This window comes from Physeter macrocephalus, chromosome 14, assembly GCF_002837175.3.
Source record: "Physeter macrocephalus isolate SW-GA chromosome 14, ASM283717v5, whole genome shotgun sequence".
In the NCBI taxonomy this organism is placed as follows: domain Eukaryota; kingdom Metazoa; phylum Chordata; class Mammalia; order Artiodactyla; family Physeteridae; genus Physeter; species Physeter macrocephalus.
In genome coordinates, this window is record NC_041227.1 from 48,139,422 (window position 1) to 48,211,510 (window position 72,089).

A 72,089-nucleotide genomic window follows, 5' to 3' on the forward strand; every position below is an offset into this window, starting at 1 on the left:
GCCTACCAGAGATCTGGGTGGAGCCCAACACTCCCCTAGAGCATTGGTGCCCAACGTTTCTAGCACCTGGGACCGGTTTCATGGAAGACAAGTTTTCCACAGACCGGGGGGGGTGGGGGACGGGACGACGAACGGTTTCCAGATGATTCAAGCGCATTACATTGTAATATATAATGAACTAATTATACAACTCACCATATTGCTGACAGGAGGTGGAGCTCAGGTGGTAATGCAAGCCATGGGAAGCAGCTGTAAATACAGATGAAGCTCCGCTCCCTCGCCGCCACTCACCTCCTGCTGTGCAGCCCGAACCAGGGGTTCGCGAACCCCTGCCCTAGAGGTTGCATAGGTTTCAAATGCTTTGCTACTAGAAACAATGATGCAAGGAACATCCTCCATACACATTATTTGGCACTTGTTTATTTCCTTAGGGGAAGTCTTAGAAGTGAAATTGATTAAATAGTTTGCAAGTTACATTTTGATACTTTTCACCAAATTGCCCAGGGGAAAGGATATACTAATTTGTACTTGACAAGAGTGTTAAAGAATACCTTTTTGCTCACACCCTAGCCAACACTGGGTATTGTGGCTATGGTCTTTTTAATTTGCGTTTCTCTGATTAATAGTGAAGCTGATATCTTTTCATGTGTTTATACAGTTACCTTTTTTTAAATAAATTTATTTTATTTGTTTTTTGTTGCGTTGTGTCTTCGTTGCAGCGCACGGGCTTTCTCTAGTTGCGGCAAGCGGGGACTACTCTTTCTTGAGGTGTGCAGGCTTTTCATTGCGATGGCTTCTCTTGTTGCAGAGTACAGGCTCTAGGCACGCGGGCTTCAGTAGTTGTGGCTCTAGGGCTCTAGAGCTCAGACTCAGTAGTTGTGGTGCACGGGTTTAGTTGCTCCGCGGCAGGTGGGATCTTCCCAGATCAGGGATCGAACCCGTGTCCCCTGTATTGGCAGGTGGATTCTTAACCACTGCACCACCAGGCTACTCTTTCTTGAGGTGTGCAGGCTTTTCATTGCGATGGCTTCTCTTGTTGCAGAGTACAGGCTCTAGGCACGCGGGCTTCAGTAGTTGTGGCTCTAGGGCTCTAGAGCTCAGACTCAGTAGTTGTGGTGCACGGGTTTAGTTGCTCCGCGGCAGGTGGGATCTTCCCAGATCAGGGATCGAACCCGTGTCCCCTGTATTGGCAGGTGGATTCTTAACCACTGCACCACCAGGGAAGTCCCCACAGTTATCTTTTTAACAAGACTATTGGGCACATCTTTGGTGTAAATGTTGGTGTAGGATCTGATTTCAAGGAAGTTTTATATTTCCTTTCAATACAATTACTTCAGATGCTAAAACCTTCATATATTCTAAAGGGAAAGAGTAAAGTAATTGTAAATCTAATAAGATACTAGAAAAAATTCAAATTATAAAAGCAGAATAGATATAATACAACAAATATATTGTCAAATATGAGTGCCAATGATATTGCTATACCTCGACATTTACAATAACTGGTACTTATTGATCATATACTAAGTGCATGAGTCTAAGCACTTTACATATACTAACTTATTTAGTCTTAACAGTTGCCAACAGGAGTTGGTATATTATTATCCCCATTTACCAAAGGGGAACCACAAATGTGGAGAAGCTTAGAGCTGGAGTCCATCCTGGGAGTAGCAGAGGGGGTTGAGCCTGCAGCCACAGAGCCAGCCCACTCAGCCACTTCCACATCTACCTCCTCTAACTTGGCCTTCATGTCCCATCTATCAAGTGGGCAAAATAACAGTAACTGCATAAATCAGATAATATAAATAAAGTGCTTATTACAAAATCTATCACATTAAAAAGTATTCAATAATGTAACATTGTTGCAGCAATTTAATATCTAGAAACTTATCCCAAAGAAATAATTAAGAATGTGGCCAGGGGCTTCCCTGGTGGCGCAGTGTTTGCGCGTCCGCCTGCCGGTGCAGGGAAACCGGGTTCGCGCCCCGGTCTGGGAGGATCCCACATGCCGCGGAGCGGCTGGGCCCGTGAGCCATGGCCGCTGAGCCTGCGCGTCCGGAGCCTGTGCTCCGCAATGGGAGAGGCTGCCGCGGAGGGAGGCCCGCATACCACAAAAAAAAAAAAAAAAAAAAAGAATGTGGCCAAAGATTTAGCTACAGCCATCATTTGTAACAGCAAAAAATGGGAAACATTTTAAATGTCAAATGTTATTAGATTGATTACATTCACTATCATATACTCATATAATAAAATATGTAGCTATTGAAATTATGTAGAATATTTAATGGCATGAAAAGTGTATTATAAATTATTAAGTGTAAAAGCAGGTTATAGTATAACCTGTATTTGTAAATCATATGTGTTTTTAATTTTTTGGTTTTATTTTGTAAATTATATGCTTTAACATAGATGGATAGAGAGATGATAAAAACTCAGGAAAGACATTTACAAAAATGTGGGATGCTTGTACACAGATGTTCAAGGTAGCTATGATTGGCTAATCACAATAGCCAAAAGGTGGAACAGCCCAACTGTCCACCAAGATATTAATAGATAAACAAAAGGTGGTACATTTATCCAATTCATATATACTACTCAGCCATAAAAAGGAATGAAATTCTGCCACGTTATAACATGGATGAACCTTGAAAACATTATGCTCAGAAAAATAAGCTAGACACAAAAGGACAAATATTATATGATTCCATGTATATCAGGTACCAAGAATAGCCAAACTCATAGAGACCAAGTAGATTAGAGGTTATCAGAAACTGGGGGAGGGGGAAATGGGGACTTATTATCTTAATGAGTACAGAATTTCAATTTGTGATGATTAAAAATTTCTGGAAATGGATAGTGGTGATGTTTACACAAAATTGTGAATGTACTTAATGCCACTCAATTGTACACTTAAAAATGGTCAAAATGGTAAATTTTATGTGATGTTTATTTTACCACAATAAAAAACAAAACAAAAACACATTTATAAGAAAAGAATATATTTCCTACTAGTTTAAAAAAATTGGGATGGGACATTATGGGTTTTCTTTTCTTTCCCTTTTTTTTTTATCATTTTCTCTAATTTTTCTACAATAAACACATAAAACTTTCTGATAAAAAATATTTAAAAAGCAAAAACAACTCCAGGGTTCCTCAAGATGAGTAATAGGTGGATAAATATATATTGTGTTTCTGCCACGTACAAAGTATTGAACCACAACAACAAAAACCCTCACCAAAGCAGAATTAGGAAAGGAAAACTGTGTTTAAATGAACTAATAGAAGATTAGGAAAAATTATATAGTCACCAAACTATTTATATAAAGCAATATAAAACATGTAGATCAGAAGTCACTAGGACCAGGAAAAGCACCTTCTGGAGAGTAGCAGAGAAATAGAGATCCTGGACAGGGAGTTGTAGATTTTGTGTTGACGGGGCAGAATGCTTCTTTCTTTCATTGATACTTCAAGTACCTGCATTCTGGCTAATCTACAGCCAAATTTTAGATACTGACCAGTTTGTAATCTTCATTCTGTGAATGTGTAAGTTAAGTAAGCTCTGTGAAGCACCTCTGATTCAGTGTGGCATGACAGCTAGCCCTGTAGATTCCAATTTCATCAGATGAAATAAGCAACTGTGATGTCCCTCTAGTGACAGGCATGGGGTCTCGTAGTTAAATGCCAGCAGACTGAGAGGTCACCATGGTAGCAGTGAGGAAGTCATGCAGAGCCCTCTGCTGCCCACTAGGCCTTCACAGGCCTTGGTTAGGGAACACTGAGTCCTGCATATGCACCTACTTTGAGAATGCTGGTATTTTGCACCTGTATTATGCAGTTGAGGCTAGTGGTGAAACAGCTAGAGCAGCTGAGGGCCATGGACTATAGGAGCCCAGACAGCTGGTTCTGGCACCAAAAGTGCCAGGTGTTGGCACTTTGAGACCTGCTGCTAGAGGTCAGAGCCCCAGGAGGCCTGGCACAGCAGTGCCGGACACACTATCTGGGCCAGGCATCCTTGTCCCTGCACCACTCTCTCTCCTCCCTTCCTTCCTTCCTCCCTCCCTCCCTCCCTCCCTTCCTTCCTTCCTTCCCTGTCCACCTTCACAATTCACCCTGATTAACACACCTATCCCCTCCCCGAGGGAGAAAGGAAGGAAGCCCTTCATCAGGTACACTTGATATTTGCACAACTATGGTCAAGATCTTCATTACTTCATTTATTACCACAATTTAGACACACTAAGTGTCAACTCATATCCCTCCCCCATGGCTGCATATGGTTAAAGCCAGAGAAAACATTACTGACAAGATAAGTTTATCTCCCAACACCAGCTTTATAAAAGAATTTCGTTCACTTACTTTTTTTTTTTTTTCACTCCTGTGGTGGGTGAAGTGTAGCCTTTGAAGTGCCAGACCCAAATTATGCTGGACAAACCTCCCACACTGTGGATCAACACTGACCGCAGTGGTGGGTCTGTGCCCTGAAGCAAGTGACCAGTGACCGGAGATGGTGTGGAGCTGAGCAGAGCGCTCTGGGGCTGCTGCAAAGGCAGCTGAAGTGGAGGGGCCGTCGCCCTGTCAAAGCAGAGCAGGTCGCCCACCCTTCCAAGTTCCTAAGACTCGTCACCGCTTGTGAAACTTCTGAAGTTGGTCTCCCCCGAGTCGATTCAGACTCACAAATGTCAAGCCTGAGTCAGCAAGCCTTCACAAGCATCGGGTAGCTCTGATGTGTCATCAGAGAAAGCAACGGACTAGAAAAGCTCTACAGTGATCAAAACAGTTGCACAGCATCACCCAAGGACTTCTGCCGTCCCCACCCGGCACTGGGAGAACCGGTCGTCCATGCCCATCAGCTCCAGCAAAGTAGTCTGAGCCATGGCCACGTTGTTTTTATAGGTTCTGATCTTTCTCCAGGCAAACAAGACAAAGAGGAAAGGGGCTTAAGAAAAGAAATCATTCATATCTGTGGGAAAGATTAAACTTGTTTATTAATTCATGCAAACATTTTCCAACTTGGGAAGAGAGAGGGCAAAGCCAGTAGAAAAGGGCTTCTAAGAAATGAACTTGAATAAGAGGGAGATTTTAGGATTTACTCTTAACCGACTCCAGGGGGAAACAGAATAACAATTTACAGAAACATTCTCACCACATTTGAACAAAATACAATTTTATCTGTAATTTTCAAACTCATTTTCCACTTTAAAGGCGGTTAAAACTCGTATTCTTTTCCAGAGTTTAAAATGACGTCTGGTTTTTAAATATTTCCTTGTCCAGACAAGTTCCTACTTGCCTCAATAGGATCTGCGAGCTTACAGGAGAGCACACTCACTCTCAGTCCACCCCTTGCTCTATGAGATAAAAAAAACTGCAGGGAGAAAAAGAGAGTTAGTTTTTAAAATCACCTGGTATACAAAGCTGAAAACCAATGACCACAAATAGAGAACAGCAATGAGTTTTCTTTACAGATATGAACAAAAACTTCAGTTAAAGCTGTAAGACAATGGAAAGAGTTCCAGTCTCAGGCAGAGTTGGGAGAAAAATTATAGATCTGGCTTCTGACAGTGATTTTGTAAAAATCCACATCAATTTTTCATGACCTTTTTCTCAGGTAGGAAAGTTGGGATTTCAAATCCAACATGTAGAAAAAAGGGCTTAAAGTGTGTTCAAACAACCAATTGTGACAGACGTGAACCCACAGCAGTAACGTGACCTGTTAGAGCACAACGATATCATGATGCAGTTGATTAATAATGATGTCTCACTTTTTACAATTTACAAAGCACTCTCACCAACATTTTATTTAGTATAGAGTGGAAGGACACATCAGCTAGGCATTTTAATTTCCTTCATTAATTAATGAATTGAATTAAATCTTTGACATGTATTCATTTTATTTTGTATGAGTCAATTTAACCTTTTTGAAAATTATTCTTTAACACTAATATCAGATCTTACAAGGATCTGTGATACTAATATCACTATGTGTTTTAAAACATTGAAATGAATAACTCACTTTGAAATCCCTCCAAATGAACCACTTTAAGTAGCCATTATTTTTTAATTGAAATATGATAAATATACATAATGTCCTATATGGAAATCCTTTGTTTTTATCTTATTAGCAGAGCAATGTAAGTTCTTATTTTTTAAATTACATGTTCTGTTTTAACTGATTTATAACAATCGAAGTTGTATTTGAGGCTCACAATCTTTATTGCCATGGCTCACGGGCCCAGCCGCTCCGCGGCACGTGGGATCCTCCCGGACCGGGGCACGAACCCGTATCCCCTGCATCGGCAGGCGGACTCTCAACCACTGCGCCACCAGGGAAGCCCCTGACAAATATCTTTTTAACATATTCTTTGGAAAGGTACAATATCCATTTACTTGAGAGCAAGTTGTTGCTATATTTGAATCAAGTTTGGGAAACTATAAATAAATTACCATGAATTTAAATTGATCAAACTCAGAGCAACTGGTACCTCCTGTTTGGAGGGAAACCACAAAGTTTGACAAGGATCTGAGTATATGCTGATTTGGGAATAGACAGTACAGTATTTAGGTGGATTCATGCAAATGGTGGAAGAGATGCAGTATATTACTGTAATTTTCCCCCTTTGGCCTAGTGGTAAAGAGGCCTCAAACTGAGGTTCTAGAAATATTGTTGAGGCCATTGGTGACTCCATGTCTGCAATCTATTCAGATATGCTTGAGGCTGCAAGGAAAGGAAGCCACAGGAAAATGGGAAAACCTGCTTACGAGGCTGAGATGGAACAGACCCAGTGTTCTCAAAGACTCTTTCAGGGTATCCATGAGATCAAAGCTATCTTCATAATAATACAAAAATGCTGTTTGCCTTTCTTACTCTCATTCTTTCACCAGAGTGCACTGTAGTTTTCGAGAGGCTACATGACATGAGATGATATATTGTTCTAATTGCTAAAAGAATGTGTGCTCATGAATACATTTAAAATTTTTCTCAATGTTAAGTTCTAGTACAATAAATGTTGACAGATATAACTCACTTAAGAGCTCAAAAATTTTTAAGAGTGTAAAAGAGGAAACATCTGAAATAATGTAGACTGTAGCCCTATCTCACCTGTGACCTGGGGCAAGAAGCAACATTTCTTGGTCCTATTTTCCTCATTTGCAAAACAAGAGGAATTTGTCCCACTGCCCATTTTACACTTTTAACACTAAGGTTCTGTGGCCTTGCAACACTGAAGTGTTGCTACTGCTGCAGGAGTCTGCTCTGATCAGAGTTGTAGGAGCACAGAATTTTAGAGGCTTAGAGAAGTTAATTAACCTCCCTAGGGTCACATAGGCTGAGGAATGGTGGGACTGGGAGTCAAACCCAAGTCTGTCTCACCGCAGCATTTAACTTGCTATTGAATACTCCTCACTGAAGTGAGGAGCATCGCACATGGGGGCGGTGGGGGGGACCCAGCTTTGACTCTAAAGCCCAGTTCCTAGCCTTGGAGTTAATATTAACGGAGTTAATATTTTCTTTGTTGGTCTTTTTCTTTTGTATCATTTGTAACTTCTTTATACTATATGAAAAAAGCTGATTACTTCCACTGTTTCTATGGTAGCCAAATCCTTCTGCACATCTGGGAACTGGGAATTTATTATTAAAAATAATAAATTCCTGGGCTTCCCTGGTGGCACAGTGGTTAAGAATCTGCCTGCCAGTGCAGGGGACACAGGTTCAAGCTCTGGTCTGGGAGGATCCCACATGCCGCGGAGCAACTAAGCCCGTGCGCCACAACTACTGAGCCTGCGTGCCACAACTACTGAAGCCCGCGTGCCTAGAGCCCATGCTCTGCAACAAGAGAAGCCACGGCAATGAGAAGCCCGTGCATTGCAACAAAGAATAGCCCCCGCTCACTGCAACTAGAGAAAGCCTGCAGGCAGCAACGAAGACCCAATGCAGCCAAAAATAAATAAAAATAAATTTATTAAAAAAATAACAAATTCCCTAATTTATTACGTCATACTCCAGGATTTTCTTATTGCTTGAACATACAGAATAACATAGTACTGGGACTTCCCTGGTGGCACAGTGGTTAAGAGCCCACACTCCCAGTGCAGGGGGCCCGGGTTCAATCCCTGGTCAGGGAACTAGATCTCACATGCATGCCACAACTAAGAGTTCGCACGCCACAACTAAGGAGCCTGCCTGCCTGCCACAACGAAGACCTGGCACAACCAAATAATAAATATTTTTTAAAAAAGAATAATATAGTACTATAAAATGCACTAACTTTTAAATAAATTTTGCTTCTTTCCAAAAGAAATTGCCACTTTAATGCTGTTTTCTGTTCATCCGTCATTGCAAGAAACTCATTTACCTGGATAAAAAAATTAAACAAGTATTTCCAAAGAATATATAGATAACTCATCTTGACAATAATGTAAAACAAATTTGCTCACTGGAAATGGACCAATTCTCTTGATGGAGGAGATAAGGCTAGATAGTAAGGCTCTAAACTGAATGTCTGAAGCCAGCCAGGTGGCTTGGCACAGAAATCCCCCCTTAACAAAGTGGAAACCACTGAGGCTTAATGGTAAACTTCATAAGTGGGTTCTAACAATAAAAAACATCAAACCTAACATCAAGCACACAAGCTAATCTCTGCTGCTGTGCTATGGGGCAGACTGAGGAAGAGCTCGTGGCTGACCTAATACACCTGGGTAGGTGAAATACTGCCAAACCCTCCTCACAGAGGACCCTGCTCAGTGTCTCCAAGGTGTTGTTTTGCCCATTGTTATTTGACTATATAAAATGTCATGTTTATTCTCCACTGTCACCACGGACCTCTCTTGTTATTCCTAACAGTTAATGTTAGCTAGGATTTTAATAAGCAATATGTAATTATTTGTTCATTAAAACAATGTGTGTTTAAGTCAAGATTGATTTTTCCCAGACCTCTTTATTAATGAATTAATTTCTATCAAATGTTCACCAAAATAACCTATATGTTTGGGCAAGCGAATTCAATTTGGAAGTATTTCTAAACATATTTTCCTTTTTGTTATTTACCGTGAAGCCCAAAGTCTCCTCAGCAACACTTCCTGTGAGACTACAGGAATGGAGGGTACCTGTATGATCAGTAAGATCAATTAGCATATGGAAGCTGCGAAAAACTGATTTAAATTCTGAAGAATCTTTGTTGCAAGTTGTACAAGTGCTGGATGCTTCATTTACAATGTAACCACAGCCTGAACTGAAAAGAAACAAAGACAAGATAGAATGTGAAGGCCCTAAGTGTCAAATCTGATCTCCAGCAGAATTATCACTTAGACTTTTAGCCTAAGTCAGCACCTGGAATATTTACAGAGTAAGTAATTACAGAGTGCTCAGCGTTGAGCAGGGTACAAAATAGACCTACAAAATAACAAGGAACAATGCACAGCAATACAACATGCTTTCTATGCAGTCAACCTCATTTTCAGTATTCCTGCTTCGGAAACTGGGACAAGCCAGTCCTCTCACAGTTCTGCCTCCTACCTTCCCCCATGCTGGGGTTCTTGCCCAGGATCACTCCCCAACTGGGGCCTTCCTCACTTGTACCCCAGCCCCACCCCCTCCCTTCTCTGAACGGCTGCACAACTTACACTTCAGCACGGACTTACACCCTATCACATCTTATTCCATGTTATTGCAGGTATGTTTGTTTATCTCCTGGCTCAGAGTTTGAAGGCAGTAATCCTGTCTTGTGCCTAGAAAGCCTGGGTTCCATGAATTCTCACTTGGTCCTGTACTAAGTCCTCTGTACATCCACAGAATAACCTGAGGGTTTGGGGAGGTTCACACTGTAAATGCTGCTAGTACTGCTAGTGACACATTCTCCTCTCTTTAAGGGGTAATTCCATGCTCTTCTATATTTTTGAAACAGTCATTACTTTGCCAATTTGAATAGAAAGACTAATTCAAATTTCTCAAGCAGAGAGAATGATCTGAAGATACTGGTTTCTTGTAAGCCACAGATCACTTTTGAATTAAATTTTAGATACTTTTCCTCAGATATCAATATTAAAGATGTAGGAAAAATAAGGGAGACAATAACATTTTTTTTAATTTTTGAAAAATATTTTTCAAAAAATAAACACCTGCCTTACACAACAGCCTCTACATTAGTTTTTTTCAACTTTAATACCAAATCATACAATGTTTTAAAAATCCATAGGTCAATTTCTTGATTGTGGTGGTTGATACACAAACCTACACATGATAAAACTATATGAAATTTCACACACACACACACGATGCATATTAATCTGGGGAAATCTGAATAAGATCAGTGGATTTAATGTCATTACTGTCTATGATGTGATACTATAGTTTTGCAAAATGTTACCATTGGGGGAAACTGGACAAAGTGTACAGTTTATATATTATTTCTTACAGTGCCATGTGAATATAGAACTATGTCAATAAAAATGTCAATTATAAATCCATAGGGAGATTTTCACAATAACATTTTAGAATTTTCTTGCCAGCAGTTTTTGGCTAAGATTATTAAATCTACTTGGGTTTACTTTTCTATGCAAGTAGATACTAACTTTGACCTAGGAGAGGTTGGAAATCATATTCTTCATACAGTTGAAATAATTTATTAAAATGCTATTACTTGTATTGCTATAGGATGTGGTCACCAAACTAATTTTCGAATTGTCATAAAACAATAGTTTGTCATCCCAGTTAAAAGTTTCGGCATTATTATATCTTTCTATTTTAGGTTGCTGAAACACAGTAAATTAAATTTTGCTTTAAAAGGCAATTATAATTTTGAATCTAAATAGTTTGTCAAATGCATAACCACTTATGCATAATGCATAACCACTATTCAAATGCATAACCACTATTATGTCAAAGAATAGCTTAACTTTTATAGAGTTTAAAATTTATCAACAATAACTGTTTTTATTTCTTACAAGAATGAACTTTCTAAAAGTAATTTGGTTGCTTACCATCTATTTCGAACTACTTTTGTAGTTTCATCATCAATGTTCAGTGTAGAAATGTAAGCATAAAGAATTCCATAGATAGGATCAGCTTTTCCTTCATTCTTCAAAGCTTTTACCTTTAATTGTTCAACTGTATAGACATCAACTATTGTATTTACTAAAAAAATAAAGAAAAGTCATGGAAGTTCTAAATACATTCTAAGAACTCCAAAGGATTATATCCAAATAGAAAAGCTACAAAGCTCAATTGAGAATATGTAGTAGCTTAAATTATGTAATAGAAAAATTATTACATAGAATATATTAAAACTGATTATATAAAAGGACATAAAAGCAAAAAAGGAAAAGAATAAGAAATTAGTCTTTATTAAAATGAATAATTTCTGATCATCAGAAGATTCCATTAAAAGAATGAAAAGGCAATCCATAGAGTAGGAGATGCTAGCAATCTATAAGGAGATAAAGGATTCATATCCAGAATATCTAAAGGATTCTTAAAAATCAATAAGAAAAAGACAAGTCAACTCAATTTTTTAAATGGTAAAGAGACTATATTTATTTATTTATTTTTGGCTGCACTGCGTGGCATAGTTCCCCACAAGCCACGCCACGCAGCCAAAAAACAAAACAGAACAAAACAAAACAAAAAACAAAAACAGAAAGAAAGAAAGGAAACATGTTAAATATCCCCCAGAAAAGCATAACAAAGTTCTTCTTTTACAAGTTAATGTGACTTGCAGAATAACTTATTTCATGCTTAATTCAATTGTCACTCTCTCTCGAGGAATTATTAGGAAGTATTTCACCTCCTAGGATGAAGTTACAAGAACATGCCTTCAGGGAATGATTGAAGTCTTCCCTCTGCTTTTCCCCATTCTCCTGAGTGTCTAAGCATAAGCCACAGATGGCAACAAACCACATCCCTTTTTTTTTTTTGGCCACACCACGAGGCATGTGGGATCTTAGTTCCCCAACCAGAGATAGAACTCGCGCCTCCTGCTTTGGAAGCGTGGAGTCTTAACCACTGGCCTGCCAGGGAAGTCCCAGCATCCCTTATAAAGTCAAGCTTCAGTCTGGGGTCTGTGAACACATGACATTTTATGCAAAATTCTATGTGTGGGTACAGCTACTTTTCTGGGGAAAGGGTCATAGCTCTCATCAGATTGGCAAAAGGTTACATAAGCCTCCAAAAGTTTTAAACTACCTTTTTAAAAGTGGAAGTATAGGGCTTCCCTGGCGGCGCAGTGGTTAAGAATCTGCCTGCCAATGCAGGGAACACAGGTTCGAGCCCTGGTCTGGGAAGATCCCACATTCCGCAGAGCAACTAAGCCCGTGAGCCACAACTACTGAGCCTGCGCGTCTGGAGCCTGTGCTCCGGAAGGGGAGAGGCCGCGACAGTGAAAGGCCCGCGCACCGAGATTAAGAGGGGCCCCCACTCTCTGCAACTGGAGAAAGCCCTCGCACAGAAACGAAGACCCAACAAACACAGCCATAAATAAATAAATAGTGGAAGTGTAGCAGTTACATAATAGGAATACAATATCTTTTACTAAGTAACTTTATAGACCCAAATTCTGGCCTTTTAAAAATTCAAATAATATTTAAAGGTCACTTACAATTTGTGGATTCTTTCAAATAACTGTCAATTTCATCATCCAGAGGATTCGTTTCTTTATTTTCTCTTATAAAATTCAATAGGATGTTAGCTTCTGGTGTATCTTAATTGAAAATGCATAATAAGTAAGCAGCAAACTGATTATTTTTTAAATCACTGTAAATGATCCAAAATTATTTTTAACAGTAAAAAGTGAAGATGTATAAGAATACAATCAAACACAATATTACAAAGCCATTAACAATGTGATGGGGTGCTCCATTAACACAGAGAGATGTACAACAGATATCATTAGTTTAAAGAGCAGCTTACAAAACATTGTCATACAATTAATTCCCTTTCATTTTAAAAAAGATACATGAGCAAAATTATCTGGAAGAATATGTATCAAGGAAATGATTATCTCTTACGAGATGGTGAATTTACAGCTGATCTTTCTTTTCCTTTTTATGCTTTTATGTATTTTTTGAATTTTATATATATTACTTTTCTAGTCAGAAAAAATTTTTTTAAGGTTGTTTAAAAAGCTTGCTCCAGACTTAGCTGGTGGCACAGTGGTTAAGAATCTGCCTGCCAATGCAGGGGACACGGGTTCGATCCCTGGTCCGGGAAGATCCCACATGCTGCGGAGCAACTAAGACCGTGTGCCACAACTATTGAGCCTGCTCTCTGGAGTCCATGAGCCACAACTACTGAGCCCACGAGCCACAGCTACTGAAGCCCATGTGCCTAGAGCTCATCCTCCACAACAAGAGAAGCCACCGCAATGAGAAGCCTGCACACCGCAACAAAGAGTAGCCCCCCGCTAGCCACAACTAGAGAAAGCCCAATGCAGCCAAAAATAAATAAATTATTTTTTTTAAAGATTCTTATAATTAAAAAAAAAAAAAAAAACCTTGCTCCTCGGGACTTCCCTGGTGGTCCAGTGGTTAAGAATCCGCCTTCCAATGCAGGGGATGTGGGTTTGATCCCTGGTCAGGGAACTAAGATCCCACATGCCACGGGGCAACTAAGCCTGCGCACTGCAACTACTGAGCTCGAGTGCTCTAGAGCCCGTGTGACACAACTGGAGAGAAGCCTGCCTGTGTGCTCTGGAGCCCGTGCACCACAATTAGAGTCTGCGTGCCACAACTAGAGAGCTTGTGTGCTCTGGAGCTGCGCCACAACAAGAAAGAAGCCTGCGTGCCGCAACTAAAGACCCCACATGCCACAACGAAGACCCGAAGCAGCCAAATAAATAAATAAAATACTTTAAAAAACAAAAAAAGCTTGCTCCTCAATTTGGGACATGAGTATCCTCAGGAATAGTGAGATAATGTGCCAGAAGGCACGAATCTGATTTTGAAGAGGGGCTCTCTAACTCTGACACCCTTCAACTCCAAGCCCCAACCTCTAACATCTGCTTGTCTTCAGCCCTCCCTCACCATCTCCAACATTCTGCCAACCGTCCTGCCAATGCTTGGACCCCCTGACTCCCCTGGACAGAGTCAGGGTTTCTTCCTCCTCGTCCTGTTGTACCACAAGTCTTATCACTGTTGGTTCTTTCTAAGAACTAGACTGGAATCCCAGACAGGGGTTTTGCCTTTTCATTTCTGTACTTCAGTTATAGTGACTATCCTTTCCTCCATCTGAGCATCCATCCACTCATGTACTTCCTTGTTCCAGAAAGTGTTAAAGTTACCTCAGTAGTTGGCAGATAAAAGGCATTCACTAAATATCTGTAAATTAATGAGCATCCTGGGACAGAAGCTGGTAGGAAGGGTGGGGTGTAGGCACTGCTGTCAAGAGCTCTAAGGACAACAGGGTCATCCCAGACTGTCTGTGGGGGGACAGAAATTCTTCCTTCCCCATCTGATGAACTCTCTCGGAGCAGGAAGCCTGGACATGCTGGCTAGGATGAAAGCTCAAACCATTTAGAGGTTCTTAATTTCTTTGTGGCATGTGTAGCCCAGGAAATTAGAAATAAGACTGATTTAAATAAGCATATTGAAATTCACACACCATTATACATATTCTCCTTTATATTTGTCTCCTTGAGAAATAAGGCATTTATTCTAATGATGTTAGCATTGCTCAAAACACTTTGACATTTCCCCTCTGAATCTGTTTTCAGAGCCAGATGCACAACATCCTTCAAATCTGTCTCATTAACTTAGTCTTGAGGTTTCGATACAATTAGTACTGTCAAGCTTGATAACCTTTTCCACCAGACAAATCCAACTGTCTTTTAGAAATTTTCCCAGACCAAATTTACCCTTAGAGGATGAAGATTTTCTATCATTGATGTTATTAAATGTACTAAAAATAGTCTATTAGTATTAATAAAATATTAAAAATAAAAAACCATAGTACCCTCCTCAAAAGAAAAAAAAAAGTAATTGAAGAGTGACATTATTGCCCTCTGGTAAGAACAGACCATGGTTGTGTCCCCATGAATTTACAACAAAGAAGCCAGAGCAATCCTTTTAGAACTTAGATAATGTCACTGCCCTGCTCCCCCTTTTCTACAAAGTAAAAGCCAGCATTCTTTTATCAGTAAGTCCTTCTCGATCGCCTCCATTTCTTCTCTGACCTCCACTCCTCCTCCTGCACTGCTCTATCAGATCCAGCCACACTGGCCTCAGGGCCTTTGCACTGGCTGGTCCCCCTGCCTGGTGTGCTCTTTTCCCATGGTTAACCCCCTCACTGCCTCACCATGTCTTTGCTCAAATGTTGCCCTCCCAGTGAGGCCTACCTGACCACCCTATGTAAACAGCAACCTTCCCTACACACACCATGGCATTCTAGACCCTCCTGACCCTGTTCCTCTTTTACTTCTCAAGCATTTCATAATTTGTGGATGTGTTATCTTTATTGTTCGTTTTCTGTCTCCCCGCTGCTAGGACATGAGCTCCATGAGCAGGAGAGATATTTGTGTTTTGTCACTGGACCCAGAACAGTGCCCAGCACACAGCATGTGCACAGTAGACGAGAGCTCAACAAGAACAAATCAATGAGTGTCGTATCACCTACCATGATACTGCTTTTAAGGAGACAACATTCCTACAGTAGATGAGCAAGATCCAACCTACTTATATTTTAAAAGTCTTGTTATTTTATATCATATCTCAGAGTAATTTTACTTCTAAAAATTCTGATAAGTTTGGTCAAAGACAAAATTGCTTTATAGGTCTCAGTCACTATTAATGCTTCACTATTGGCCAGTAGAGTGAACTTATATTTAAAATGATACCACTATATTTATATCTTCTTGAGATTTTGAAGGATTATTCACTTCTGGGAATTCTTTACTCTTCTGCAGTGTTGGGTTGATCTTTCTATCTGCACTACAAAGCACTCTGAGGATGCTTAAGGGCACCAACCCCTCATCTCCCCAAACCTACTTCCCTGATTTCATGCTGGAACAGCTTTAAACCCTTTAACAATAACTAACAATTATGAACTAATGATACTATATATATGTTCTCCACTCTCTAGTGCTGTTACTTGAATGCAGTAAAATTAAATTTATTTTTTAAATAGTCAAAAATTTAGGTTATCCAATCAATAGCAATGAGCTCTCAAAATCATCACAAGGGATAATGCTTTAAAAATGAGTCTGGGTGGGCTTCCCTGGTGGCGCAGTGGTTGAGAGTCCGCCTGCCGATGCAGGGGACGCGGGTTCGTGTCCCGGTCTGGGAAGATCCCACATGCCGCGGAGCGGCTGGGCCCGTGAGCCATGGCCACTGAGCCTGCGCGTCTGGAGCCTGTGCTCTGCAACGGGAGAGGCCACGGCAGCGAGAGGCCCGCGTACCGCAAAAAAAAATAAATAAATAAAACAAAAACAAAACAAATAAAAATGAGTCTGGGGCTTCCCTGGTGGTGCAGTGGTTGAGAATCTGCCTGCCAATGCAGGGGACACAGGTTCCATCCCTGGTCCGGGAGGATACCACATGCCGCGGAGCAACTGGGCCCATGAGCCACAGCTACTGAGCCTGTGCATCTGGAGCCTGTGCTCTGCAACAAGAGAGGCCGCAACAGTGAGAGGCCCATGCACCGCGATGAAGAGCAGCCCCCACTTGCCACAACTAGAGAAAGCCCTCGCACAGAAACGATGACCCAACACAGCCCAAAATAAATAAATAAATTTTTTTTAAATGAGTCTGGTTTTTCACATTTCTTTTGTAAAGATGTCAAAGATATAGCTCATTGTAAGTTTTTCAAAGTCATATAAAGCAGTTTTTCACTTTTAATTCAAATGAAATCCAAGCTTCATTTTCATTCTTTTTTTTTTTTTTTTTTTTTTTTTTGTGGTATGCGGGCCTCCCTCCGCTGCGGCCTCTCCCGCCGCGGAGCACAGGCTCCGGACACGCAGGCCCAGCGGCCACGGCCCACGGGCCCAGCCGCTCCGCGGCACGCGGGATCCTCCCAGACCGGGGCGCGAACCCGGTTCCCCTGCATCGGCAGGCGGACGCGCAACCACTGCGCCACCAGGGAAGCCCTCATTTTCATTCTTAAACACACTGCACAAATATTGGAATACATGATGTAGTCATTTCCAAAGGGATAAAAAATTTCAGATAGCTTTTTACCTGGATTAGTTGTAATAATGGTTTTTGAGATTACAGTTGCTGTCATGCAGTTCCGAAATTTGTCAAAACTTATTCTTACATCTGAGGCAAATATTACTGTTTGGGAAAAAAGCCATTTTAAAATTATTACACAGGGGGATAAAAAAATGACAAATATTGAACACAATCATTGAAGTATGATACCTGTTTCTCGTGGCACCCAGCTCTGTGCAAGTAGAATAGATTCATTATCCCAACTGCATGTGTTAAAAAAGAAGTGATAAAAATCAAATACATTAGAAAAAAACTGGCAGTGACCACATTATTTACCAGAAAAAGGATGTCTTAATGGATGAGGTTAATAATCCCCCATACGGTCCAAGGCACAGTTAAGGATTTTGGCTTCTCCTGCATTTTGCAGGGCTACACTGCCTATTTCACAGAAAATTTAACACCTATGAAAATCATTCCTTTCAGCACCATTCATCTCTAACAACTTCTGCTCCTTCAATTCCTTCTTTTCCTATCACCCAGGCCACTCCAGGCTAGTTAGAACTGAGTGACTACAAGTTTAAATATTTTGAAGTCACTCTTTCATGCCATTAAGGGAGGGCCCCCACCATGGATAAACTGCTCGGGGGACTTGATAGGTTGAAGCCCTGTTTCAAATTAAGTGCTTTCTTTGGTACCCAGGCATCTGAAGTGTAAACAATACCATGTTATACCCTGTGATGCTTCAGGATGTAGCCCTGCCCCACATCTGACACACTGGGAGCCCCATAGAATCCAGCCTGTGACAATGCTTGCTTTTCTACCATCTTTCCATGGCTTGGCTCCAGGGTACCACCCAAGGAATCACAGAAAGTCTGGCTTGTTCTTTATCAATGAGACTTAGTAAATGACGATTTGTTACAAAACAGAGTACAATAATAAACAAGTTACAGAAGAGTCCATCTATGAAATCCCATGCCATCTAAAGACCTCATTTTAAGGTAATCATAGACTGTAATAACTCAACATACAAGAGAAAGGTTTATTTTTTAAATATCATTTCTATATCATTATTCCTCTCCTGATATGAAATCCATCATCTCCTGATGAAATTAAAATGTCTGACTTGGTGATAATAGCACAGATTTCACAGTTTGGAACAGATGTGGGAAGTTACCATATCATTGCAAAAGAAGACTCTGTCTCATCATAGAGTTTAACTTCACACCTCTGACCTTTTCTTCGGTCTGAAGTTGTAAAGTATTTTGGCTCTGCAACCTGAGAAATTGAAGAAAATCATTATTTTTCTTCACCTAGAGTTGTAGAGGTACTTAAATATTTGTTGATGGAAATACTCAAATGTTTACCTTTTAAACAACAAATTAGAAATATCAAATAGCTAGAATCACTAATATATATTTGATGATTTAACAGCATCTTTTATCTCTGAACTAGGTGTATTTAAGTTGTAAGTCACACACTTTGATTGAAGAGAGATACAGATATGTGTGCTTTAAGTCATGACTGTGGGATCTTTTCAACATGTCAGAACAAATGCTCCATGACAAGTCCCTGGGTGGCATCTATGTGGACTCAGTGAGGGTAGAAAGTACATTTTCAATATCTATGTATCCTCATGGCTTAGCGCAGGGCCTGGCACGGAGTTCATGTGACTGGATGAATTTATGTCTCTGGGCCTCAGTGTCCTCGTCATGCTAGCCCAGGTATGGATATTGATACCCCCTTTGCTGCCTTCCTAGGGACAAGCTGGGGAGAACTGAATGAGGGATACATGGGAATGTGCTTTGATATACCGTCTGATTCAGTCCACACTGTGGTGTAAGAGGATCATGGAGGTGGAGGTGCACTCAGGGGCCCTTCTGTGCCCTCAGGGAGTTCTCACATGGAACAGCAGCACCTCTGATGGCCACACAGCAATGGCCCAGGAGTTCTCACATGGAACAGCAGCACCTCTGATGGCCACACAGCAATGGCCCAGGCATGGACAGACAGCTGCCCCCTATGCCACTGTCACACATGCATCTATTGTCAGGGCTGAGCTCCTTGGGAAGGAGCTGAAGAAAGAGTCACAGCTGCCTGCAGAAGAGAGCATCTAGAAAGAAAGTCAGAGGAAAGGACAGCCAGAGTATGAGAGAGGCCTACCATATCACAGCATGCAAGAAAACTGTATGAAAAGAAGTTTTAAAGTGAAGAGACCTAAGTAGAGGCGAGAAGGAAGAAAACAGGTTAAATAAAAACGTAAAGATAAGGAAATGTAAGAGGGATGGAAGCAAAATGGGAGAGAAAAGGCATGAAAATAAAAGAAATAATATAATACTATGAAAGGTGGTACCAGACTCAAGGGGTGGAGGCAGGAAGGGGGACATGGAAAAAGCTGTTGCAGGTTCTATATTCATACTGCGTTTTAGAAAATCCTTACTACATTGTAATATAATGGCATTATATGGAATTTCAGGGAATTTAAGAGATCATATCCTGCCTTTAAGATTGAACCTAAGTTGCCCAGAAAGGAATTTTTCCCATTTTTCAAGACTGTCATATCGGGTGTTTATTCCTCCATCCTGAATGATACTGAGTGCTCACTGTGTGGCAGGCACTGTGCTGTGCTGGGCTGGGCTGGGCTGGGGAACAACGCAGGCAGACCTCTGTTGGCCTGTCATGGGGATAGTCGACACTCAGTCATTTAATATGGAAACGCAATTAGCAATTACTTACAACATTAACTATAAGTACCCAAATCTATTTCCCGTTTTTTTGTCTTCTGGTTATCATCATTCTGTATATTGAGAAATTGTTCTTGCCCCTTTATTCATGTACTTTATTTTGTGAAAATTTGCTCCCTGCCAAGTGATTCTAGTCTGTCCAATGGAGTTCAAAACTTGCTGCAATAATTGGGTAAGAGGGAGATGTGGAAGCAAAGGATGGTGAGACATTCCCTGGCACCCCATGGAGTGTCGTTCTGCCCTGCTTTTCAGCACCTGATGCTATGCATTAGCTCACAGGGCCCCTACTGCAGCACCATGGGTTTCTCACTCTGTCCCCCAACTCAGGACAGCTCTGAGAACACGCACTGAATTGATTCCTTGATTTATTCAACTTAAGCCCCTTCGAAGAACTTCCTGGAGATCTTAAAGTCAATGAATTTACCCTTTCTATTTGTGCCTTTTGTTTAACTTAAGTATGAAAAGGTCTCATATAGTTAGTGGATCATTTATGACTATGTACTGCATTTAACATTCAAACACAATTTTATTTTGCTACTCATTCACAGGTAAAATGCTGCTTTCCCTTTAATGAGAAGTGTTATTTTCTAAATTCAATGGAGGATGGATCAAGATACAGAGGAAATTTTCCTCCAGTTGATTATTACTTTCCAAACACAAATAAAATGATAGAACTCCCCCCACCAAAATGAACTTGGCTTTGTTGGGGTTTTAACTTACCGACCTCACAGCTGCAAGGACATTAATAATTCTCCCATCAAGACTGTGTCCGTTTGCAACAATGTCACCCAATGAATAATAATCACAAGACTCTTTAACAGGTAAGTATATCAAAGAAAGTAGCTTGGCATCCACTTCATAACTGGAACAAACTTTTACGATTGAGTGATTCTCACTGAGCAATAGTTTATAATCGCTAAATTGTAAAAACACACACCAAAAGTTAATATCAAATGATTTTCTAATAGAAAAATACTTCAAAGTTCACAGTTAAACTTTGGTTGTAACTTAAACTATATTTTAAAAATTATATTAAGAAGATTTATACTTTTCACTCTTAGAAACATTGAAAAGCTTTGTAAAATATTTTTTGACTAAAATGTATTTTCATTAAGAAAATGTTTTAAAGACCAACTGTGTCTGAGTTTTAAGCACACTAATAGTCTGATCTTGCACAATACTGAGTTTCAGTTTCTTTCTCTGTAAAAAAAAAAAAAGGGTGTAAAAGCACTCTAAAACATTTTGTGTGGGGGGGGAGGGTGATTTCCACCTCTATGACACTGACTGACCTGCCTATGTGCTTCCCTTACCTCTGTGGTGCTCTGTAGGAACAGATGCACAATATTTACACACTTGAGGTGCTCTTCCCCTTCCAGCCAATCAACTCCCAAGTGTCCTCCATGGAGCCTCTTTCTATTCCTCTAATCCAGGGCACCCCCCCGCCCCCCGCCTCCTCCCCTGCTACTGCTTTAGGTGTTTCCCTCATCACTTCTCATCCAAACTACTGCTTGTCTTCTAAGCTTTGTTCCCCTACTGTCCGTCCTCCTCAGGTAGCCAAAGTGATCTTCCTAAACCACGAATATGAATATATTATTTCCCAGCTCAAAAGATCTTCTGGGCTAGCCATCACCAAAGCATGAAGTTGGTACAACAAGCAAAGCTGTCTGTGAAGTGTCTCTGCTTCTCTCTCGAGCTTCTCCTCCTGCTGTTCCCCTGCCTATATTCCAGCCACATCATATTCCTAGGCTATGAAACTGCCATTTTAGAGAAAAACGTAGTCAAACATCAACAGTTTCATAAGGTTTAAACTACTACTAACTGTTCTGGAAAAGGCCAGGAGGTTTCATGTTTGTTCCCTCTGCCAAGGATGCTCTTCCCTCCCTCTATTCATGTGTTCATTCCATAAACACTTACTGAGAGCCTATTAAGTGCCAGACCTTAGTCTAGGCACAGCAGGTACAGTGGTGAGGAAGACACACAAGATCTATGATCTCACAGAGTTTACATGCGTGAGAGGGAAACAGATAAGAACAATTAATCAAATAATCCCAGATTGTGATCAGGGTTATGATGGTACACATACCCTGTGTACAGGACGAAGTCCTAGTAATGCAGACTGGAAGGGCTACTACAGACAGAGTAGGTGGGGGAAGATCTAAGGAGGTGACATTTAAGCTGACACTTCAATGAGAAGAGCAAATAAGATTGTTCTTTGCAGAGGGACGTGAACACGCAATGCTGTTAGTGCAGAATGAGCCCAGGATATTCATAAAGTGGAGGACTCTTCATGTGGCTGCAGAGAAATGAGACCTATAAGATGAGGTCAGAAAAATGGGTGCAGGTGCACGTGTAGTAGAGACTTTTGTGCCCACCCAGAGCTCTTTACCAGCTACACCCTTCTCTCTCGAGATTTGCCCTCAGCCAGAAATACCTTTAAGCCTTCCCTCCTCTGCAGGAGTAGGGGGTGGACTTCAGCCAATAACTTGTAAATACAGGGTACAAAAGCCCAGGCCTCTTTCTTTAGGGTGGTACCACTTTGAGGTGCCACTCATGCTCCAGAGCTCCCATCTGGGTCAGGATGAGACTGGGCTCCTGCAGAACCTGCCTCTTTGCTCACCTTTCCCCCAATGCTATCCTTACTGGCTGCTTCTAAGGGCTCTCCCTCAACAAATCATCTGCACAAAAATCCTCCTCTGGGCTCTGCTTCCAGGTAACCTGAACTAAGATAGTAAGGCATGTGAAGAGAGTTATAAATTGAGATGAAAAAATGGATATATGACTTCCATGATTTACCTTTTCATTGTTCAGCTTTAATGTGACTAGAGTCAGATTTTTGTAATCTAAGAATGAGAATCAAAGTACTAAAAACAAAGCCATTTATTATGTGAGCCTATGTCAAAGTAAATTATTTCATAATCAAAGATAAATATTGTGAAGCAGAATTAAACTCCTAATTTTCAAACTGAAGTATACACCTTTAATAAGCTCTCTGTTAATCTGACATGCAAAAACTTATTAGTAATAATCATTCTGGCATAAACTTATTAGTAATAATCATTCTGGCATAAAGTAATAATCATTCTGACCTCTGTGCTAGATTTACCTAGGAGTTGCAGGGCTGAACTTTTCTTCTCTTTCTAATTCCTTTCTTTGGATCAGGGGATTTTCAATTATCACTAAAACAGAGGGGAAAATATGATGCTATTACAAAAAAGTAACAGGATAAATTTTAAAAATGAGTGTACATAACAATGAACATTACAATGTTATTTCTAATTTTGAATTGGTGTTATGTATCCTTCACAATCATTTTCTTGTGGCACTGTGAGCAACAGAATCCTGGGGTATGACCAATCAATTTGATCTCAGATGACATTTCTTATACTTTGTGTTTAAATCCCAACATATGATCCACATTAATATTACTTTATTGAATAGTTACACTGAACATTTGATTTGGTTACAACATGCCCTTCTATAAAATAAATTGATCTTCACCCAATTCACAGTTGTCCTCAAAAATAATAGTGGTAGTTAGAAAGAGCAATGCAAAATCTGGGTCCTAATTTGAGCCCCACAACTTATCAGCTTTATGACTTAACATTTTAGGGTTTCCATTTCCTATGGTCTATGTTAGACATTTTTGTGCTCTATTTTGCTAATTCCTCACACAACCATCCCTCATTATTATCCCTTTTTCCAAATGAAGAAATTGAAGTTCACAGAGGTTAAATAACTTTCTTGAGTTATTATATCTAGAAAGTAGTAGAGTTGGAATTAGAACTGTTCTAATTCTATTTGTAATTCTAATTCAAAAATCTGTAATCTTTTTAATCTACCACACCAAAATCTTATTTACTTCTATAAGCATCATCAGATTTACACCTTTAAAATCCCTTATCTCATTCATCCTCACAACAACCATGAACATGGAACGTAGGTTAATACCGAAATATATCTTTAGCTCTAGGTAACTAATGTTCTGGCATTCATCCAAGAAATGTTTTGCTTGTAGTGTGCCCTGTGACCGTTTGCAAAGTTTTTTGCCTTCATAGTCCATATGTTCAACTACCTTATTATTCAATTAGAGAGATACTATATGTAATCCTGAAAGTTAATAATATGATTGGGTGCTGAGTAACTACTATGGGTACTAGGCTGCTTGATACTACAGGGTTGGAGAGGAGTAGTTTAATTGTCTGTGTTACCCTTTCCCTTCTTTTTTCTACCATGAAAGAGAGCTGGTATACATGCTTTCTTGTTTCTTGTATGAGGCTAGAGCTGTCATCTATTGAGTGACTAAGTTCTACACTTTATAACAGGCACACTATCTCATTTAACATTCACAAGAATCTATAGGGTGTTAATTCATAGTTGAGACCCAACAAGATTAAGACATTTTCTCAAAGCCACAATGTAATAAATGTTGGTACTTGGAATTGAATCCAGATCTACCTGTTCTCAAAGTCTTGTTCTTTTCAATATACTACACTGTACCATCAGAGGGCTACTGGGGTGGGTAGACGATATGAAAGATTTGGTATTTTAGGCTGAAGATTTCTTAAAATCCATTAAAAATTCAAATATCTTTTATCAAAATCTATTTAGCATCCCTATTATATGGTTACAGAAAGATAAATGATTAGAGCCACAAGAGGGACTGATGCAACGTGAAATAGAAATAAACCAAAGATCATAGAGCTACTTGGTAAAAATATGTGATTATCATGTTTGTATGTTTCAATTAAATGCTGAATGCCTTGTGTTATACTCTTTAACACTTGACTTTTTTCTGGTAAGGTTCTTGAGAATAAGAATTGTGTCTTACTTCATTTTGACTCCCTCAGTGTAGTTATCACAAACATATCATGGGAATAATACTGTAAGAGAAACAGTTTAAGAATCAATGCCAGCTTACCGCACTCTCCAACACGAAAGCCGTCAGAAAGTGATCTGATATAATCTTCCTTGCCCCACGATGTTGCATTTACAAAATGGGTTGTTGAATCACGAATGGTGAAACTGAAAGTGTACCTTTCTGATCCAATATCTAAGGGAAAACCAATGCTTTTATTTTTCAAATGAAAAGTTTTATTTTAACTTTGAACAAATATGATTATTTGATGCTAAAAACACTCAAACACATGGTGTAAAATATTATTTCAGATATAAATTATATAAGTTATGCTTTTATGAATTCTAAGCTGCCAAGGTAGATAACTCACCTCACTGTTACCCCTATGTTCCATTTCCCCAGTTATCTGTATATTTGGAGGGAAATAACATGTAGGCTTGAACCATCCAGATATTAGCTTAGAGTCTCCATTTCTCTCTTACTGTTGTTTTACCCTAAGTCATAATTCAGATCTAAATTATTTCAAAACAAATAAATGTCTGCTGCTAAAAGATACCTCTAGGGGTCAGCAAGTACTTTTTTTCCAAAATAAACTTTCTTTATTGTTTTGCTAATTAAAAAAGTAATACAAAACAGCCGTGGTACTGGCACAAAAACAGACACATAGATCAATGGAACAGGATAGACAGCCCAGAAATAAACCCACACACTTATGATCAATTAATCTACAACAAAGGAGGCAAGAATCTACAATGGAGAAAAGACAGTCTCTTCAATAAGTGGTGCTGGGAAAACTGGACAGCTACACATAAAAGAATGAAATGAGAACATTCTCTAAAACCATATACAAAATAAACTAAAAATGGATTAAAGACCTAAATGTAAGACCAGATACCATAAAACTCCTAGAGGAAAACATAGGCAGAACAGTCTTTCACATAAATTGTGTCAATATTTTATTGGATCCATTCCTAAAACAAAGGCAATAAAAACAAAAATAAACATATGAAACCTAATTAAACCTAAACGATTTTGCACAGCAAAGGAAACCATCAACAAAATGAAAAGACAAACTACTGAATGGGAGAAAATATTTGCAAATGATATAACCAATAAGGGGTTAATATCCAACATATATCAACAGCTCATACAACTCAACATCAAAAAAACTAACAACCCAATTTAAAAACTAGGTAGAAGAACTGAATAGACATTCTTCCAAAGAGGAAATGCAGATGGCCAACAGGCACATGAAAAGATGTTCAATATCACTAATTATCAGGGAAATACAAATCAAAACGACAATGAGCTATCACCTCACACCTGTCAGAATGGCTATCGTCAAAAAGAACACAAATAACAAACGCTAGTGAGAATGTACAAAGGGAACCCTGTACACTGCTGGTGGGAATGTAAATTGGTGCAGCCACTGTGCGAATCAGTATGGACGCATCTCAAAAAACTAAAAATAGAACTACCATCTGACCCAGCGATTCCACTTCTGAGTATATATCTGAAAAAAACAAAAACACTAATTTGAAAAGATACATGCACCCCAATGTTCATAGCAGCATTATTTACAATCGCCAAGACATGAAAGCAACCTAAGTGTCCATCACCATGAAATTTTTACTCAGCCATAAAAAAACAATGAAATGTTACCATTTGCAGCAGCATGGATAGACTTGGAGGGCATTATGCTAAGTGAAATAAGTCAGACGAAAGACAAATACTGTATGATATCATTTATATGTGGAATCTAAAAAATACAACAAACTAGTGAATATAACAGAAAAGCAGAATCACAGATAGTGGTTACCAGTGGGAAGAGGGAAGGAGGGAAGGGGGGAAGGGGGGAAGCAGGGAGGAGGGAGGGGCAATATAGGGGTAGCGGATTAAGAGGTACAAACTTCTAGGTACAAAATAGCTACAAGGATACACTATACAACACGTGGAATACAGCAAGTATTTTATAATAACTACAATGAAATATAACCTTTAAAATTGTAAATAACTATACTGTATACCTGTAAGTTCTGTAATATTATATATCAACTATACTTCAATTTAAAAAGTTTTTAAAAAGTAATACAACCTAACATACAAATGCACATTATAGATATCTACTGAACTGTGATTAGTGCTTACCTTTAGGGTGGGGGCTGGGATGGGAAAAGTTGAGGGTTAAATGAAGAATTTCTCTTTTTGACTCTATGACCTTCTGCACTGCTTGAATTTTTTATGACAGTATATTGATATGTGTAATGTTTTTTAAAGTCAGTAAGCATATCTTCTCCAAAAAAGGAATACTGTACAGACAATTATAAAAAATAGTCAAACACTACAGAAATGGTGCCCTACTCTCACTGTCTAATAGGTAAAAATTATATTTCATTGCTGTAATTTAAGCAAATAGATAAATATTGACCTTTTCTAATTCATATATTTCAAGTTATTCCTTTTACAGCTTAGAAAACAGAAATGCAGGATTTCTCAAACTATTCAAGTGGTAATTCTGATCTAATTAATTATGATGCAGTAAAGAGAAGACAAACGAGTATGGGTGGGAGATGACATCTTTGTTATTTACCTCAAAAATAACAACAGAATATTATAAAAAATAAAATGAAAATAAAGGTACCTATCACTACACCATAAGTCAATTGACACGCCACAATTAATTGTCTTCTGTCAAAATTACTGGCTGACTGACTAGAGCTTGGATTCCCTCAGGCTGTTTAGAAGGACATATACTGTACCTTTTAATAAAAAGCATTGACACTTCAAAAGCTAATAATAGTGAATTGCTACTTCTGGCATTCTATAGTTTATCTCTGCATGTAAACTACAAAAGTTTGAGGGTCAGTTGATTTTAAAAATCCAATTTTAGTCTCGGATTGTGTTTCCGTAGTCCTAAATTTCTTGCACAGTTCAAGCAACTCAATAAGAACCACTAAAGCCAAATTTAACTGTATTTTCCACATGTGAAAGATGATTTTTTTCCACTGAATTGTCTGGTTCTTTGAGTAAATACATAGATACTGCTGCCATAACTTCTCTCACTCAACGCTGTCATGACATATCCCTGCTGGAAAACCTTCCTCCTTATCACTTTCTGTCTTCTATGGAGATTTACCTGTGTACTTGTATCTCTTAGGCTGATATTGATAGTTAACATGGAGTTCTTACTGTGCCTTACACACCCTTCCATGTATGAACTCATTTAATTCTCATCCTAGCTTTATTTACCCCAATTTCACAGCTGTACATAGAATAGATCTCAGATGACTCGGTGCTGAGCCCAGTCAAACTAGCTCCATGTCCATCCTTTCAGACACTTTGATAACTGAGGATGATGAGACTACATACAACATCTCTCTCTCTTACCTTTACACAGGGTTTTACACAGTGGAGGTGCTCAATAAGTACTCGTTGATACACATTAATGAGTTGACCAATTTAGCTATGTACTGTATATACAGCTTTTAAAATTATGTTTTAGAGATATCAAATAAAATCATTAAGAATGATTTAAGGCCACATGTGTGGCCTTAAATCAAGTACTTTATGATGCAATAGAGAACATAGCTGTTGCTCTTAGGGAGTTAAACAGGCATGAGAAATTTAATCACTTAAATATATTTTGTTGTAGTCATAAGCCACAGTTGATGAAAAATGAAGCAAAGAGTTAAATAGAACTCAGCTTTTTCTGTCTGGAAAGCCTTTGACATCTGTTTTTCCAATAACTATGCCGATTATTTTCTGAAAAACAAAAAGGTTATAGAAGATGAATATTAAACACAGATGGAGATAGTAAATTTAATTTCATGGACTTGTTATATTTTACTGGCTCTAACAAACATTTTTAACTAGGAACCATTTAAATGTATTTATTCCAGACAAACATCTAAAACAACTTCATAAATGTTCAGCTCCACAAGGAGTAGTACAAAGTAATAAGACAGTTAACTGATATTACAAATATAATCATTTAATACTTAGTATGTTTCTACTTTATTTTCAATCATTAGGTGGAGCACAGTAACTGCCCTATGCTATCAGTCCTTACTGAATTCATTCAAAGCACATGTATAATGCAATTTAATTTGCCATGGTCTTCAAAGCTTTCTTTTATATAGGGTTTTCTAACAATCCACATAAAATTGCTTAGCTTCTTAATGCAAACATGCTGGACAGTAACATAAATTAGATTGTAACAAAACTCGCATATTGCTGCTAATAAATCTAAGCCTGAAGTCCTAGATCTTAAACCTTAAAGATATTAACATCTTTAAAATTTTTAATGTTCTCTTCAGTGACTAACAAAGAAAAATTAAGTATTTTTTAAATGCTTTAAGAAATAAAAATAACTACCTTTTTCTGAAAGGATGAATTTATATCACTAATTCTAGCAACTGATTTTAACCTTGCAATCATCTGTTACATTTAAAATACATTCAAGGACTTCCCTGGTGGTGGAGTGGTTAAGAATCCGCCTGCCAATGCAGGCGACACAGGTTTGAGCCCTGGTCTGGGAAGTTCCCACGCGCCATGGAGCAGCTAAGCCATGCACCACAACAAAGTGAGCCTGTGCTCTAGAGCCCACGAGCCACAACTCCTGAAGCCCGCATGCCTAGAGCCCGTGCTCCGCAACAAAGAGAAGCCACCACCACAGTGAGAAGCCCACGCACTGCAACGAAGAGTAACCCCCACTCGCTGCAGCTAGAGAAAGCCCGCCAAGAGAAACGAAGACCCAACGCAGCCAAAATAAATCTGAAAAAAATATAAATAAAATACATTCAAGCTTTAAAGACTACCACATCCTAGCTGAGCTATTAGCTAGTCTTATTACATTTAGACACATTGCTATTATTTCTTTAAATTCCATATGCATGCAGATCTCACTGAATTTTCTTGGGAAAACAACTAATGGAAATATTGAGTAAAATTTTCTAACTGAAGAGGCAATTAGCAAATAGTTTACCTTTCAAGAAAAACTGTAACATCAATAATTATTCTTAACATTAATAAAGTTTAAATTGCAAATTATTGAAGTTATATGTAAATTTATCCCATTTTAAGAAATCTGATTTGCAAATTCCAAATGTAAACAGCAGACTGCTGGGGGTAGGAAAAGTAAGGCAGTATGATAATTGCTTTACAATGAGTTCTTCACCTTATAAGATGATTCCACCTAGATTTCTTTTAAATAAATAACAATCTTGGCATACTTGACATGACTGATTCCCCCACAACCCCTTCCCCCAAAATGAATTTTCACATAATGATTTCAGAAATACATCTTTTGTGTACCTTTATGTCATAAAAGCAGCATAATAGCAAGTATTTCAGTATATAACTTGGACAATTTGACTAGAGAATAGATACTGCTGAATGACAATATTTTAATTTTATAATGCTAAATTTGTGTACTTATTAAATATTTAATTAAAATATAGTACAAGGGCTTCCCTGGTGGCGCAGTGGTTAAGAATCCACCTGCCAGTGCAGTGGACACGGGTTCGATCCCTGGTCCGGGAAGATCCCACATGCCGCAGAGCAACTAAGCCCGTGCACCGCAACTACTGAGCCTGCGCTCTAGAGCCTGCGAGCTACAACTTCTGAAGCCCGTGTGCCTAGAGCCCGTGCTCTGCAACAACAGAAGCCACCACAATGAGAAGCCCACGCACCACAACAAAGAGTAGCTCCAGCTCGCAGCAAGTAGAGAAAGCTCGTGCAGCAACGAAGACCCAACGCAGCCAAAAATAAATAAATAAAATATAATATAATACAAGTAAACTTTTGATAATGTTTAACAATCGCTAGTCATATCTGCAATCTCCTAATCCGTAGACAAAAGAAAGACTAATTTTCATTTAGCTGGCATAAATACAAAGAAGTTTAGGAGTGTTTAATATCTAACAATCACTAATGCAGTGAGTATCTGTATACTTGTCAATTATACAAGCACGTGTTGAAACGAATCAATAATGTTGACATAATGTAATATTACCACCTAAAGTTTCAACAGAGATCAAATGAACCACTACACCACTGAAACCTACCAGATTAGCCATATTTGGATGCAGGTCTGAAAGTGCAGTAAAGTTCTTTGATGCAATGGAGTTAGCCATTCTTTTATCTGCATGTTAGAAAATATGACTTAGATGCATAAATTAAACAACTGAAATAAACCCTGAAAAATTCCGAGACTGAAAAAAGAATTTATTAGGAAAGTACTGGATATTCTACTCATTCCTTGGGAAAACTTTATGTTACAACAATGAAATGCAAGTTAGATTCAACCTGTAAAAAGCATGTTTCAAAATGTCCTCTTAAAGTTTTGAATGATATAGTTAGGTTTCAATTTTTAACTTTCACTTTTCAAAAAAATAATTTAGCAATATTTGAGCACCCTGCAAATTTAGTTTCAGATGAGAGATGATTCAATGGGACATTTGCAGATTTAAATATTTATTACCATAAAGCTTACTTTAAAAAAACATAGAAAACTCTATTGTAACCACCTTGAATCATGCATTTAGTTACACTGGGTAAGGGGATAGGCAGTACTTTATCCTCACCTCTGGATGGTAAGTAAGCTCCATCAGGGCAGAGGTAGCATCTTATTACAAATTTTTTGTATGTGCACTTCAATGCTATCTTGCACATAAAAAGCACTCAATAAACAAATAAATGAAATGGTGGCTTGTCCCTCAATATCATCACTAGAAAAGGTTTTAGTGTAATAACAACTGTCAGCTACACCAAACTAGCAGATTTACTCCATTTCACTTCATATTACGTGGCCTCTTTAACAGTGAATGCCTTCAGCTACAGGCTGCACTTTCAGGACATGTCACATAATACAAGTTTCAGGAAGACTGTGGAGTTAGTCAAACATGATTATGAATTCCAGTGCCACTAGTTTGTAGTCAAATGTTTCGAATTACTGAGCTTTAATTTCCTCATCCACAAAATATGGATAATATCTACCCTACAGGGTTGTTGTGAGAATTCAAAATAATGTACGTAAGGTGCCTAGATGTTCACAGGCTCTTGACAGATGAGAACACTGCTTTTCATTCTTATCCAATGTAGCAGCTTCTGCATTCAAGCCAGAATAAACAATGGGGAATTAAGCAGCGCTAAGGTCCTACTTATTCTTCAGCCTAGTCTGATCTGGCTTACTATGCAATTTCAGTCTCTGAAATTCTTGAAAAACCCTTATGGATTCATTCATTCATCCATCCATTCAACAAACATTTATTGAGAGCCTGTCAAGTGCTACACACTTGAGGTTAGAGAGGAAGAACTATTCAGTAGCCAGATTTTGTGTAAAAACACTATCCATCTACATATTGAGTTCTCCAAATTTTTACCCCTTAATATCTCTTGGTGGTTTTTGACTTACAAGTGATATCACATGAACTCTTTGAAGTTCCTTCACTTTCTAATATTATTCAAAATATATGGTGATATACCTCAGTTGTCTGTCTACCAAAAATATGAGAACTTGCTTCTCTACATGGACATTTTGAGAAATACAAAATTAACATGAAATAAAGAGCTCAATATGGTGATACAGAGATTATACCATTCAACAGCAACTACTGTCCCTTCTACTTTCCAAATATATTTTAAATGTCTCCTTTTCTCCATCTCCAATGCCATCTCCTCAGCCCAAGGCTCAGTCATTCCTCATCTAGAGTACTGCAATTACCTGGTTTTTATACAGAGTTTATTCATTCAACATGCGTTGGTTGAGTGTCTGATATGTATCAGGCCCTGCATCAGGATGGGGGGTGGCTCAGAGAGGAGCAACGAAAACAGAGGGCCAGATGTGGGACTAGATGTATACAGCCTCAAGGCCACTGACTCAGATACTTGATAAGGGTAAAAGGAAAGAAGAGGTGGTGGTGAAACTAGTCTGGTTAAGGTAACACGATGGCAATGTAACAGGTAATAGTTTTGGAGTGTCTACTATGAGGCTGACCCTATACTACAGACACTAGATACACCATGACCATCTCTGACAGCCCCCCAACCCAGGTCTCCCAAATTCCCTTCCCTGAGTTCTGTGCCCTCCTCCTACTTTTGAAGGGCAACCTCCTGCCTGGACCAGAGCCCAGCCTGACCTGGCCCATTCCTCCCAGGGCCTTCCTGGTCCCTTGCTTTAGGTTTCATGAGGGCATGGTAGGGCCCAAGCCCCTCATGCTCCTACTTGCTAGAGCTTTCCTCCAGAGGACAAAGCTGCACTGCTTGGTCCTTACTCTCGCTGTGGCTCTGGAAAAAGAGAAGGGGACTCTGGACCCAGACAAGGAAGAGGCACTGCTAGCTGCTGGCTCTGAGAAGGTGTCTGACCCACAGGTCAGCTGAGGCTGTCAGTCAGACCCTTAGGGCAAACCCCACCAACTTTCTGATTTTGATGCCATGGTCTCAAATCCTGAGCAGGCCAGAATGAGTCAGAGTCCTGGGCCCAGGATGGAAGAGTTGCGAGCAGAGGGCTAAAGGGGGCAATTCATAAACTTTGCTGACATTTTTCCAGGGCCAGGAAGGAGTGTGTATGTTTGTCCCTCCTGTGTGTGCTTTCCATTCCTATCAGTACAACAATTATTCACGGAGGCCTGTGTGCCAGGTGCTCTGCTGGTGCCCTGGAGCTACCTCAGACCCTGCCAACAGAAAATTCCATTACCGGACTTCCCTGGTGGTCCAGTGGCTAAGACTCCGAATTCCCAATGCAGGGGGCCCCGGGTTCGATCCCTGGTCAGGGAACTAGATCCCACATGCCTCAATTGAAGATCCCACATGCAGCAGCAAAGATCCCAAGAGCCACAACAAAGACCCAGTGCAGCCAAGTAAATAAATGTTAAAAAAAAAAAAAGAAAGAAAGAAAGAAAATTCCCTTACCATCCACTCTGTCATCATTAACCTTTCCTCTCTTTCACTGCCCAGTTCCAAAACAATCCTTACCAAGTCCTGCCAATTCTCCCTCCTAATTATCTCTTGAGTCTGATCATTTCCCCCCATCTCCCTGACCTTACCACCCTCTGCTTTCACTCGTGCCTCCTCCATCTCTTCCCCACACAACTGAGGATTCTTTAAAAACTTAGATTGTCTCTCCCTTGCTTAAAACTCTTCCCAGTTGCACGCAGTTAAATCCAAACTCTGCTACAGTCTTGTAATGCCCAGCTGATCTGACCTCTGCCCGTCTCCTCCTCATTTCACATCATTCCCTGCCTCCCCCACCCCCCACCCCCATTACCACTCTCCAGACACTGCGGCTGCTCTCCTTTCCACAGATGGGACCTGGGGCCTTGGTATACACAGCTCCCTCTTCCTTGAGCATCCTCTCCAATCCCACCCTCACATCTTCCCAAGACAGGATCTTCAGCATTCTTTGGATCTCAAAGAGAAGACTTTCCTACTATCCTCCTTCAAGTATCCCCCAGCCTCTAGTCCCTCTCTTAGCATTCCTAATTCATAATTGTTGCTTGTGTGCTGTCTTTCTCCCTCATTACAGAGTGGGGTCTATGATGATAGGGCTGTGCCTTACCTTGCCCCCTTTTGTGTCCTACAGTGCCTAGTTTAGTGCGTCATGCGTAGGAGCTACTGGTTATTTGTTGACTAAATTAATGAATGAGCCCTAAAATCAACCTGATTTGTAATTTGAGAATAATATTGCTATAATTAACTTTTTGGATAAATAGAATTTTAGTTAACAGCTAATTTTACATTTATATCCAGCATTTAAATTATAGAAACAAGTACAGTTTATATCCTGCTATTCTAGATAAATAGAGCTTTCAAAGAGCTCAGCAATGATGGTCCTACAATTTGCTATTTTACTCTGTGCTGGGGCTACTACAGAGAAGTCCTCTTTATGTGGTTATTTCTATACATGGAAATCCCCCCAAACTTTCATCACAAACCAAAGATTTTTTTTAACAAACTTTGACAAAATTGGTCATCTCTCACAGAGGGGAACAGTCGCTCAATTATCTTTATAAATCCAATTCAAAAAAGTAGATTTTACTCCTTTTACTGCTTCAATGGGAACTTAGCAAATTTTGCACTTTTTTTAAGTTTTGTTTTTTGGTTTTTTTTTTCCCGGCCCCATCGTGCGGCTTGTGGGATTTTAGTTCCCCAACCAGGGAATGAACCAGGCCACGGCAGTGAAAGGGCCAAGTCCTAACCACTAGACCACCAGGGCACTCCCTGTATTTTGAAATTCTAGAAGAACGCTTGTTAGTAACCTTTCAAGGTAGTTTCAAATTTTCTAACTAAAAGCTGTTTTGAAAAAAAGAATGAAGAAGAGAAATAGAAAGAAAGAGGGAGGGAGGGAGAAAAGAAGGAAGGAGAGAAAAAGAAGGGAAGGAAGGAAGGAGAGGAAAGAAGGAAGGGAGGGAGGGAGGGAGGAAAGAAAGAGGAAACATGCATGACTTGCATTCAAATACCATTTCCCAAAGTTTGTCATTTCTTGCCCTCCTCACACTTTTGCACCTTATAGATGAGAAGTCCAGCGCTTGGCAAACAGGGAATGAAAGCGGTCCCTTTGAAACCCTGAGGTGAAATGCGACTCTCCATATTCACTTTATGTTTTAAAATGTATTCTGAAGATTCCAACTCTATGACATTCTGGAAAAGGCAAAACTACAGAGACAGCACACCATCTAAAGTTGCTGGAAGGAGGGGTGAGTGGTGGGTAGGGAGTTTCCGAGGCAGTGAAACTGCTCTGAAGGATCCTGTAACCCTGTGTGTCCTTAGGCATCTGTCAAACCCACAGAATGTCCAACACCTAGCGCGAACCCTAACGTAAGCCAGTCTCTGGGGGGAATTCATTTTTGAGTCACTGCAGGACGTGGGTATATATCCCGCATGATTACACCCCCGCGTCTGCACTCGCCGCGCTCTACGCGGACGTCCACACTGTGTTCTGCGTGTTTCTACGTGACTGTGTCCCCGCGTGTTTGGACTAGAAGCCGACGTCACCTGCCCACTTCGCATCCGGGCGTGTCCTACGAACCCTAACCCGCCGGCTTCCACCGCGCGGGGAGACGGCGGTGGCCCGAGGGTCGGCCAGGACTCGGAGCCGGGGGCTCGGCGCGGCCCTCGCTTTCGCCACCACCCGCCAAGCGCGCGGGCAGCTGGGAGGGGAGGCCGCTCCCACCGCGGACGCCGCAGCCCTGAGATCCGCCCTCCGGAGCGGACGAGAGCCAGCCATCCGCCGCCCACAGCCGCGCGGGACCCGCCGCCCGCCGCCACTGGGCTTCACCTCAGGCGTCCGCGCCGCCTTCCCCCGGGAGCGCTCGCTTAGCTGCTCCTCGCACCTGGACAGCGGTACGCCACACACAGGCCCCGCCCGGCCGCTTCTCCACAGCGCGTTCAGCCCACAACCCAACGGCTCGACTACCTTCGCGCGAGGAATGCCGCGCGACCGTTAGCGCAGGCCCCGCCCCGCCTCGCGCTGGCCCGGCCGGTCCCGAGAGCCGACTCCACCCACGCCGACTCTGCCCCGCCCCCGCCGACCTCAGACTTCGCCCCCGAATCCGCCCCTCTCCGCCCCTCCCCGCCCCACGAGCTCCGACTCCACCCACGCCCGGGCTCTGCTCCTCCCCCAGCTCCGCCCCCACCCCGCCCCGCCCCCGAACTCCGATTCCACACACGCCCTGACACCCCCAGAGTTCTAACTCCTATCCCGCCCCGCCCGTGCGCCCTGACTCCGCCCTCTGCCCTGCCCTGTTCCCTCGGGCCGCCTTGAGGGCCTCCGTCCTTCTGGAGAGCGAGACTCCGGGAGGCTGAGCGCGAGTGGTTCCCGTTTCTTTCCTTTCCCGGGGTCCCAAGCCTGTCCTCCAGACTCGAGGACCCTCCGGGGCGGGAGTCCGGGGTGCTAAGAACCAGGCGCCCAGGAAGATGCTGGGGATCTTTTCTGCTGAAAGACGGCAGAAATGCAGGAGGCGTTGCTATAGAAAGTGCAGCAGCTGAATGCACACCTACAAACAAGTGCCAGTGAAACCGGGGAAATCTGGAAAAAACTGGGTGTGTCTACTTCAGTAACCTAGTTGTGAGCTTGCAGGATGTTCTGATTGGGGAGAAGTGGATCAAGTGTAGCAGGGATCTCTATTATTTCTTATACTGCGTGTGACTCTATCTCAAAAGAAGAGTGCGTGGAAGAAAAGGGTGCATGATTGCTCATAAGGCTTTTAGAAGGGGAGTGGGTGCTGGATGCAGACCCTGTCACCTGATGGGGGAGTGTGAAGGAAGGCCAGGCTGCTAGAACAATAACGATAAATACTGATGATGCTATTTATATCATTTCAGGTATATACATATAGATATACACTATATGTATAATTTGATGTGCTAAATATTGAGCTTAGGTGAACCTGACAAAACATCGCTAGCTTTTTAGTTAGTACCATTTGGAAATCTTTTTAGCCTAATGACTTATAAACTAATTTTTGTTAATAGAGTACTAATCAGGGGCAAATAAGTTAAGCTCAAATAACAAAATCCTTTAAATTTGTCACCAACTACTGTCCACATATAGCATTACTTAAATTATTGAGCTTCTTTCTTTAAAAGGAAAAACAACTTTGATACTTATTACACAACCATATACGACAAAAGAAAAATACAACATCAGGGGCAAGTCTTATGTAGTTATCAAAACATAGTGGTTTTTTGTTTGTTTGTTTTTTGTTTTTTTGGGGTTTTTTGTTTTGGCAGTGCTTCACGGTTTCCAGGATCTTAGTTTCCTGACCAGGGATTGAACTCAGGCCCCAGCAGTGAGACCACCGAGTCCTAAAGACTGGACAGCCAGGGAATTCCTTCCTTTGTTAGTTTTTACTTTCCTAAATAATAGTGGAAAGGAAAATGAAGTACCTGCATTCCCACCATTTAAAATTTAATAGAGAAAGCTTTAAATTTTTTTCCATATTCCTTTCCAGTCTTTGTCTTTACAAGAACGTGCGTTGATCTTCCCTAAAGATTTTAAGTCAATTCTAAAGAAAAAAAAAGGTATAGAAATAGTTTGCACGCACTTTTCATTTGAGCCTCAGTGGGGGAATAATATTTTAAATTTTTGTTGTATTTTGTCATATTTTAGCAAATTAATTTTTGCTGAAAGCTATCTAAGATTAAGCAAGCATAGTCAGCCTCACCAGGATACAACAGGCCTTTCATAAGACATGCTGCTTCGAAACACAAGCCTGAAAGAGTGGGATTGTTTGATGTTAATAATAAAATTGGGAACCCCCCCTCGTGTAAAGCATTCATTTCTTCCATTTTTTATAGCAATTCTGTGAACTTGCTTTGTTCTTCACAATAGAGTTAATACATTTTGGATGGATGTGAACAGAAGCAAGGACAGGAAATGCCTAGCCTTGCCACTTGATGTAGAAGTCGAGGGTGAGTGAACAAAGGTCAGCACTGAAATAGCTTGTGTGTCTGGCTAAAGAAATGGCGTGAGGCTACACCCGTCACCTCCCCGGAGCATGCCAGCTGTCAGACCATCAAGGAGCATGTCACAAAGGCGTGACAGGGAAAACATGTAGTAATCAACTTCACACGTACTAATTGGTGGGAAAAAAATTGACAATTCTTTTAATGAATTACAAGACCACCTTTTATTTATTCAACAACAAAATAACTTTTCTAAAGTTGGTCCAGTGATTACAATATCCCTCCCAGGAGCTGAAATACAGGCAACTTAATTATTAGTCTCACTCTCCACTCTTCCGTCTGTAATGGGACCAGCCAACATTTAAACAGATTGTACAACAAGGACCTACTGTATAGCATGGGGAAATGTACTCAGTATTTTGTAATAACCTATAAGGGAAAAGAACCTGAAAAATATATACATTATATATATAACTGAATCACTTTGCTGTACACGTGAAACTAACACAACATTGTAAATTAACTATACTTCAACTAAAAAAAAAAGAAAGAAAATCAATTGACCATTAAAAAAAAAACAGATGTAGATGCACTAGCATTTACAGATATTTGTGTAAATTTTTGCAAAATTTTTCTGAAGAGAAGCGAAGTAACCCGTGAATGGGGTTGGAAAAACTAAACGTGGAAATCGGGTTTAGGGGCAAAATGGAGCAATTGAAGAGCTATTGGAGCACATGAGAGGCATTTGGGGGGAGCCGGATTCAGGAAAATTTGAAGTTGCATCGGAAAAGAAAGCGTTCATAAAAACACAAAGCAGTAGCAACTCCGGAGTAACCTGAGGACCAGGAGCCCAGGAATGTTCCCTGCAAACTGCTGAGTCAGGATTCAGGAGCTGTGGGAAGAACAGATTCCTTCTCAAGTCCGAGGGGCTCAAACAGCAACAACAAAAACTTGATTTGTTCCCGGAGCACAGTAACTGAGAGGGGAAACTGTAAACGTTGGCGAATGAATGGAATTAGTAAGGATCAGGGTTTAACTACAAAGTGAAACGGAAAAACCTACTAAGAGCCTGATGTACGAGCTGATCTACAATAAATAAACTAAACTGAGTCAGGAGCAGGGTCTGGAACACAGTCACACCTCGTTTTATTATGATTCTCTCTCTCTTTTTTAATTAATTAATTTTATTTATTTATTTATTTTGGCTGGGTTGGGTCTTCATTGCTGCGCGAGGGCTTTCACTAGTTGTGGTGAGCGGGGGCTAGTCTTCATTGCAGTGCACGGGCTTTTCATTGCGGTTGCGGAGCACAGGCTCTAGGCGCACGGGCTTCAGTAGTTGCGGCACGCGGACTCAGTAGCTGTGGCTCACGGGCTTAGTTGCTCCGTGGAATGTGGGATATTCCCGGACCAGGGCTTGAACCCGTGTCCCTTGGGCTTGACCCCTGTGTCCCTTGCATTGGCAGGCAGATTCTTAACCACTGCGCCACCAGGGAAGTCCCGGGAAGTTCCCCAATAAAGTACTTTTAAATTAAGGTATGTACATTGTTTTTTTTTAGACATATGCTATTGCACACTTAATAGACTAAGCATAGTGTAAATATAACTTTTATATGCACTAGGAAACCAAAACACTTGTGTGACTCAGTTTTATTGCGGTGGTCTGGAATCGAGCCACGGTGCCTGTCATTTGGTGTCTGTGGTCCATGCTACATACTGCAGTGTCCTTTCTGTGCCCTACATGCCTGCTGTGCACTGTACCAAAGAGAACGTGTTGAGGGAAGGGGAGCTGGAGGAGAAGGAGGTCATGAGCACACAAAACACAGGCTTCCATTTGGGGAAGAGAACCCGGCTGCCCCCCAGCCCGCCTGTCACAGGAGGGTTACTCCTGTGACAACATTAGGAAAGCCCACCTCTCTGGAGGGCTGTCCTGGGCCAGTTTCACCACAGTTTATGTTAGACATATACAATTTTTTAAACCTTCTGAAATTATTGCAAACAACTTTACCAGCTACATTGCAATGAAACACATCAGTGACCTCTCAGCTTCCAGCTCCATAGTGCCACCTGGCTGCAGGCATCTGTACCCACTAGAGGGACCAGGTGGAGCTAAGCTCAGGGCACCTAAAACTAAACTCAGAAGCTCAGGCCGGCCCTTCTTCTTCCTGTTCTGTCATAAACGTGCACTAGTAATCCAAGCTCAGAGCCTGAAATGTAGCCTTGCATCTTCTACTCTACCTTCACCTAATCAGCTGTTGGGTTCTATTTTTCTTTGGAAAATCTTTCTTTCTTTCTTTTAACTTTTTAATTAAATTTTTATTGGAGTGTAGTTGATTTACAATGTTGTGCTAGTTTCTGCTGAACAGCAAAATGAATCAGTTACACGTATACATATATCCACTCTTTTTTAGATCCTATTCCCACATATTTAGAAAACCTCTTGAACCTGCCCTGGTCTTCCCATTTCTGTTGCTTCATTTCGCCCCAATGGCATCACGTTGGAAGCTTACCTCTGCCTGGTCCAGCCCCCCTACACCCTCCTGCTGGATTAAGCTCCCAGCTCCCATCCCAGCATTCCCCTGCTGTGAAATCTTCAATCCTGCCTATCTTACGGGGCCCAGCTTTTTCTGTAAGGGGTCATCATATAAAGGGCACTGTGGGCCACATGGTCTTGTCAAAATGACTCAACTCTACCTGCATAGTGTAAAAGGTAGCCATAGACAATACCTGAACAAGCAAACATGTCTGTGTCCAATAAAATTTTATTTACAAAACAGGCAGTGGGCCAGATTTGGCCTGTGAGCCACTGTTTACAGATCCCAGGATTAAAATAACAATTCCTTGGTTTGGAATTCATCACTTTCTAGAATTTGGACTCAAATTAAAACTCTAGTCCTCTTTCCCACCACTTCTCTAAAATATGCCCTTTCCCCCCAAGACTTTTAGAGAGGTAATGAATTTCCCGCACTGCATATACAAATAGTTTTACAGATACGGAACAGCTACTGGTCCTGTGACAACAGTCTTTATTCCCATGTTTTTCATTGTCAGTGAGGCTGACACTCAGCACTTCATTGTTACTTCTAGAAGACATTTTTAAGAGCTACCCCGCATGAAGCCACCACACCATCGTGAATGACAACTGCCCAATTAGGTGACTTTATAGTCCAAATTACTCCAAGCTAAGAGTATGCGTGCTTGGGAAAAGCCGATTTCCACATGCAGCCCTATGCTTTCCTTCCTCTGGGTCCAAATCCAGATTTTGTTCTGTGTTCGGTTTATTTTACATGTTTAGGAATCTGCTCAGAGCTTGAGAGCCTGTCTGTGTTGTCCACACGTTGGGCAAATGCTAAAGGAAGCAAGAGAAAACCTCAATTACAAAAGACATTTTTATTTTTAATGATCACTCTGGGATAAGTACCATGGATATTTCTTAACATGCTTAATTTCAGTGCACGTTAGTCAGAGTTCTCTCATCTTAGCTGTTTTGTCGCACAGTTGTCTAAAACGAGAAAATAAATGAATCCTAGAAACTAAAAGTCAGGCTGTGCGGTCAAAATTTCAGTTTTGCCACTAATTAGCTTTGTCGGCCAAGACTCTCTGAGCTTCATTTTCCTTATGTGTCAGATAAAAGGTTTGGACAGATCCAGTGGGACAGAGTTGAATACAAAAGCCCAAACCCTGTGGGAAAATGCAGTCTATTTATTTGTGTATATGTCGGTCTCTCCTAGACTGAAGCTTTTGAAAGCTTGTTCATGTCAGAATCCTCTCATTGCTAATGTGGCAACTTGCACAGCATCATTCGATAATCATGAATAATATCAACCTCTAAAATGTGGCAATGCTGAAAAGGGGGAGGGGCATCTTGCTCACTTGGGGTGTATAGAGGTTGCTGCGTGTGATGAGGGGAGATGAATTAGATTTGTATTTTAGGGCTTCTTCAAGTTCTTTCTAGTTCTAACTTAGTTTGCTGTAACAATCTTAGAAGAGTTTTTCTACTCGATGTAAAATGTAAATAAACATGATTCCCCCAACCCCTTTTATTTTAAACTCATAAGGGTCATGGTTAGTGTACTCATCCCTATGAAATAATGGATGGGAAATCATAGAAGGTTACATTCCATTGATAACCATCACTAAAATGGGTTGCAAAATACCATAACAGGTATTCCTGGCTGATAGTATTTTGGGGCCAGGCAGCCTATGAAAACAAGTTGAAATGGCTCTACCATTCTCCTTTTCAACTTAACTTTCCCTAAATTAACCAGATTCTAGTACACAAAAGAAGCAGAGAACCCTCACAAGTTTCCTGGGAGTGTCAATAAGTCTGTCCTTCCTTGGTAGAGCTCAGATGGAAACGGCCTCGCAGGGTCGGTCCTGCAGCCTCAGCAGCATTCTACAGGTGTCACCAAGTTCTGCGCAGGGGACACCAAAAGGTCATCAACTGGGAAATTCTTTCCCTCGAATTGGTTTTCTAAACTTTTAAGATCACTTTTTTTGTGGGGGTAGTGGGTCTCAATTGAATTGTTAAATGTGGTAGGAGGCATGGAAATGCCACCAAGTAATGAATGTTACAACCTGGTGCCACAATCAGAGTGAAAGTTGTGAAGGAATTGTGACGGCCTTCGAAGTGGCTTAGGAAACAGGGTGTGACAAGGGAAATAGGGCTTTATGAGGTATTAAAATAGGCATAATCCTAAAATTAACAATGGGAGTTACGGGAAGGGCTGGGTGGTAGGATGGGGAATGGAGGAGAAACATCTAGTCCACAGGCAATGGAATCATGCAAATTGAAAAATGAGCCTCAACAATGAGATGCGACTTCACATCCACAAGGATGGCTATTATTAAAAAGACAGACAATAACAAGTGTTGGCAGGGATGCAGAGAAAACAGAACCTTCCTACATGGCTGGTGGGGATGAAAAAGGCACAGCTGCTGGGGAAAAGAGTCTGGCAGTTCCTCAAACGATTTATCATAGAGTTACTGTCTGGGACTTGCCTGATGGTGCAGTGGTTAAGAATCCACCTGCCAATGCAGGGGACAAAGGTTCGATCCCTGGTCTGGGAAGATCCCACAACCCACAGAGCAATTAAGCCCTCGTGTCACAAATACTGAAGCCCGCACGTCTAAAGCCTGTGCTCCGCAACAAGAGAAGCCACTGCAATGAGAAGGCTGAGCACCATAACGAAGAGTAGCCCCCCTCGCTGCAACCAGAGAAAGCCCGCACACAGCAGCGAAGACCCAACGCAGCCAGAATTAATTAATTTTTTATTATTATTTTATTTATTTATTTTTTTTGCGGTACGCGGGCCTCTCACTGCTGTGGCCTCTCCCGTTGCGGAGCACAGGCTCTGGATGCGCAGGCTCAGCGACCATGGCTCACAGGACCAGCTGCTCTGCAGTATGTGGGATCCTCCCATAATGGGGCACGAACCCGCGTCCCCTGCTTCAGCAGGTGGACTCTCAACCACTGCGCCACCAGGGAAGCCCAATTAATTAATTAATTTTTTTAAAAAAACTGGAAACATATGTCCACACAAAAAGTTGTACATGAATGTTCATAATTCATAATAACCCAAAATGGAAACAATCCAAATGTCCCTAAACTGACGGATGGATGGATGTACTTAGAAATAGTGAAAATGGTCTATCCATACAATGGAATATTATTTGGCCATAAAAAGGAATGTAGTACTGATACCTGTTACAGCAAGGAGGTACTTGAAACCATTATACTAAGTGAAAGAAGCCAGTCACAAACTGACACACACTATATGATTACGCTTATGTGAAATGACAATAATAGGCAAATCCATAGAGACGGAAAGTAAATTAATGTTTGCCTAGGGTTAGGGGGAGGGAGAGAAAGGGGCAAATTACTGTTTCGTGGGTACCGGGTTTCTTTAAGGGGTGAGGAAAATGTTCTGGAGCCAGATAGTTGCACAACTCTAACTATACGAAAAATGGTTCAATTGTATACTTTAAGAGGGTGAACTGTGTGGTATGTGAATTATATCTCATAAAGCCATTATTTTTTTTTAAGTGAACCTCAAATTTCCTCATTGTTCTTGTTGAAACTTACCCTTCCCCTCCCTGTGTCCTCAAGTCCACTCTCTACATCTGCATCTTTATTCCTGTCCTGTCCCTAGGTTCTTCAGAACCTTTTTTTTTTTTAGATTCCATATATATGTGTTAGCATATGGTATTTGTTTTTCTCTTTCTGACTTACTTCACTCTGTATGACAGACTCTAGGTCCATCCACCTCACTACAAATAACTCAGTTTAGTTTCTTTTTATGGCTGAGTAATATTCCATTGTATATATGTGCCACATAACAAAAATAAACAAATGGACCTAATTAAACTTGAAGCATTTGCACAGCAAAGGAAACCATAAACAAGACAAAAAGACAACCCTCAGAATGGAAGAAAATATTTGCAAGTGAAACAATGGGCAAATGATTAATCTCCAAAATATATAAACAGCTCATGGAGCTCAATATAAAAAAAAACAAACAATTCAATTTAAAAATGGGCAGAAGACCTAAATAGACATTTCACCGAAGAAGACATACAGATGGCCAAGAGGCACATGAGAAGATGCTCAACATCACTAATTATTAGAGAAATGCAAATCAAAACTACAATGAGGTATCACCTCACACCGGTCAGAATGGCCATTATTTAAAAATCTAGAAACAATAAATGCTGGAAAGGGTGTGATGAAAAGGGAACCCTCCTGCACTGTTGGTGGGAATGTAAATTGATACAACCAATATGGAGGTTCCTTAAAAAATTAAAAATAGAACTACCATATGAACCAGCAATCCCACTACTGGGCATATACCCTGAGAAAACCATAATTCATAAAAACCAATGGTTTCTATAAAGGAATTGCTTTACGGTCAACATGGCTGAAATGCATCGATTATACAAAGTGGAGAGTAATTGCATTTGAAGGGCTTGAGTGGCAACCAGTGTGTTTTAGAAACACATTGCTGGTTTGTAAGACAGAAACAAATTGAGCTATGATTTTTTTTAAATAAATTTATTTATTTTTGGCTGCGTGGGGTCTTCATTGCTGCGTGCAGGTTTTCTCCAGTTGTGTCGAGTGGGGGCTACTCTTCGTTGCGGTGCGCAGGCTTCTCATTGCAGTGGCTTCTCTTGTTGCGGAGAACAGGCTCTAGGCATGTGAGCATCAGTAGTTGTGGCACGTGGGCTCAGTAGTTGTGGCTCATGGGCTCTAGAGCTCAGGCTCAGCAGTTGTGGCTCACGGGCTTAGTTGCTCAGCGGCATGTGGAATCCTCCCAGAGCTATGATGTTTTGAAGGGCTTGGGTTCTCTCCGTAAATTAAAGCTCTGTGTTACTAGCAAAAGCAGGGTTAGGATAGGCTGAAACTCAGGTTTAAAGGCTTGGCTCTTGCTGTTCTGACATTTTGCCAGGAAACTGTGACAGTGGGCACTTTAAGAACCCCTGTAAAAGTGCTCTTTAAAAATCTTGAGATCATTATATCAAAAAACCTGTAGTAAAAATGTCAATAAAACAGGGGAAGTTGTTCCATATTTAAAGTTATTGACACCTAGATATTTGTGATGTTTCATTTTACTCAGACACGTGACCCCACGTGTTAGCTGCTGCAGTAATGGTTCCATAGAAGTACTAAGTAACCCACAACGAGCAAAGCTCACAGAAATCTTTATCATTCCCAGGTTTCTGACTTAGCGCTGAAAGGTCTTGCTTTGGGCCCTTCTCTGGTTTTAATTGCCTTTTTGCACTTATTCCTAAATGTTAGGTTGTAACTTGATACTCACTTCATATCTCCCCACACCTTTAGGACAACAAGTTATTGTTTCATAAAAAAATGCAGTTAAACAAGGGCACTGCTGTGTACCCGATCCATCCCTGATACCACAGCTAGACTGTGATACTTAGTGATCAAGAAACCATCAACTTTGACTCCTTACTCCTTGTTCTGGTGTTTCTCCTTTTAGACCAGCTCTTGTTCCTCATTTCTCAGAGCAGTCAAAACAGCTTGGAGGGTCAGATCCCATTTGTGTAAAAGGAAGGTTACCTAGCAACCAGTTACCTATTGCTACATAACTAACTACCACAAAACTTAGCAGCTTAAGACAACCTGCATTTATCATCACAGTTTCTGTGGGTCAGGAATCTGGGCATTCCTTAGCGGGGTCCTCCACTTGGGGTCTTGCAGAAGATTGCAATCAAGGTGTCATCCGGGACTTCCCTGGTGGAACAGTGGTTAAGGATCCACCTGCCAATGCAGGGGACACAGGTTCGATCCTTGGTCTGGGAAGACCCCACATGCCACGGAGCAACTAAGCCCATGTGCCACAACTACTGAGCCTGTGCTCTAGAGCCCATGAGCCACAACTACTGAAGTCCTCATGCCACAACTACTGAAGCCCGCCTGCCTAGAGCCCATGCTCCGCAACAAGAGAAGCCACTGCAATGAGAAGCATGTGCACCGCAACGAAGAGTAGCCCCCGCTTGCTGCAATTAGAGACTAGAGAAAGCCCTCACAGCAGCAAAGACCCAATGCGGCCAAAAATAAATACATAAAATTAAAAGAAAAAAATGTGTCATCCAGGGCTAAGGTCTCATCTGAAGGCTCAACTGGGAAAGAATCCACTTCCAGACTCACACGGTGGTTGGCAGAATTCAGTCCCTCCAGGGCTGTTGGATTGAGGGCCTGAGCTCCGTGCCAGGGAGACCTCCCCAACAAGGCAGCTTGCTTCATCAAAGATTAAACGCTGAGAGGAATGGAGTCTGCTAACGAGACACAAGTCACAGTCCTTTGTAGTCTAATCATGGAAGCATATCCCTCAACTTGGCTGCATTCTATAGAGCAGAATCTTGCCCACACTCAAGGGGCGAGGATGACCCCAGCACAAATACCAGGACTCGGGGTCACTGGGAACCATCTCAAAGGCTGCCCACCACAGAAGAGCAGCCTTTATTTGCTTGATTATGTATAGAAAATTTCTGGTAGAACACAATAATTTATCAGAAGTTGTTGATAGTGGTTACCTCCAGAAATAGGACTAGGGCATCAGAGATAGTGGGAGAGGGGACTTTCACTTTTCACTTTATACATTTCTATATTGTTTTACTTTTTTAAAAAACATAAACAGTTTGTTATGTTTTATTTTTATTTTAAAAAGAAAAAAGTCACCCAGGCTATTTTCCAATAACTGTATCTTTTTAAAAGTAGTCTGGACTCAAAGAATAAAAATCAGGGAACCCAATTCACTTGTGTGCACAGAAAAGTAAAACATGTAGACATGTAAGTAAATATTTAGCAGTAGTGGTTTTATAAAATCATGAAATTGGATTATCTTTTCAAACTACCTAAAAAGGGAACACATCTTAACGACACTTTCAGTTCTATCACAAACATTTTATTGCATTCAGTCCTAACACAGGAGCTAAGAGATGGAAATTATCTTCTGGAAATTACCTTGGATTTAATCTAATCTTTGGATTGTTTCAGAATTGATGACTATTTTGGCTCCATAACGGGGCTCATTTCAGTGTCCTATTTCTCCCCGAGTCCACCTAGCATTGCCAGATAAAATACAGGATGCCCAGGCTGGCCCATGTAATATTTGGGACATACTTACACTAAAAAATTATTCAATGTTTATCTGAAACTCAATTTTAACCAGGTGGCCTACAGTTTTATTTGCTCATGTGGCACACGCCCACAAACTTGGCCTGATTGAGTTAGCACAGTGGATTTCAAGGAGAGGATGGCAATTCTGCCCCCCAGGGGCAGAGACATCTGTAGACTTTTGGTTGTCACAGCTGGGGGGTTCCGGTGCTACTGGCATCTAGTGGGTAGAGGACAGGGATGCTTCTAAACATCCTACAGGGCACAGGACAGCCTCCATGATAAAGAATCCAACCTCAAATGTCAATAATGCCGAGATTGAGACACCCTCCATCCTCCCTCCCACAAACTCCTGCTCGACTCACCGCTGGCTTCAGTGAGGAGCTGTGGATGCTCACGTAGCTTTGGAAAACAATCACCAGGTGGGAGTAGGGTGCGGGGTGAGGGGCATGGTCTGGGGGTGTTTCAGCAGATTCTCTCCACAAAGTAACAGCTCTTCAACCCTCCAGCAGGTACACTCTGAATTGTTTACTGCTGGCTCACACTTGTTTGTCTTCAACTAGTTCTCCCAAAGATCTGAGCAAATCTCAAGCAGCTGCAAGAATCTGCAGGTAGCAAGTGATTTAAGCGACCTGGCAGAGAATACAATTTCCTTTTTTCCTTTTTTAATTAATAAAGAGATTTTACTAATACCCTTTGTCCAGACCATTTTTACTGTGGTTAATGTTCCCAAAGAGAGTCAATTCAAAATTTGCTGATAACACAAATGGGGTGTGTGTGTGGGGGGGTGTCCCTGTACCATCTAAACTCACAAAGTAATTTGTTCAAGATTAACACCATTTTCCTATGAAAGCTCATATTGTTTTCATCCATTCTAGATGCATTGTACACATGAATTTTATTCAATTATTTATTTTGCCTCTTAAAAATCTATTACAGTTATTTGAGAAATTTTACCAAGTAAAATCTTAACCTTAAAGATTGATCAGAATCGCACTGCAATGTACCAAAAATATAAAGTTGTATTTATGCCATGTGCTGTTACCGCTGGTGAAATAACATTTCTCTATACTTCAAATAAGAAAAATACATAAAGCGAAATGAGAAGACCTGTAATTTAATTTTATTTGGTCAGACTAGTGGCAATACAAGTAGGGAGCTGTGAAGGTATTAATTCTTTCCCTCATCCAATGGCTGCACTTGCTCGCAGTTGAATGTTGAAACGTGTAAAATAGTAAGATTATAGTTCTAATGCAAGGAAGCAAATGTGAGAGACACTGTGATATTTAATCTAAATTTTTACTTTGTCACTTTAGTAAGTTATTAACTCCTTTGCTGACTTTCTGGCTTAGGATTTACAAGCGTGCGAATTACTGAGGGGTTAGAAAGCCTTTTTTAAGGAATCCAAGCACATATTTAATAGAGAAAATGACTAATAATTTACTAATCCAGGACTCTGGCAGTGGAAGTTCAGTTCCCTCCATTTGAACCAAATAACCTATCAAAATCAAAGTGACTTTTATCTTAAGAATTTGGCCTTAATTTTATTTGCATGGGGGTGGGGGTGAGGAAGACAATAAAAGTCCTAAGCCTCTACTGATCAGGTTCGCATGTAGATTGATAATTCTGGCTGAGTTAGAGGATAGGATGGCTGTGTGCCCTTGGGCAAGTTGCTTAACCTCTCTCTTTCTTAGTTTGCTCGACTGGCCACCCTGAGACTCTGTCCTAGGTCTCTCCATCATTTTGTATGTTAGCATGCTATGCATTTCCTTCATGGTATTTCATGACATTCGTAATCATTTAGTTTATAGACTATTTATTTGTTGCCCTCCACTTGGATAGCAGCAATACTTATTTATCTTGTTCTCCATATTCAGACTTTCATTCATTCAAGAAACCTGCAGTTCCTAGATGATCTTATTTGCAAAGCAGAAATAGAAACATAGAGGTAGAGAACAATGTATGGCTACCAAGGGGGAAAGGTGTGGGGAGGGAGGAGTTGGGAGACTGGGATTGACACATATACATTATTGATAACTATGTATAAAATAGACGACTGATAGGAACATACTGTAAAGCACAGGGAACTCTACCTAATGCACTGTGGTAACCTAAATGGGAGGGAAGTCCAAAAGGGAGGGGATATCTGTATGTGTATGGATGATTCATTTCCTTGTGCAGTGGAGGCTAACACAACATTGTAAAGCAACCATACTCCAATAAAATTAGAAAAACAAAAAAAGAAAGAAAAGAAATCTGCAGTTCCTACTGTGTGCCAAGCACTGACACAAATGCTGTAAATAAAACGAAGTCCCTGCTTATTCTGGAAACCGATCTGAAGGTTTGTTCTTGGGCTTCAGTCCCATCTGCTGTCACCTTGAAGCTTTCGCTTGTGCAGGAGGCAGGAGGGCAAAGGTGTGTCCCCAGGGACATGGGGATCTGTCATCTGGTTGGCGGAACTGTTTAACCCTTTTGGACAACTGTGTTTGTTTCCTGAGGCTGCTGTAACAAATCACCACAAACTGGGGGGCTTAAAACAACAGCAGTGTCTTCTCTCATAGTCCTGGAGGCCAGAAGTCCTAAATCAAGGTGTCATAGTACCATGCTCCCTCCCAAGGCTCTAGGGCAGAATCCTTCCCTGCTTCTTCCGGCTTCTGGAGGCTGCAGGCAGTCCTGGACAATCCTCGGTTGGTAGCTGCAACACTTCCATCTTCGTTTCTGTTGTCACATGGCCCTCTCCCTCTGAGTATGTCTGTGTCCCCACGGGGCTTCTTATAAGGACACCAGTCATTGGATTTAGTGCCCGCCCTAGTCCAGTATGACCTCATCTGAACTGATTACATCTGCAGAGACCCCATTTCCAAATAAGGTCACATTTTGGGATTCCCATTGGACATATATTTTGTGGGTGCGGGGACACTATTCAACCCAAGTACAGGCAACACCCACTGGGGTAATTTTGTTGACACTTTTAACCTGCTGTACCAACGGCTGCCTCTGCCCCAAATATTTAAAACGAAGCCTTCCACAACATTACTCATTGGAGCCAAAGAATGACCTCGGGACACACCCTGTAAGTATCACCCGCTTGATTGAGAGTGAGGAAGCAGAGGTTCAGAAGGGTTGTCATTTGTATCCAGGCCCCAAGCAAATGGTGAAGGAAGGTGCAAAGTCAGGGCAACTGATGCCGCATCCTTGGTCTATTCTCTCTCCTGCCTCTTTGGGGTAGATAGGCCCCTGCTCCCCAGGTACATGGCGTGTGGGTGGCATGTCCCTCTGCACTCCGGCTCAGTCTGGCTTCCCTATCTCTTGCCCATGATCATAACACCTACCATCACAATATTGCTGTATTTCCGGGACTCTGTGGGAGCTTCTGCCCAAGATTAAGGGTAAGGCCCCAGGACACCCTCTTCGGGGGCCGTGCCCAGAGCTCCCGTCTCTGAAACTATCCCTGCCACACAACAGATAGTCCCTTTCTAGCCTCATTAAATGCGGGCTCAGCTTTATTTACAGGACACTGGATTACCCTAGCCATTTCTGAGATTTATTCAGTTCTATTGCATTCTTAAAATTATGTGCTGGGAATTCCCTGGTGGTCCAGTGGTTAGGGCTCTGCGCTCTCACTGCCGAGGGCCCAGGTTCGATCCCTGGTTGGGAAACTAAAATCCCACAAGCCGCACAGTGTGGCCAAAAATAAATAAATACATAAATAAAATAAAACTATGTTCTAATTATATTTCCTTAGACATCCAGATCCTTCCTACATAAATGCGTTGTAAGGGAAACACCTAAATATTTTTGTTTCTGGCAATGTCCTATTTTGTAAAGGCTGCATTGGCAGTTGTGTTCTCAGCTTAAAAAAAAAAGGAAAAGAAAAATTTCTTTCCCAACTAACTCTGAAATCACTGTAGAACACATAGATTCTATCTGAGACGGCTTCATTGTGAAAGAATGTCCCTTTATCCTGTGAAAGTCAAAGCATTACATGCAACGTATGGATGGGACAGGCTGCTGGCCACAGGGAAGAAGAGTGCCAGAGTTATCTATCGAAATCCGAGCTGCCTGGTCTCAAATCCAAGATTCCCAAAGGCAATCTATAAACTAGAGGTACTCACATGTAGCAGTAGACAGTCTATACACAATTTGCCTCAACTGCACAGGTTGCAATTTGCTCACAGACTTATATAAATAAATAGTGTGTACTGTTTCCTTTAAATAGCTCCATCTTTTCCTTATGTGCCCTCTCTCAGGGATCCAGGAAGCCCACCCCCTTTCCAGGGATCTACAGAAGAGATTCAGGTAAAGAGATTCAGAATGAGAAACAGGGAATGGTACACACTCCATAAAAATGCCACGTGTGTTTGTACCCCTCGATCAAGTAACTTCCACCATCAGCATGAGTCTGACCTGCTTAGTGATACCTGGGGGACAGGTACCCTGGGAAGTTTTGATGTCTGTCCTTTAAGACTATATTTGTCTCATAGATGCTGCTACTTGGGAATCTTTTGCACTGGTTGCCTTTATCACAGCTGGTAAAAACATCTGCAGTAAATGCTTTTTAATCACCCTGATTTTCCAGGTCTTTGCTAGAAAGAAATCTTGCTGGGTCTTCCTGAAAAATAAATTCAGTTTTTTGTCACAGGTAGATGGAGCTGAATTCTGGAGGAAAAGCTCAACCCAACCATTGATGGCTCTTGTTCCTCATAATCATCGATTCCTGCATGGGAAGCTGCACCCTCTCTTACTGTCCCAGTGGGTTGCCATTCTTGGCTCTCCCTGCTGCAGGGGAGGGGCGTAATGTGCGGAGTTCCCACCTGTGTCCCTTGGATTTGACAAGTGCCTGAAGGAGTACTTGCATTTATTCCTGGTCTTGTTGCTGATGCCTTTGAGAGGAGCAACAGAATGACTGAGACTGGGAGTGATTATAAATATACATTCGAAGGACAGAAAATCTTCGGCTATCTTACCCCATCACTCTTCAAAAACATTACTGTCTCCTTAAGATAACAAAATAATGTCGGCGTATCTTGGGAACATCTGGCTTGTGTCTCCTTTCAAGGCTGTGCACATAACTGAGCTGTTTTGAATATTAGATTCTTTATCAGATTTTAGGATAACCGACCTTCCACTCCCTCAGACACTGGGTTTCAGAGAAAGGGCTGGTGAGACTCAGTGTGTTCCTTTCTACTGGAGGGATGCAGTCAAGGAGGCAAGGTTCTGTAAGAGGTTTCTTCTTTCTTCCTTTTGTCCTAGTCTTCAAAAAAATTCTTTTATTGGGTTTTTTTCCAATAGTAGGAAAACCGACACCCATGTGGACAGGTTATCTGCTCTCATTCATAAGTACATTCACGTGTCACATGCTTTTTGGAGCCTTCCCACCGCCTGGCATTGTCCTGATATCTGAGCGTCTCTCGATGCGGTGGGCAGTGGCGGGGGGGAGGTCCATCCAGTGGAGGTGGTGGACTGAGCTGCCCCTGGTTAGGGAGGAGCAGTGGCAATAGAGCAAAAACGGGGCTTGTGCTGGCACTGTTCCCCATTGGCTGGCATTTATTTTCCCAAATCAGCCATTAAAAAAAAAAAAAAGAATCAGCCTTCCAAAATTATTCAGCCTTCAACTTCCAGACTTCTCAGCTGGAATTCATGATGGTAAAAACAGTTTTTCCTCCAAGTATGGGCAGTCAGTTCTCATTATTGGAAGATTCCATATTTGCGAACTCACCTACTTGATAAAATTTATTTATAACCACAAAAGCAATATTGGATGCTTTTTTATTTTTTGGCCTCACCACATGACTTGTGGAATCTCAGTTCCCCAACCAGAAGATTGAACCCAGGTTGAACCTAGGCTGAAACCATGCGCCTCAGATTGGGACTTGAACCCACGTGCCTGTGCGGGACTTGAACCCATCCTAAACCCAGATTGGGACTTGAACCCACGCAGCCGGGACTCATACCCGGCCAAAACCCTGATTGGGACTTGAACCCACGCCTCCAGGACTTGAACCCAGCCAAAACCTACAGTCTTCCAACTGAGATCACACATATGGTTTTAGGACTTAATGAAACTCAGGTTCTTGATGTCTTGTCGCAGAAAGAATTCACTGAGAGACAAAGTGATAGGTAAGAAGTGGATTTATTTAGAGAAAAACACACTCCACAGAGTGTGGGGCATCTCAGATGGTGAGAAAGGAACCAGGGTATGGGGTTATCAGTTTTTATAAGGGTGGGTAATTTCGTAGGCTAATGAGTGGGAGGAGTATTCCAGCTATTTTGCAAAGGGGCGGGGATTTCCAGGAATTGGGCCACCGCTCACTTTTTGATCCTTATGGTCACCTTAGAACAGTCATAGAGCCTGTGGGTGTGTCATTTAGCTTGCTGATGTGTTACAGTGAGCGTATACTGAGGCTCAAGGTCTAGTGGAAGTTGACTTGTCCACCATCTTGGATCCATTTGGTTTTAATCAGTTTATGTCATGTCTTCAGGCTATATCGTTCTTTCAAAGGTTGTACGCTGACAGCTTCCCTCCTATTTCAAGGCCGCGGCAGTGAAAGTGCCAAATCCTAACCACTAGACCACCAGGGAACTCTCTAATATTAGACATTTTTGAGGTCATTCACAGACAAGCAGAGCAGCAAAAAATGTGTCTCCTGATCACAGTGAGTTTTCAGCTCTCATACTGTGAGTAGGTGTGCCTTCCAGGTCTCTTTCATGCCACCTGTTTGCTAATTTTTGAGTATTTGTTGATAGTTGCACCATTTAAAATGGCACGAAAATGCAGAAGTGATGGCTTAGTGTCCTAAGCATGTGAAGGCTGTGACGGGCCCCACAGAGAAAATACCCGTGTTACATAAGCTTCATTCAGGTGGGAGTTATAGTGCTGTGGGCCTTGAGTTCAATGATAATGACCCAACAATATATGTAAAATAAGGTGCCTTTAAACAGAGACTCTCACAAAACAAGGTTATGTATTGATCAGTTGACAAAATTTTGTGACCAGAGGCTCGCAGGAACCTGACCCTGTATTTCCCCAGGACTGATTCCCTGACTCAGTGTTCACAGTGAGTTTAGAGACTTAACTACTGCGAACAACGAGAATCGGCTGACTCTTTTAACGCACATGGAATGGATAATTCATTACTTCTTATCCTGTAGGAAATGAGCACAGAGGCCAATGATCAGAGCCAGGTATGGAAATAAACAATTCCAAATGATTAACTAAAAATTGATTTTCTTCTTATACTGATTAGCCCAGCTCCTCCGAGGAGCCAAACACTCATGCAACACAATATGCTGATATCCGAGACAACTAAGTCATGTTCCTATAGGAGGATGAACCTAAGAAAATCCAGGTGTCAGCTCAGGTCTCCTCAGATTCCCAGGGGCCCACATGTGATGATGTGCCATGTGCCTGCTCCTTGCTAGAAGCCAAATAAGTAAAATTCCTGGGATTTGTATGCAAAGGCTTGAAAATCTGCAGGCAAGATCTGCAGGTACAATTACTGTGTCAGCTTGTAGAAAAACCCCTGGTTAGCCAGAATATTCTGTTCCAAGTTTCAGTTTTCCATCTTCTAAAGCCATGCTTCTCAAACCTTGAGGTGCAGAGACACCACCACCTGGGTGATGATGTTAACATGAAGATTCTGATCTAGGGAGACCTGGGTGGGGCCGAGGTCCTGTGTTTCCAACCAACTTCCAGGTGAGACCGATGCCGACACCAGTAAACTCCCTTTGCACGCATGACTGTTTGGACAGCATTTTTCTCTTGTTTGCACCCCAAAGATACCAATTGGCATCCAGGGGTGTCAGGCCTGTTCCTTCCCGCCCTCCATGTGGCTCTTTATTCCATGCCTTCCCTAAGGCCTCCCTTCTGCTTGGATACTGCCTCCTCCAGGGAGCCTTCCCTGACTCCTGCTCCCTTGCCCTCAGGGACTCTCAGAAGCAGGCCCCAGGGCTGCAGTTCTCAACCTTGACTGCAAAATAGAATCACCTGGGAGCTTGGAACCCACGACTCTCCAGGCCACACCCCAGACCAATCAACCCCAAAAGTCTATGGGTGGGGGCTTCCCTGGTGGGGCAGTGGTTAAGAATCCGCCTGCCGATGCAGGAGACATGGGTTCGTGCCCCGGTCTGGGAAGATCCCACATGCCGCGGAGCAGCTGGGCCCGTGAGCCATGGCCGCTGAGCCTGCGCATCCGGAGCCTGTGCTCCGCAACGGGAGAGGCCACAACAGTGAGAGGCCCGCGTGCCACAAAAAAAAAAAAAAAAAAAAAAAAAAAAGTCTATGGGTGGGGCCAATCCATGTCTTAAGAACTAGGCCCCAGGTGTGTGTTATGTCCAACATATAGTTTTTTTTTTAAGATTTTTATTTATTTATTTATTTATTTTGGTGGCACGGGGTCTTAGTTGCAGCACATGGGATCTTCACTGTGGCATGCAGGATCTTTTACTTTCAGCATGTGGACTTCTGAGTTGCGGCATGCAGCCTCTTAGTTGCGGCATGCATGTGGGATCGAGTTCCCCAACCAGGGAGCAAACCCAGGCCCCCTGCATTGGGAGCGCGGACTCTTACCCACTGGACCACCAGGGAAGTCCCAACTTATAAAGATTTGACAGCATCTGACTGGCTGTCCAAACTGTGGGGAAAGTTCCATATGAAAGTTCACCACACTGAAGATTATTCAGCCTTGCAAAGGAATGAAGCTCTGACACACACTTCAACATGGGTGAGCCTGAAGACTAGTCTTCAAGACTTGGTTTCCCTCAGGGAATTCCCTGGTGGTCCAGTGGTTAGGACTTGGTGCTTTCACTGTGGTGGCCGGGGTTCAAAGATTCTGAAAGCCTCGCACCCAAAAAAAATAATATTTTCTACTTCAAAAAATTTCTGGTCAAAGGACTTCCCTGGTGGTGTAGTGGTTAAGACTCTGTGCTCCCAATGCAGGGGGCCTGAGTCCAATCCCTGGTCACGGAACTAGATCCCACATGCATGCCGCAACTAAGAGTTCACGTGCCACAACTAAGGAGCCCACCTGCCACAACTAAGACCCAGGGCAACCAAATAAATAAATAAATATATATATATTTTTAAATTTCTGGTCAGAATGTGCCTCACCATTATTTAACAAATGTTTGTATTTTTCAATATACCGAGAGCCAATGTACCAGCTCTCTGATCTTTAGCAGTTTTCCAAAATAAACTTTCTATTTTGGAATAATTTTTGAATTAAAGAGAATTTGCAAAGATAGTATGGCATGTGCCCCCATACCCTCTCGCAGTTTCCCCTACTGATAGCATCTTACATAACTGTGGTGTATTTGTCACTAAGAAACTCACAGTGAGACATTACTACTAACTGAACTCCAGGCTTGGTTTGGGTTTCATCAGTGTTCCCATTAATGTCCTCTCTCTGTCCCTGGATTCCATCCAGGGACTACATGGCATTTAGTCTTGATGCCTCCTTGGTCTCCTCTGGTCTGTGAAGGGTCTTCCATCTCCTTGTTTTTCACGACCTTGACAGTCTTAAGAAGTACAGTCTTAAGAAGTACAGGTCAGGAATCATGTAAAATGTCCCCCAGGCTGGGTTTTTCTGATGTTTTTTGTGTGTCTGTGATTAGAGTGGGGCTATAGGTTTGGGGAAACCCCACAGAAGTGAGGTGCTCTTCTTACCACATCATTTCGAGGTGCCTGACCTCCTCATGACTCATCACGGATAACATTCACCTTGATTACCCAGTCAAGGTGTGTCTGCCAGTTTTCTCCACTGTAAAGCTACTATTTTTCTCCTTCCAGACTCTTTACTTTGGAAGTAAGTCACTAAGCCTAGCCCACCCTCAAGAGGGAGGACGGTGGGAATTGCTCCCCATCTCCTGGGAGGGGAGCATACATTATCAATTCTTTTGTCAGTAGTTTTTTAGGTGAAAGGATTACACACTACGAATTTTCTGCACATAATTAAGATAGTAACTCCCCAGCTAGACACAGCAGACTATACAGCTCAGTACAATTGCTCACTTTTTGCATTTCTTACTGTTCAACCCAATTCAAATAGGTGAAGAGTTCATTTTTAAGAGGGACAGAAGATGGAACGTTATTCAGCCTTAAAAAGGAAGGACATTCTGACACATGCTACAACATGGATGGAACTTGAGGGCATTATGCTGAGTGAAATAAACCAGACACAAAAGGACACATATTGTTTGATTCCATTTGCACAAGGTACCTAGAGTTGTCAAATTCATAGAGACAGAAAGTAGAGTGGTGGCTGCCTGGGGTTGGGGGTGGGAGAATGGGGAGTTATGGTTTCATGGGGACAGAGTTTTAGTTCTGTAAGATTAAAAGAGTTCTGGAGATAATGGTGATGGTGGTTGCACAACAATGTGAATGTACTTCATGCCACTGAATTCTACACTTAAAAATTGCTAACAGTAATTTTTATGTTATGTGTATTTTATCACAGTTTTTAAAAAAGACACAGATGGGGCAAATGAAATTGTCACTGATTACCAATCAATCATAGGAGATTGGTTGAATTAACTATTGTTTATCTCCACAATGGAGTACACTACAGATGCCAAAAAGAATGAGGAAGCTCTCTGTGAACAGCTATGGAGTCATTTCCAAGCTATATTATTAAGTGATAAAAGCAAAGTACAAAAGAGCATATATAGGGGCTTCCCTGGTGGCTCAGTGGTTGAGAGTCCACCTGCCGATGCAGGGGACACGGGCTCGTGCCCCGAGCCTGCGCATCCGGAGCCTGTGCTCCACAACGGGAGAGACCACAGCAGTGAGAGGCCCGCGTACCGCAAAAAAAAAAAAAAAAAAAAAAAAAAAAAGAGTATATATAGTATGCTACCTTCTGCCTAAGGAAAAAAAGATAAGAAAACGTGTGTGTGTGTGTGTGTGTGTGTGTGTGTGTGTGTGTACACACACATGCTTATCTTTACAAAGAGAAACTCAAAGAGATAAACCAGAAAACAATGAAGATGTTTGTCTACAAGAGGTGGGAGGAAACAGGGTAAGAGGGAGATTGGGATGCGTGACAGTCCTCTGAATATACCTGTTTATATAGTTTCAAGTTTTGAAGCACCTTCTACCTACTCAAAAAATAAAAGCAAATTAATGATGATGGAAAGATAAAAACCCTAAAACTGAAGAAAACTGAGACAAATGAACCCAACTGTGCTGCTGATGGATATCATGACCCCACAGAAGAGACTGAGGAGAAGTACCCTCAGCGTTTGTGAATCCAGGATTTCACTATATACTCTCAGTCTTTGTGGGGGGCAGTGGGGAGGTCAGCAGAACAGGGAAAACTCTGGAACTCTTTACCAGATTTGTTGTTTGTAGTGGACATTGTGCAGCAGTTCTAATGCTATTTTAGGATATATTATAAGATTGAGCAAATGCATAAAGGTGTTGCTGGTATTGGGAGAAGGAAAATACAAATATGGACAGGAGGACGGGTTGGAAGTGGGGGTATTGGTGTGGACACATGGTCTCTAAAACAGGCACATGTGTGAATACAAGCATTTGTGTATGTGTATATACCTGTAGGTACATGAATGTGCGTGTGCATATACGTGTATTTGTTTTCTAGCTCTGTCCTTTGAAAGAGTCTCAAAGCAAAGACACCACAGCAAAAATGAGCACACCTACTGCCCAGATCTTGGTACTTAACACCATTCCTCACTAACAGGAACCAGGGCTCCTTGGAAAAATGGCTGATTCCAGGACTGGGGCAGGAAAGGCCAAGATGAGCCTGAAATACCTTGCTATACCAGAAAGTAAGGAAGTATTACAAAAAAAAAAAAAATGATGGTGCATGGCTAAAGGACCCAGGAGCCAGCTTGACAGGGCTCCCACTGATCACACTTGGGACAATTTGAGCACCGAGATAATTAAGAAGTTGTAGTAAATTTATTTTGAAAAACTCATGAGGGCATACCAAAAATAAATACATAAATAAATAAGTGGGGGAGAAAGGAGGGATCTTGCTTATAGTAGAAAGCCAACTGCAGACTGGTATGTGTGAAGGGATGCTGAATTGGAAAACTTCCATTTTGCAACCATCATTGTAAAGGTTGGTAAAGACAAGAATCGTTAATGGGTGTCAAATCCAGGAGGCACATTTCATGAAGACCATGACATTCGTACAGTGTCTGCCCACAGATTGCTTATTTGGGTGCACAGGGAAAACAGTAACCTACAGAGCTTCTCACACAGACATCTTGACATGAACAACCAAAAATCACATCCCCAGGCTTCGCTGGTGGCACAGTGGTTAACAATCCGCCTACCAATGCAGGGCACACGGGTTCGATCCCTGGGCCAGGAAGATCCCACATGCCGCAGAGCAAATAAGCCCAGGTGCCACAACTACTGAGCCTGTGCTCTAGAGCCGGTGAGCCACAACTACTGAAGCCCACACGCCTAGAGCCCGTGCTCCGCAACAAGAGAAGCCACTCAATGAGAAGCCCGTGCACTGCAACGAAGAGTAGCCCCCACTCGCTTCAACTAGAGAAAGCCCGCGCACAGCAACAAAGACCCAACAAAGCCATAAATAAATTTTTAAAAAAAACAAAACCAAAAAACTCTGTAGGGGAACTGAGATCCCACAAGCCATGGGTCACGGCCAAAAAAAAAAAAAAACCCAAAAAACACAACTCTGTAAGCTGTAGAAACTGATAACAATGCAAATTAGCGATGCTGATAGGATGCAATTACTGCCCAGTGGACAGACACAGCTGTCCATCTGTTTGTAAATTCCTTTCAGCCTTCCTCACTTGCCCAGGGCTCCGGAGATTTGGGCCCTTCTGCCCTGAAGTCCTCCCTCTGTGGAGAGCCCGAGATATCTTGGAGTCCTGGGGACACAGGCTCTGTCGACTCCCCATACAGTGGAAGCTTCCAGCATTTTCCTGGGTTCCCCAAACACCAAGCCTTGATTTTCCATGTACTCACACAGGCTTATAGAACTCGACCCAAATCCAGAAGAGTTTCTGATTCACTGCCACTTACCTCACAGAGAACCGCAAGTGTGCGTCTGATCATTACACTGCCCCACAGTTTTATTTTCCAAAATGTGTCCCCTCCCATCCCTTAAGGAGCAAGTAGGTGATGCAGAGCAGTGAAGAAAAGCCACAAAGAGCAGGGACTCTCCCACCTCCGATGAACTTGAGAAAAGCACACAGCCCTTCCAGGACTGGTTAATCAGCCTGCATCACAAGGCCCCTTTGCCGTCCGGCTGAAAAACATAAAAGCACCAGAGTCCAGAATTCCTGGGGCTGGTACAGGATGCTTCCAAGGTGCCTGTCACTGTCCTGCGGGGGGTGTCAAATTGTCAGAACAAGGGCTGGGACCTCATGACTGAGTGCCAGGATGCCTCTGTTTATCCTTGCAACCTACCAACCCACTCAGGAGGTCTTTTCCCTGCCCCACTTGCTCCTGGAGATGAAACCAGGCCCTTGAGACACACAGCGACCCAACCACAGAGGAATTACAGGCACACCTTGTTTTACTGATCTCCACTCTGTTGCGTTTTTTACAAATTGAAGGTTTGTGCACCCTGCATCAAGCATCTATTGGCACCATTTTTCCAACAGCAGGTACTCACTTCATGTCTCTGTGTCACATTTTGGTAATTCTTGCAATATTTCAAATTGGAAATAGGTACAGATGAAGGATACCATGTAGTTTATGAAGAGTATGACTTTAGAAGTTCTAGTTCATGATATCCAGTAAAAGTGTATGTTTATATATAGCAGTGATTTGATTTGCCTCTTTTAAATACAGGTGTACCTCATTTTACTGTTTCACTTTATTGTACTTCACAGATATTATATATTTATATTTTTGTTTTACAAATTGAAATTTTGTGGTGATCCTGTGTGGAGCGCATCTATCAGTACCATTTTTCCAGTAGCATTTGGTCACTTTGTGTCTCTGTGTCACATTTTGGTAATTCTTGCAATATTTCAAACTTTGTCATTATTATTATATTTGTCATGGTGATCCGTGATCTTTGAATATACTACCGACTCACTGAAGGCTCAGATGATGGTTAGCATTTTTTAGCAATAAAGGATTTTTAAATTAAAGTATGTACATTGTTCTTTTGGACATAAGGCAATTGCACAGTTAATAGACTACAGCATAGTGTAAACATAACTTTTATATGCACTGGGAGACAAAAAAAATCCACGTGACTCGCTTTATTGTGATATTTGCTTTATTTTGGTGGTCTGGAACTGAACTTGCCATATCTCCAAGGGGTGCCCGTAAAGTAATTCACTCCAGTGGGACAGCTGAGGAGAACTGGCTGCGCTGATGCAGGACAGGTGCCTGAGCACCAGATTTTGTCCTACTCTCAGGCTCAGAGTCCCAGAGGTCCTGTGTAGGGTTCTCATCTCCTTCGTGTCCCTGGGTTATATTTCTGACTTTAGGGAATTCTCTGGCAGCCCAGTAGTTACAACTCCACGCTTTCACTGCCAAGGGCCCAGGTTTGATCTCTGGTCGGGGAACTAAGATCCCATAAGCTGCATGTTGCTGCCAAATATATATATATATATATATATATATATATATATATTTCTGATTTTAGCCCACTGAAGCTTTACCATTGGCCTTACAGTATTTTCTAGTTATAATGCAGTCTTTTCCCCTTCTGCCTCTCCAGCTAGAGGGGAGCTCCTGGCAACTGCCCTCAGTGCGGGGCCACTGAGGGTCTGAGCCTGATGGTGCAGAGGACAGGAGTGTCCACGGAGGCCAGCGCCAGGAACGTGCTGTTTGGTCCTTTTGACTATCAGTGAGTAAGGATTACCATCTCCATTTTACAGATGAATAAACGGAAGCTTCAAAGGGTGAGGGACTCAGGCAAGGTCCCCTGTCAGTAAGGAGAAGAGCTGAGATTAAACTCACAGCCCAGTCGCCAGAAGGCTGATGGAGGAAAGAAGAAGTAGAGGGAGGGAGAGGGAATAAGAATTACAGTGACTGTAACTTACTAAGTGAGTCTGTCCTGGCCTGGAGTACGTAGTGTTACTTCTAAATTACCAAACCTCAGGGACATATATACACTACCAAATGTAAATTAGATAGCTAGTGGGAAGCTGCCGCATAGCACAGGGAGATCACCTCTGTGCTTTGTGACCACCTAGAGAGGTGGGATAGGGAGGGTGGGAGGGAGGGAGATGCAAGAGGGAAGAGATATGGGAACATATGTATATGTATAACTGATTCACTTTGTTGTAAAGGAGAAACTAACACACTATTGTAAAACAGTTATACTCCAATAAAGATGTTAAAAAAAATTTTTAAAGTAAATAAATAAATAAATAAATTACCAAACGTTCTCTGTGAATGCCTAGTGTTTATTTATTTTTTTTAACATCTTTATTGGAGTATAACTGTTTTACAATAGTGTGTTAGTTTCTCCTTTACAACAAAGTGAATCAGTTATACATATACATATGTTCCCATATCTCTTCCCTCTTGCATCTCCCTCCCTCCCACCCTCCCTATCCCACCTCTCTAGGTGGTCACAAAGCACAATTGCCTAGTGATTTAGATGTTCACTGCCTAATGCAGTGGTCACTAGCCACATGTGTTTCTTGAAGCCCTTGAAACGTGGTCAGTCTGATCTGAGATGTGCTTTAAGTGCAAAATGCATATCGGATTTCAAAGGCTTCGAATGAAAAACAAGAATGTAAAATATCTCATTAGTAATATATACTAATCACTTTAATGGTAATATTTTGCCTATATTGGGTTAAATAAAATCTATTTTTAACCATTCTCTCCCGTTTCTTTTTTTTTCGTGTGCCTATAGGTCATTCTAAGAGGCATGAGTGGGCAGGGCTTCTCCAGAGACCAGAGCGAGGCTTGTTGTTTTGTTTTGTTTTTTAACATCTTTATTGGAGTATAATTGCTTTACAATGGTGTGTTAGTTTCTGCTTTATAACAAAGTGAATCAGTTATACATATGTTCCTATATCTCTTCCCTCTTGTGTCTCCCTCCCACCCTCCCTATCCCACACCCCTAGGTGGTCACAAACCACCTAGCTGATCTCCCTGTGCTATGCAGCTGCTTCCCACTAGTTATCTATTTTACGTTTGGTAGTGTATATATGTCCATGCCACTCTCTCACTTTGTCACAGGTTACACTTCCCCCTCCCCATATCCTCAAGTCCATGCTCTAGTAGGTCTGTGTCTCAAGATCTTGCTAATGCCCGGAGGAGGGGACGTCCCAGGTACTGGGTGCAGCTCTGTCCTCCCACACCCGTCAACCACTGTCCACCCAGCCGGTAACAAATACACCAAGAGCCTCCTCTGAGTGCCAGGCTCTGGGACACAGAGAGGAGCCAGATGGCCCCCCAAAATCTACATCTTAACCCCCAAACCTGTGAATATGTTGGGTTTCCTGGCAAGGGGGGAAAAAGATTGCTAATCAGTGACCTTAAAATAAGATGATCCTAAATTATGCAGGTGGGCCCAGTGTCACCACAGGGTTCTGTGTAAGTAGAAGTGTCTGGGTCTGAGAAGATGTCACAGTGGAAGCAGCCCCCATACTTGCAAGACCCCAGACTTGGCCCGTGAGCTTCCACAAGCACCGAGGTTTGGGGTGAGCCTCTGGATGCTTGAGGAGACTCTTCTTGGAGCCCACTTGGCCGCCCGTTTCCCACTCACCCAACTTGCCTGGGTAGATCAGGAAGCCCGCTCTACCTTGGACCCTGTCAGCCACGGGGGCCAGGGACACAGCTGTGGCCCATCCCCACCCCAGAAAACTCAACTAATTAAAAAAAAAAAAACCGTTCCGGCCCCTTACCTGAAAGCCCCAGGAAGAGGGTTTGGGATTTGCTCTACTGAGACGCAAACACCCTCATCCCCGAAATAACAGACTTGCCGTTGAAGCCTGCAGAGGAGAATCCACACACACTCAGCCCGTCCTTCTGCCCACAGTTTCCATCCCCAGGGCTTGCGCCCAGGCTTCCCTGACCCCTGTGGGATCACTGCCCTCCTGTCCCTCCCAGGGGCAGCACTGAGCCAAACACTTAGTTGACACAGAACGTGATTAAGCACCATTGCCCACTCCCCCCACACGTCAGGCACTGAGCAAACAGGACGATCTGCTGAAGAATATCCCAGAGGTTCCAGAGGCTTCAGGCTTGGGTGAGTTTCTCTGCCAAATCTCTCCAGTGACTCAGCTCCACAAAGGTTTCCGGAGCACAGGCTCTGGGTCAGGCTCTGGGCTGGGCTCTAGGATGAAAGACGGACATGTGGTCCCTGCCCTCAAGTCACTGCCTTTGTGCTGTGAGGACTCAGGGGGCAGAACCCAGCTGTGGGGAGGGATGAATTTCAGGAACCAGGCTTAGTCCGTCCAGCAGCAGAATGGGCCACCTTGGAAAGCTCTGGAGTGAGAGGCCCATCTCTTTTGGTGGGCTAGCAGCCAGCAGACCTTCGCCCACCAGGCCCAAGAGGCAAGAAGAGCATTTCCACCCAGGAGATAGGTAAAGGCCATCACTTCAACAGGCTCTGCCTTTTGGGTTTTCTTTCTCTATAAGCTTGTTTTTCTATTTTTTTTTAAGCCTTACATGACATACCAGGGAAGAGTCAGAACAAAGCAGACATTAGCAGCAAGAAATACACTCTTGGTTCCCTGCATGCATAACCCAGGTTTTGGCAAAAGCACACACTGTGTGAGCACGCTTGGAAACGCATGGAAACTGACATTTTACAATGGTCCCCGAAGGTGTAAAAAACGGGCTGGAGGGCCAGGTGCTGAGGGTGATTGGCATCAATCAATGGGATCTGTGTTTGTGCCTCCCTATCGACACCTGATGTGTTTGTTGTAATTGGTTTCCTAGACAGTCCTGCCGCCTTTATTAATTGCACACATTCCTTGACAAAAATGACACGCTGGTGGCAGCGACGTGGGCTTGAAGAGGCGGATGCCTTTTGATCTAACCCTAAAGTCACATTTGTGACCAGAACCGAAGATGGGGAGAGCCCACAGGTCATTTCTCTCATGGGAACATCCGGACAGAGTGGCCTGTTGGAACCATTCACGTAATTGTGTCACCTTGACGTGCGCACTTGGTGACAGTTTTCCTGGGTCCACTAACTCACAACGGACTTTAGAAAGACTTTGCCTGCAGACCTTTGGCAGCTTGAGTTTAATTCTGCAATGGAGGGAAAAAGGGCTGCTCAGAGAATTTCTGGAATTCAAACCAAATGCTCAATGCATCGAGGATGCTAAAATGAGTGGGAGAAAGTTTAGGGAGAAACAGAACATGTGCATGACTCCAAAGTACCTCCCCCTAAATGTTTATTAATTACCAAGGGAAAAATAGTCACTTTAGGTGTTAGACACCACCTTAACCAGGGGATGAAGGTTCATAGTGCCAGGAATGAGACTCATGGACAGCATGAGCCCCTGATGGGATACACTGAAGGGCACCTCACTTCTGAGGGATTCGTCCCCAAAATCTATCACCTCGATCCAATCATGAGAATGCATTGGACAAAACCAATCTGAGGGACTTGCTACAAAACACATGAACACTGTTCTTCAAAAGGATCAAGGTCACAAAGGGAAAGGAGAGATTGAAAAACTGTCACAGATAAGAGATGGAGGAGACATGACAATTAAATGCAATGTGGAGCCCTGGGACAGAGAAAGGACATTAGATTCAGAGCTGATGACATTCGAATGCAGTCTGTGGTCAGTTAACAGTGTGGTGCCAGTGATGATTTCTTGGTTTTGGTCATTGTACTAGGTTATGTAAGACGTTGACATTAGGAGGAAAAAGCTGCGTGACAGGTGACATGGGAACTCCCTGAATGATCTCTGCAACTCTTCTATAAGTCTAAAATTATTTCATGATAAAAAGTTTTTCAAATGTAAAAAAAAGAAAGAGCTCAGCTCTCCCCCCACCTAAGCTGTCACACTCCAGGGGGACCACTTCTGGGGAAAAGACTGCTACCCCCAGCTGTCACTCGTTTTCCTGCATTTCATTCATATAACTGTTAAATCAATAGCTACATCTTCATAGTAAATAATTGTGTCAGTGGTATTTTAATGGTCTCCTGCATTCGAGTTGCCAGGAGCCTTTTTGTCAGCAGAGCAAAACCATTGATTTTCTGCCCATCCATCCAAGGCACACATAGATGAGTTGCCTGCAGCCTGGGATCAGAGCCAGAGGGGCAAACCCCAGAACCCGGAACTCTCCTCCCAGCACTGGCACCTACAAGCAGCAGATAAAATATTTCATCTCCGCTGAATCACATTCCATTGCAGTTAACTTCCAGGGCAGAAAGTGTTAAACGCCTTCAGTCCAGGAGAACTTGGGGAATCCCAGTACGGTGCGCTCTGCCATTTTTCTTTTTCTGAGGTCTGAGCCTTGGAAGCAAGAGAGCAACGTCACAGAGAGAACACAGGATCAACCAGCAGGTGACTGAGGTGCCGGGAGCTCTTGGCTGACAAATGCAAGCGTTCTCATGACTGACCGTGAATTGCTGTGGTAGTTCCATAATTGTACAGTGGTATTGTTCTTAATGCTTTTAAAATAGGACCTGTGTGTGCATGCTATGTAGGTAAAAATAAATGGTGCATGTTCCGGGAAAGGAAAAAAAACTGAACAGGCAGTGTTTGTGAGACATGTTGCTCTCTGAGGTGCGGCTCAACACCAGCAGCAACCCCATGCAGCAAGAGAGGACTGGGCAGCAGGCTGGGCCAATCACAGATATTTGCACAGGTGAATACAGTTTAGTAAAGGAAGTCAATCGAAGCATTCAGATGAGAGGGGAGGAGAGAAGTGGTCCCACTGAACTCCACACCCCGGGCCTCTGAAGGGAAGCTGCTGCAGCCCGCGTTCATGCATTGGTCCAGCAGGTGACTCCAGGTCTGCCCCCAGGAACCGACCGTAGACAGGCTTTGACCACCTCCATGCAGGTCCCCAGTGGCCTTAGGTGTAAGGCCCCAAATTAAGACCCAACATTATATACCACTTTGACATCTGAAACCAGGAGGGCTTTGAATGTCCTAGCTGCAAGTTCCCCACCCCACTCAGTTTCCACAGATAGGGTCCCCTAGCCAAACACCCCCCCTTATCAAATGGAACACAGCCCCTGATGGGCCATGAGCAGTGGGCTTCAGTTCCCCGCCCACGGATTACTCAAGCAAGCACATCACATCCTCCTGTGGGAACCAGGAGGCACCTGCCCTCTTATTACTACAAAGCCTCCTCCCACAGCCCCTGCTGGTTCACTCTGTTCCTGAGTGCAACCCCACATGGCCCTGCGTGGTGTACAGCATCCTCCTTTCCTGCGCTGTGAGTGTACGTGGCTAATAAACTGCTGTTTCTGATAAAACCCTCACCAGCTAGAAATAGAAAGGAATGTTCTCAACATAGTAAAGGGCATCTATGAAAAACCCACAGCCAATATCATACTCAGGGGTGAAAGAACTGAATTCTTTCCCCCTAATATCAGGAACAAGACAAAAATGTCCACTCTTGCCATTCAGCATACTTTGAGTGTTGCACTGGAGTTTCTAGCCAGTGTACATAGGCAAGAAAGTGAAATAAAAGGTACAAATTGGAAAGGAAGAAGTAAGAACTACCCCTATTTGCAGATGGCATGATCTTGTATGTAGAAAATCCTAAGGAATATACTAAAAAAACTGTTAGAACCAATAAATGAATTCATCAAGATTGCAGGATATAAAATCAATAGACAAAAATCTGTCATATTTCTATACATTTTCAATGAACAACCCAAAAATGAAATTAAGAAAGCAATTCCATTTACATTAACATCAAAATGAACAAATTACTTAAGAAAAAGTTGACAAAAGTACAAAACTCATACTCTAAAAGCTATAGAACATTGTTGAAATAAATCAAAGAAATAGAAAGACATGTTCATGGATTGAAAGATTAAATATTGCTAAGATGGCAATACTCCCCAAATTGATCTACAGAGTCAATGTAATCCCTTTTAAAATCCCAGCTGGCTTCTTTGCAGAAATTGACGAGCTGGCTCTAAAATTCACACGGGGGACTTTCCTGGTGACGCAGTGGTTAAGAATCCACCTGCCATTGCAGGGGACACAGGTTCGAGCCCTGGTCTGGGGAGATCCCACATGCCGTGGAGCAACTAAGCCCATGAGCCACAACTACTGAGCCCTCGAGCCACAACTACTGAAGCCCACATGCCTAGGGCCTGTGCTCTGCAACAAGAGAAGCCACTGCAATGAAAAGCCCACACACTACAACGAAGAGTAGCCCCCGCTCACTGCAACTAGAGAAAGCCTACACGCAGCAACGAAGACCCAACACAGCCAAAAATAAATAAATAAATAAATTTATTTATTTATTTAAAAATAATAATAAAAAAATTTTTTTTAAAAGCTATAGAATATCGGGCTTCCCTGGTGGTGCAATGGTTTGAGAGTCCGCCTGCCGATGCAGGGGACACGGGTTCATGCCCCGGTTCGGGAAGATCCCACATGCCGCGGACCGGCTGGGCCCATGAACCATGGCCGTTGAGCCTGCGCATCCGGAGCCTGTGCCCCACAACGGGAGAGCCCACAATAGTGAGAAGCCTGCGTACCACAAAAAAAAAAGCTATAGAACATTGTTGAAAGAAATCAACGAAATAGAAAGACATGTTCATGGATTGAAAGATTAAATATTGCTAAGATGGCAATACTCCCCAAATTGATCTACAGAGTCAATGCAATCCCTTTTAAAATCCCAGCTGGCTTCTTTGCAGAAATTGACGAGCTGGTTCTAAAATTCACATGGGGGACTTCCCTGGTGGCGCAGTGGTTAAGAATCCACCTGCCATTGCAGGGGACACGGGTTTGAGCCCTGGTCTGGGAAGGTCCCACATGCTGCAGAGCAACTAAGCCTGTGCACCACAACTACTGAGCCCGCACACCACAACTACTGAAGCCTGCACACCTAGAGCCCATGCTCCGCAACAGGAGAAGCCACTGCAATGAGAAGCCCACGCACCGCAACAAAGAGTAGCCCCCGCTTGCCACAACTAGAGAAAAAGCCCGCACGCAGCAACGAAGACCCAATGCAACCAGATAAATAAATTAATTAATTAAATTTAAAAAATAAAATTCACATGGAATTGTAAGGACCCAGAATAGCCAAAACAATCTTGTAAAAGAACAAAGTTGAAGGAGTCACACTTCCTGACTTCAAAACTTACTTCAAAGCTACAGTAATCAAAATAGTTTGGTACTGGTGTAGGCTAGACACAGAGATCAATGGAATAGAATGGAGAGTCCAGAATAAATTCATCCATATACAGTTGATTGATTTTTTTGACAGAAGTATGGGGAAAGAATAGTCCTTTCAAGAAATGGTGCTGCGGGCTTCCCTGGTGGCGCAGTGGTTGAGAGTCTGCCTGCCGATGCAGGGGTCGCGGATTCGTGCCCCGGTCCGGGAGGATCCCACATGACGCGGAGCGGCCGGGCCCGTGGGCCGTGGCCGCTGAGCCTGCGCGTCCGGAGCCTGTGCTACGCAACGGGAGAGGCCGCAGCGGTGAGAGGCCCGCGTACCGCAAAAAAAAAAAAAAAAGAAATGGTGCTGGGAAAATCAGATGTGCAGATGCAAAAGAACGAAATTGGGCCCCTACCTCACACTATATACAAAAATTAACTCAAAATGGAACCTAAATGTAAATGTAAGAGTTAAATGTAAGAATTAAAACTATAAAACTCTGGGAAGAAAACTTAGGCATAAGTCTAATCCAACCAACACCTGCTACAACATGGATGAACCTTGAAAACATGATGATAGGTAAAAGAAGCTAGACACAAAAGGTCACGTATTGTATGAATCCATTTATATAAAATATTCAGAATAGGCAAATCCATAGAGATAGAAAGTAGATTGGTGGTCACCAGGGCCTGGGAAGCAGAAAATGGCGAGTGATTGCTAAGGGGGATAAGGACTTTTTTGTGGGGGGAGAGGTGATGAAATGTTCTAAAACTGATCCTGATGACGGATGCACATCTCTCTGAATACACTAAAATCACTGAAACACACACTTTGAAGGGGTGAACACAAAAGCAGATATGAGAACCCGGCTGTCTTCTAGAGACTTCTGTGAGGCCAAATAGTAAAAAGATTTGCCAAAATGTAAAACAAAACCACTCTTCTTGCTAACTTTTCCTGTTTGTTTTAGAAACTACAGTTATTTTTCATAAAACATGTTATTTATGTAAACGTCTAATGGATTTATTACTGTTATTTTTAGCCGAGTTAATAAATAAATATTTTAAATTTTTCTCGAGTTTAATTTCTAGTATAATAAATGTCAACGGATATACCCAGGGTTGGCTGATGAGTGTGTAACCTGCATGATCACACAGGGCCCCAGGCTCAGAAGGACCTCATACTTGGCCTCATGCTCTGCTGTCTTAAACTTCTTAGTAATTTTATCTTTGAACCTGTGTTTTATAAGTGAAGTCGATGGGGCAATAGAGCATGTGCTGGAACATGGATATCAGCACACAGCGTTCCACCCACCACAAATCACCGCGTACCTCAGACACCCATTCCTTAGCCTTCTGGTGCCTTGGGTCTGCCCACAGGGTTGCCAGATAAACACAAGACACACAAATTCAAATTTCAGATAAACAAAGAATACATCTTAAACTTAAGTACAGTTGGTCCTCAGTATCTGCAGCTTCCACATCTGAAGATTCTACCAACCATGAACTGAAAATATTTTTTTTTTAATCCAGAAAGTTCCAAAAAGCAAAACTTGAATTTACTGTGCTGGCAGCTGTTTACATAGCATTTACATTGTATTAGGTATTATAAGTAATCTAGAGATGATTTAAAGTATACGGGAAGATGTGCAGAGGTTATATGCAAATACTACTCCACTTTATAAAAGGGACTTGAGCATCTGCAGATTTTGGTATCCTGGGGGTCCTGGAACCAACCCCCCCACAGATAGGAGAGACACTATATGTCCCCAAAATTGCATGGGACATACTTATGTTAAAGAATTATTCATTGTTTATTCAAAATTCAAATTTAACTGGGCATCCTGTATTTTCATTTGCTAAATAAAAATCCTCCCCACCAGCACCCTCCTTCCCAACCTTCAACTTCAGTGCCCAGAGACAGAGTCAAGTGGGGTGGGGAAGGGGAAGCTGTGCTCTGCGTCGCTCCACCCCACAGCGGGAGCCCAGATGCAAATGAGGGAAGAGTCAGAGTCAGGCTAAGCTTCTCGCATTGGGGCAAAGCAGCCCCACCCAAGACACCCTCCTCCTGGCAGGTGTGAGCCTCTTGCCTACCCCCATCCAGGTA

At 42.1% G+C, this 72,089-nt stretch overlaps 1 protein-coding gene across 1 annotated transcript; it reads right to left on the reverse strand.

The window, feature by feature from the left end:
- Positions 1 to 5,269: 5,269 nt before the first annotated feature.
- MEIOB (meiosis specific with OB-fold) lies at positions 5,270 to 36,259 on the reverse strand. Its single transcript, XM_055090689.1, has 14 exons — positions 35,999 to 36,259; positions 30,789 to 30,865; positions 28,428 to 28,485; positions 24,787 to 24,918; positions 22,972 to 23,044; positions 20,589 to 20,784; positions 18,302 to 18,402; positions 17,338 to 17,390; positions 17,155 to 17,250; positions 12,585 to 12,686; positions 10,972 to 11,125; positions 9,041 to 9,224; positions 8,262 to 8,348; positions 5,270 to 5,707 (listed from the first exon to the last, which is right to left on the reverse strand). Exons 2-14 carry the CDS (start codon positions 30,855 to 30,857, stop codon positions 5,588 to 5,590), a joined length of 1,425 nt encoding a protein of 474 aa, XP_054946664.1. The 5' UTR covers positions 30,858 to 30,865; positions 35,999 to 36,259; the 3' UTR covers positions 5,270 to 5,587.
- Positions 36,260 to 72,089: the final 35,830 nt, after the last annotated feature.

Coding starts and splice junctions, on each gene's coding strand:
- MEIOB (XM_055090689.1), bottom strand. CDS start 30,857: ATGGCTAACTCCATTGCATCAAAGAACTTTACTGCACTTTCAGACCTG. Junction 24,919..28,427: donor AGGCTTTCCAGACAGAAAAA/GCTGAGTTCTAT, acceptor GTTTTCCCTTAG/ATATTGGATCAGAAAGGTAC. Junction 8,349..9,040: donor AGGAGACTTTGGGCTTCACG/GTAAATAACAAA, acceptor TTTTTTATCCAG/GTAAATGAGTTTCTTGCAAT.